Below are 72089 nucleotides of genomic sequence, written 5' to 3'. Positions count from 1 at the left end.
GTCCCCGTTGTAGTTGTGTCCCTGTGTCCCGGTCGTCATTTATATTCCCTGTGTCCCGGTCGTCATTTGTATCCCGGTGTCCCGGTCTGTATATACATTCGTTTTTTAGTTTTGTTTTTATTTTTTTCCTTTTTTTTTCTTTTTTAGTTTATTTAGATTTTTAGATTTTTTAGTTTTTTTATTAGTTTTTAGTTTTTTTTTCTTTTTAGTTTTTTTTAGTTTTTACCTTCTTTTTAGTTTTGTTAGTTTTTTTTTTTACTTATGTCCTGGTCGTCATTTATACTCCCTGTGTCCCAGTGCTTTGTTGATTGCTAATCGAACATTCCTTTTGTCCTGGTCGCTTTCTCTTTGAGTGTCGTCATTTATTTTTTTTCTTTTTTAGTTCTTTTAGTTTTTGCCTTTTTTAGTTTTTTTTTAGTTTTTTAGATGAAAATTTTTTTTAGTTTTTTCCTTTTTTTCTTTTTAGTTTTTTATTGGTTTTTACCTTTATTTTAGCTTATTTTTCAGTTTTTTCCTTTTTTTTAGTTTTTTTTTATTTTTTATTTTTTTTAGTTTTTTACCTTTTTTTAGTTTTTTGTTTTTTTAGTTTTTTAGCTTTTTTACTTTTTTTATTAGTTTTTAGTTTTTTTGTAGTTTTTGCCTTTTTTTAGTTTTTTCAGTTTTTTTTTTAGTTTTTTATTGGTTTTTACCTTTATTTTAGCTTATTTTTCAGTTTTTTCCTTTTTTTTAGTTTTTTTTTAGTTTTTAGTTTTTTTAGTTTTTTACCTTTTTTAGTTTTTTTAGTTTTTTTAGTTTTTTAGCTTTTTTATTTTTTTTATTAGTTTTTAGTTTTTTTTGTAGTTTTTCCTTTTTTTAGTTTTTTTAGTTTTTTAGCTTTTTTATTAGTTTTTAGTTTTTTTTGTAGTTTTTGCCTTTTTTTAGTTTTTTTAGTTTTTTAGCTTTTTTATTTTTTTTATTAGTTTTTAGTTTTTTTTGTAGTTAGTTTTTTTAGTTTTTTACCTTTTTTTAGTTTTTTTTAGTTTTTTAGCTTTTTTATTTTTTTTTATTAGTTTTTAGTTTTTTTTGTAGTTTTTGCCTTTTTTTAGTTTTTTTAGTTTTTTAGCTTTTTTATTAGTTTTTAGTTTTTTTTGTAGTTTTTGCCTTTTTTTAGTTTTTTTAGTTTTTTAGCTTTTTTATTTTTTTTATTAGTTTTTAGTTTTTTTGTAGTTTTTGCCTTTTTTTAGTTTTTTCAGTTTTGACGTCACCTGATCCAGTTTTTTCAGGTGACGTCACCTGATCCAAATATTCCCTGTCCCGGTGTCCCGGTCGTCATTTATATCCCCCTGTTTTTTTAGTTTTTTATTGGTTTTTACCTTTATTTTAGCTTATTTTTCGGTTTTTTCCTTTTTTTTTAGTTTTTTTTAGTTTTTAGTTTTTTTAGTTTTTTACCTTTTTTTAGTTTTTTTAGTTTTTTTAGTTTTTTAGCTTTTTTATTTTTTTTATTAGTTTTTAGTTTTTTTGTAGTTTTTGCCTTTTGTTAGTTTTTTTAGTTTTTTAGCTTTTTTATTAGTTTTTAGTTTTTTTTGTAGTTTTTGCCTTTTTTTAGTTTTTTTAGTTTTTTAGCTTTTTTATTTTTTTTTATTAGTTTTTAGTTTTTTTTGTAGTTAGTTTTTTTAGTTTTTTACCTTTTTTTAGTTTTTTTAGTTTTTTTAGTTTTTTAGCTTTTTTATTTTTTTTATTAGTTTTTAGTTTTTTTTGTAGTTTTTGCCTTTTTTAGTTTTTTTAGTTTTTTAGCTTTTTTATTAGTTTTTAGTTTTTTTTGTAGTTTTTGCCTTTTTTTAGTTTTTTTAGTTTTTTAGCTTTTTTATTTTTTTATTAGTTTTTAGTTTTTTTGTAGTTTTTGCCTTTTTTTTAGTTTTTTCAGTTTTGACGTCACCTGATCCAGTTTTTTCAGGTGACGTCACCTGATCCATCCACAGATCCACACACAGACAACTTATTTTTATATATATACTAGCTGTTGGGGTGGCGCTTCGCGCCACCCCAACACCTAGTTGGTGGGGGCGCTTCGCCCCCCCCCAAGCCCCCCCGCGCGCGTAAGTCGTTACGCGCCATAATAGTTACGCGCCATTGTAGTTGTGTCCCTATGTCCCACCTGTGAATATAGATAGATATATATATATATATATATATATATATATATATATATATATATATATATATGGTTTTAACTACGTAAAACTTGCGAATATACAACATTCTTTGCTGTCCCATTGTCTTTGCATATAAATAGATTGTCAGGTTTACCGACTCTTGAACATGCAACATATAATGGTCCATGGGAAAACAATCTGTATTCAGATCTATACCTCATGATTCTAATGATTGCCCTTGAGCTTTGTTGATGGTGATTGCTAATCGACCATTCCCTGTCCCGGTGTCCCGGTCGTCATTTATATCCCCCTGTTTCCCCCGGTGTCCCCGTTGTAGTTGTGTCCCTGTGTCCCGGTCGTCATTTATATTCCCTGTGTCCCGGTCGTCATTTGTATCCCGGTGTCCCGGTCTGTATATACATTCGTTTTTTAGTTTTGTTTTCTCCTTTATTTTTTTCCTTTTTTTTTCTTTTTTAGCTTATTTAGATTTTTAGATTTTTTAGTTTTTTTATTAGTTTTTAGTTTTTTTTTCTTTTTAGTTTTTTTGTCCCGGTCGTCATTTATATCCCCCTGTTTCCCCCGGTGTCCCCGTTGTAGTTGTGTCCCTGTGTCCCGGTCGTCATTTATATTCCCTGTGTCCCGGTCGTCATTTGTATCCCGGTGTACCGGTCTGTATATACATTCGTTTTTTAGTTTTGTTTTTCTCCTTTTTTTTTTCCTTTTTTTTTTCTTTTTTAGTTTATTTAGATTTTTAGATTTTTTAGTTTTTTTATTAGTTTTTAGTTTTTTTTTCTTTTTAGTTTTTTTGTAGTTTTTACCTTCTTTTTAGTTTTGTTAGTTTTTTTTTTTACTTATGTCCTGGTCGTCATTTATACTCCCTGTGTCCCGGTGCTTTGTTGATTGCTAATCGAACATTCCTTTTGTCCTGGTCGCTTTCTCTTTGAGTGTCGTCATTTATTTTTTTCTTTTTTAGTTCTTTTAGTTTTTACCTTTTTTAGTTTTTTTTAGTTTTTTAGATGAAAATTTTTTTTAGTTTTTTCCTTTTTTTCTTTTTAGTTTTTTATTGGTTTTTACCTTTATTTTAGCTTATTTTTCAGTTTTTTCCTTTTTTTTTAGTTTTTTTTTTATTTTTTATTTTTTTTAGTTTTTTACCTTTTTTTAGTTTTTTTAGTTTTTTTTAGTTTTTTTAGTTTTTTAGCTTTTTTACTTTTTTTTATTAGTTTTTAGTTTTTTTGTAGTTTTTGCCTTTTTTTAGTTTTTTCAGTTTTTTTTTTAGTTTTTTATTGGTTTTTACCTTTATTTTAGCTTATTTTTCAGTTTTTTCCTTTTTTTTAGTTTTTAGTTTTTTTAGTTTTTTACCTTTTTTAGTTTTTTTAGTTTTTTTAGTTTTTTAGCTTTTTTATTTCTTTTATTAGTTTTTAGTTTTTTTTGTAGTTTTTGCCTTTTTTTTTAGTTTTTTAGCTTTTTTATTAGTTTTTAGTTTTTTTTGTAGTTTTTGCCTTTTTTTAGTTTTTTTAGTTTTTTAGCTTTTTTATTTTTTTTATTAGTTTTTAGTTTTTTTTTGTAGTTTTTGCCTTTTTTTAGTTTTTTCAGTTTTGACGTCACCTGATCCAGTTTTTTCAGGTGACGTCACCTGATCCACGATCCACAGATCCACAGACAACTTATTTTTATATATATAGATAGTTTTTTTTTTTTACTTATGTCCTGGTCGTCATTTATACTCCCTGTGTCCCGGTGCTTTGTTGATTGCTAATCGAACATTCCTTTTGTCCTGGTCGCTTTCTCTTTGAGTGTCGTCATTTATTTTTTTCTTTTTTAGTTCTTTTAGTTTTTACCTTTTTTAGTTTTTTTTAGTTTTTTAGATGAAAATTTTTTTTAGTTTTTTCCTATTTTTCTTTTTAGTTTTTTATTGGTTTTTACCTTTATTTTAGCTTATTTTTCAGTTTTTTCCTTTTTTTTAGTTTTTTTTTTATTTTTTTTTAGTTTTTTACCTTTTTTTAGTTTTTTTAGTTTTTTAGTTTTTTAGCTTTTTTACTTTTTTTATTAGTTTTTAGTTTTTTTTTGTAGTTTTTGCCTTTTTTTAGTTTTTTCAGTTTTTTTTTTAGTTTTTTATTGGTTTTTACCTTTATTTTAGCTTATTTTTCGGTTTTTTCCTTTTTTTTTAGTTTTTTTTTAGTTTTTAGTTTTTTTAGTTTTTTACCTTTTTTTAGTTTTTTTAGTTTTTTAGCTTTTTTATTTTTTTATTAGTTTTTAGTTTTTTTTGTAGTTTTTGCCTTTTTTTAGTTTTTTTAGTTTTTTAGCTTTTTTATTAGTTTTTAGTTTTTTTTGTAGTTTTTGCCTTTTTTTAGTTTTTTTAGTTTTTTAGCTTTTTTATTTTTTTTATTAGTTTTTAGTTTTTTTGTTAGTTTTTGCCTTTTTTTAGTTTTTTCAGTTTTGACATCACCTGATCCAGTTTTTTCAGGTGACGTCACCTGACACATCCACAGACAGACAACTTATTTTTATATATAGAAGATATATATATATATATATATATATATATATATATATATATATATATATATATATATATATATATATATATATATATATATATATATATATATATATATATATATATATATATATATATATATATATATATATATATATATATATATATATATATCAGTCCATAATCTTCAGGAATGTATATTAGTATTGAATAGAGCTGAATCGTAGCTATTGAATGATACCAAAATTATCCTCTTCGGCGTTGCCAACACTTTGAAAAAAACTGTACCAGTTTTCCAGACTAAAATTGTATCGCAGGAGATTAATCTGTACCATCTGAATAACAGGTTAAAAATTTGCCGCAACAAGAAGAAAATTTTCGATACAGTAAAACTTGAACAAAAATCCGAGCAAGAAAGGAGTAAGTAAAACTAAAATGTATCTAAAAATTTGATTGTACCAAAAAATTTCTGAATGTACCGCATAGTACCAAAAACGGTAGAGTTATACCGCATTGACTACGCTATTCCTTTTACGTTGATTAAATAAAAAAAAACAAGTTTTTTTAAATGAAAGTAAGGAGCGACATTAAAACTTAAAACGAACAGAAATTAGTCCGTATATGAAAGGGGCTTTTCCATCTCAACGCCCCGCTCTTTACGCTAAAGTTTGACTCTTTCTCTTAACTCTACATTTTAAAACAGCAAAAAGCTTTAGCGTAAAGAGCGGGGCGTTGAGAAGGAAAAGCCCCTTTCATATACGGAGTAATTTCTGTTCGTTTTAAGTTTTAATGTCGCTCCTTACTTTCATTTAAAAAAACTTGTTTTTTTAATTTAATTTCTGAACGTTTTTGAATCAATGCATGTTTTGATTTTGGCTCTCCGCAGAGGAATAATTAAAACGAAATTTGTATATTTATTTTTTTTTTGCTAAATGGCTTTCTCGTAATTTTGATCGAATGATTTTGAGAAAAAAAGAGCGGGGGAGGAAGCCTAGTTGCCCTCCGATTTTCGATTAATTAAAAAGGCAACTAGAACTTTTAATTTTTTACGAATCTTTTTATAAGTAAAAGATATGCGTAAATTCTCATGTTTTTATTACATACTAGCTGTTGGGGTGGCGCTTCGCGCCAACCCAACACCTAGTTAGTGGGGGCGCTTCGTGTCCCCAAAAATCCTGCGCTCCCTTCATGGAAATTTTCTTCCCCCATGACAAATTTCTCGATGGAAAGTTCCCCCAGCATATCCCCATCTTCTCAACCCCTGCCTCCAACCAAATAGATCCTCCTGAAAACGCTTGTACATTTCCCAATAACCATTACTATATGTAAGCACTGGTCAAAGTTTTGAACTTGTAACCCCTCCCACGGGGACTGTGAGGGAGTAAGTCGTCCCCAAAGACATAGTTTATAAGGTTTTTCGACTACGCTGAATAAAATGGCTGTCTCAGAATTTTGATTTGTTGACTTTGGGAAAATAATTAGCGTGGGAGGGGGCCTAGGTGCCCTCCAATTTTTTTGGTCACTTAAAAAGGGCACTAGAACTTTTCATTTACGTTAGAATGAGCCCTCTCGCAACATTCTGGGACAACTGGGTCTATACGATCACCCCTGGAAAAAAAAACAACAACATAAGAACAAACAAACAAATAAACACGCATCCGTGATCTGCCTTCTGGCAAAAAATATAAAACTCCACATTTTTATAGATAGGAGCTTGAAACTTCTACAGTAGGGTTCTCTGATACTCTAAATCTAATGGTGTAATTTTCGTTAAGAATCTATGACTTTTAGGGGGTGTTTTCCCCTGTTTTCTAATTTAACGCAAATTTTCTGAGGCTCGTAACTTTTGATGGGTAAGACTAAACTTGATGAAACTTATATATTTAAAATCAGCATTAAAATGCAACTCTTTTGATGTAGCTATTGGTACCAAAATTCCATTTTTTAGAGTTTTGGTTACTATTGAGCCGGGTCGCTCCTTACTACAGTTCGTTACGACGAACTGTTTGAAACAATAAAGCAAGAGGACTCAAGTATATAAATTTACCAAAAACTCGCATAGGGAATATTAACCTTATGTGCGTCTTCAGTCATGTCTCTATTATATATGAGGCAATAAACTGTCTAACCCCTTGTCGTGATCAGTCCTGATCAATCAAAAACAAATGGTATCAGGCATGATTAGATATCCAACTATGGTGATTGTTTGAAATTGAGAAGATTTTCGACCAAAAAGTAGATTTTTCAAGCTAAAGAGAGCCGGATATACGTCTGATTTCGTAAGATAACCAGCTGAATAATTATTGATAATTGTAAAATAAAAGGTCAAGTAAACACAAAAAAGAATTTCACAAATTTTGTGCATCAAGTTAAAAAATGAAGTTTTCCTAAAAACAGGGACGCAAGTAAAATTGATTTTGGAATGAGGCCCAATTTTAAGAAAAATTCAAAATCCTGGCAAATTGTATGATGAAGTTTCATTTAGTGATATCACGAAGATCAATTCAAACTAATGTTGTGAAGATCAAAGTCATATTGTGAAGATCAAGTTTGAACTACAATTGGGGTGAAACCAGACTTGAGAGCTTTCTCGTCTTTCTAAAATTTGGAAAAAAATACAAGGGTTTGCAGTTATTTAATGACTGAATGACCATTTAACCTGGGAATATTGCCGATTCATAATGTTACGACCGCTAAACTGTTTTGGAGGATTTTCGTGTAGGGAATATCATATTACAAGACACGACTTCAAGGACATTCCTTATTTCGGATATCAGTCATCGGACAAGGTCAGTCCTAAGCTGATCTCTGCTTGTTTAAGATACGCAGAGGGCAAGTAGCTAATTTTACGAAGTCACAGCTGTAATGCACCTTTTCCTTGAGAGTCAAGAGTCTACAGGCCTATTTTAGGGTATTTTTTGGATATTTTCCGCAGGTTCCTAGCTAATACTAAAATGCTGCATCACTATTTAATTTATCGATACGATACGAGTATGGCTCGTGGCTCTCAACATTTATATTGCAGCAGGTAAATACGGAGTAGTTTAACTATGCTGGTGGGGGAGGGGAGTGTTCACTATATTTATATGAAATTTAAGATACAAAATGAGCATCATATAAATAATAAAGATTTAGAAAATCAATAAAACAAAATGCAAACTTCAAATAAAAAGCGGGACAATAGTTGTAAAAAAATGATCCAAAGATTGATTGGGTTGAGGATAAGCAAACTCTTTGTCCATGTACCTGAGTGCTTAAAACGCACACCAAATATTTCGAAAAAAACTTGTAATTTGGTTAGTCAAATTAATATCTCAATTGCTAGTGTTTGTATTATTTTACTCGACTATATGAATGTAAATAATTATAGTTAGAATGTAGTTACCCTTCCTAGTTAAATCCAAGTTTGTCAGCATTTTTTTGTGAGCATCTCAAAAAGGTGTTGCAGATACAGGCAAAGAGATGTATAGATATTGTATCCGAATATGGTAGAAAGATTGATATTTGACTATGACAATTCGTTGTAGCAATGGCGAATAGCCTTGGTATATGTCTGGTATATAGCCTACGTTGCGGGGGGGGGGGTGTCTTTCCATTCCCTTCAAAATCTTCGAGGTTTTGCGTTTTCTTTACAGTTACATGTATTTCCGTGTAATTTTATGTTCAGAATTGTGCCCCTTCCCCCGAAGAAGTACCAGTCTTCCTAAATACGCTGCTGACTGCTTACCTGTATGTGTATGTGTCTAAATCCAGTGTACATCACAAATTATTTCATGACGTTGTAAACTCCCCCTCACTTAGAAGACCTTCCTCGTCAACATTCGTTAAATTTGAGTTGCCTGTGGTCGTGACCTTTACACAGGTGCCAAAGTGTTTCTATCATTTTTGGATTTGTACGTGAATGCATTTTTGTATTGGAACCTGTTTTTGGGACTTCACAGGGATTCTAAATAAATCCCAATCTTTGCAAAACGAACAGAAATTACTCCGTATATGAAAGGGGCTTTTCCTCCTCAACGCCTCGCTCTTTACGGTAAAGTTTGACTCTTTCTCTTAACTCTACTTTTTAAAATAGTAAAAAACTTTAGCGTAAAGAGCGGGGTGTTGAGGAGGAAAAGACCCTTTCATATACGGAGTAATTTCTGTTCGTTTTAAGTTTTAATGTTGCTCCTTATTTTCATTTAAAAAAAACTTTTGTTTTATTTAATTTCTGGACGTTTTTGAATTAATGCATGTTTGGATCTTGGCTCTCCGCACATAAATAATTAAAAAGAAATTTGCATATTAATTTTTTGGCTAAATGGCTTTCTCATAGTTTTAATTGGAAGGTTAAGGGAGCGAGGGAGGAGGCCTAGTTGCCCTCCAATTTCGATTACATAAAAAGGCAACTAGAACTTTTGATTTTTTACGAACGTTTTCATTAGTAAAAAATATACGTAACTTACGAATTAACTTACGTAACGAACTTCTATATTCGTATGTTTTTATTGCGTATATGAGGGGGTTCATCCCTCGTCGATACCTCGCTCTTTGCACGAAAGCTTAAATTGTGTCCCAGTTCCTTAAGAATGACCTCTGAATCACAAAGGCCGTAGAATAAATAGTTGAAATTACTAAAAATACTTTAGCGTAAAGAGTGAGGTATTAAATGGAGCTAAACCCCTCATGTGCGTAATAATCCTGTTCGTTTTAAGTTTTAATGCTGCTCCTTACTTTCAGTAGAAAAAAACTTTTCATATTTTTTTCATTGTTTTTTCAAATAATGCTAGAAAATCCTGCGCCCCCCTTCATTGAAATCCTCTTCCCCCATGAGAAGTTCCTCCATGGAAATATACTCCCATGTAACCCCCCCCACCCTCAACTCTCCCCCGCCCCCTAAACCAAAAAATCCCCCTGAAAACGTCTGTACACTTCCCAGTAACCATTACTATATGTAAACACAAAAATTGAAGGAGAAAATGAAGGATGTTGAATTGAAGGAGAAAGTTATAACTGTTTTTTGTCTATCATTGACAATGTTCGAAATCATTAGATTAAAAAGATGGTTTGGATCTCCACGCTGTGGCTTCTGAAATTTTAACCGCAAGTTTTCAAAAAAAAATTAGAGACCATTCGCATGAAAGTTCTGCTTTGTTGTCACCACAGGCTCTTGCCGCGAACATCACACACTTTTTGACGATGAGAAGGGCAAATACTGGCATAGTATTTAAATTTCCTAATCAGAACTAGTTCTTTTTATCATGGAGAATTCGTGCCCTTGGTTGATTCCTTATATCTTGGATCTAATTAGCAGCATAAGATAAAGTCCAAATCAAACTACAGGTTACACTGACAGAAAAAAAATGGTGGGTAGAGCCTGAGTTGGCCGTTCTACAATACAGTTGATTCTCCAGCTTTTAAAAGTGACTTGTGGTTTCCTATCTTATACAATTACGAAACCGTAATCGGGATTCTTCAGATGAAAGCCTGTGTTCAATTGATAACCCAATGCCCATTCTAAAAAAGCCTAAGTGCTATATCCGTCCCGCACGATTGAAATACGTTAAGTATACGTCATCCACAATGCCTTGTAGGTCTTTGTTGTCGAGCGCTGCAACAAGAAACAAGACAAAATGAAATCTGCTTCCTCTTTTATTTTGCACCTTCTCTTAGGGTTTGGACGCAATTGGAATTTTTAAGGGGCTTTTAAAATTAAGGCCGCATTGTTTTGTGTTGACTTGTAATGGTTGAAAAAGTTTAGCTTTGCATGAGACTCGTAATGTTTGCAAACTCATGCAGTTTAGAAATCGCTGCGCGACTAGCATGATACATGATGCCCGTGCAGCGGCGACTCATTGAAATTGCACACTAGAATGTCTTAATCGCAATTATGTCGCTAATCAAGAGCAAAAAAAAGAAAGCTACAAAAAAAATGATTCAGCCTAGATCGGCCAAGTATGCAGAGGGAAGGGGGGTTTGGGTCCATCACCTCTCTCCCTTTGGAAAATTTTGATAGAAACTAAATTTCTCCTGTAGTTTCTAGTATTTTTGATATACTTTGCCTGTTTTTAGTACTTTTTGTATTTGTGCCCATTCTTCGAGTTACCAAATCATGTATGTGTCTTATCATAGTACCTATTTATAAACACTACAAAGAAACACTATTTTTGTTTTCACTTGTATAGGCGTCCTCTCTCACAGTGAAATAATTGTATTTTTCATAAAGATTTATCCATGGGCACAAAACTTATTTTTCAAAGGGGGCTTGGTCGAATCATTTCATGTTTGATCCTACTTCAATATGGAATGTTTCTAAATTTTCTGTAAAGTCTTTTTGAGTCTTCTTTTGAGGGCTCAATAAGTTCAAGCACAATTTTTGTTCGGTTCTAACGTTCAAGATTTCTTCTTAAAAACGTCGCTTATGGACAATTACTGACACTCACTGTTTATTTGAAACTGAACAAAAGCGCATTTTATTTGTTAACTCAAGTCTCGTTCAAATTTTTATATGCAGAGATCAAATATTTTGTGGGGGCTCTGCTTCTCCAAGCCCGATGATCCCGAAAATTCGATGAGCATCTCCAATTCCCAAACTACCTCCTGAATTTATTGTCTACGGCTATATGCAAGCAATGGTGTATAACTTACACATCCCCACAAACATAAGAGATAGCGTGAATTATCTTCTTAGTCTATCTTAGAAAATTCGAAAGAAATATTTTAGGAAGTAATATGTTATATCTATAGTTATGTTAATTTATTATAGACTACAAGGAGCATATGTTTTCGCGACCTCCTTGTACTACTTCTTCAATGTCGTCAGCAACGTTGAACAGCAACCAATTGAAGAGCGACAAAGGTCTGCTTAGGTCTGATGATTATTGCTGTTGCCACCATTCCTGTTCGATGGGCGGTGGCATGCTCGTGTGGCACGAGTTGATAATAAATATCGTTGTAACATACAAAAAAGCTTCCTATCTCCCCTTAAACCCTTAAACTGTAATGTATATGCTCGTAACTGAAATGACTTCCAGAAGTTTTGTGGAAGTTTTTTTTTTTGGACTTGGTTTATTGACATAACAACTAAAGTTGAATGGAGGAAATATTTTCCCTCCATTTCAGTCCTCACAGCTCATTTACCCCTAACAATCGGTCATTTATAATGCCACGTAAAAACTTCTACGAATTTTAATCCTATCCTGGCTGGAAACGAATGCAATTACACGGTAGAGTTGCATGAGAAAGTAGTTCTGTTGAAGAAGACATATTTTTGCCGCTAGTGTACCCACGTTCAGAGGCTGTCACTTTGTAGAAATTCCTTTTTTGTGTGATTGTTTCCGAGGAGGTCGGGAGGTAACCTGAAGAATAATCAAACAGTTCGTGGTAACGAACTGTAGTAAGGAGCGAACCGGCTCAATAGTAACCAAAACTCTTAAAAATTGAATTTTGATATCAATAGCTACATCAAAAGAATCGAATTTTAATGCTGATTTCAAATATATAAGTTTCATCAAGTTTAGTCTTACCCATAAAAAGTTAGAAGCCTGAGAAAATTTGCCTTATTTAGGAAAATAGGGGGAAACACCCCCTAAAAGTAGGATCGTAGGATCTTAACGAAAATGACACCATCAGATTCAGCGTATCAGAGAACCCTACTGAAGAAGTTTCAAGCTCCTATCTACAAAAATGTGGAATTTTGTATTTTTTGCCAGAAGACAAATCACGGGTGCGTGTTTATTTGTTTTTTTTTGTTTTTTCCCAGGGGTCATCGTATCGACCAAGTGGTCCTAGAATGTCACAAGAGAGCTCATTCTAACGGAAATGAAAAGTTCTAGTGCCCTTTTTAAGTGACTGAAAAAATTGGAGGGCATCTAGGCCCCCTCCCACGCTCATTTTTTTCCCAAAGTCAACGGATCAAAATTTTGAGATAGCCATTTTGTTCAACATAGTCGAAAACCATAATAACTATGTCTTTGGGGATGACTTACTCCCCCACAATCCCTGGGGGAGGGGCTGCAAGTTACAAACTTTGACCAGTGTTTACATATAGTAATGGTTATTGGGAAGTGTACGGACGTTTTCAGGGGGATTTTATTTTGTTTGGGGGTGGGGCTGAGGAGAGGTGGCTATGTTGGAGGATCTTTTCTTGGAGGAATCTGTCATGGGGGATGAAAAATTCAATGAAAAGGGCGTAGGATTCTCTAGCATTACTATAAGAAAACAATGAAAAATAAACATGAAAACTTTTTTTCAAATGAAAGGAAGAAGTAGCATGGAAACTTAAAACGAACAGAGATTATTACGCATATGAGGGGTTCTAAAAATACTTTAGCATAAAGAGCGAGGTATTTAGGAGGAGATAAATACCTTGCTCTTTATGTTAAAGTATTTTTAGTAATTTCAACTATTTATTCTACGGCCTTTCTGATTCAGGGGTCATTCTTAAAGAATTGGGAGAAAAGTTAAGATTTAGTGTAAAGAGCGAGGTATTAACGAGGGTACAAACCCCCTCTTATACATAATAAAAATATAAGGTTATGAAAGTTTGTTACGTAAGTTAATTCTTAAGTTACGTATATTTTTTACTAATAAAAACGTTCGTTAAAAATTAAAAGTTCTAGTAGCCTTTTTAAGTAACCGGAAAATTGGAGGGCAACTAGGCCTCCTTCTCCACCCCTTATTTCTCGAAATCGTCTGATCAAAACTAAGAGAAAGCCATTTAGCCAAAAAAAGAATTAATATACAAATTTCATTTTAATAATTTATGTGCGGATAGCCAAAACCAAACATGCATTAATTCAAAAACGTTCAGAAATTAAATAAAAAAAAAAAACTGATTTTTTTAGCTGAAAGAAGAGCTGAAACTTAAAACGAACAGAAATTACTCCGTATATGAAATGGGTTGTCCCCTCCGCAATCCCTCGCTCTTTACGCTAAAGTTTGACTCTTTGCCACAATTCTACTTTTTAAAACAATTAAAAGCTTTAGCGTAAAGAGCGAGGGATTGCGGAGGGGACAACCCATTTCATATACGGAGTAATTTCTGTTCGTTTTAAGTTTTAATGTCGCTCCTTACTTTCAGGTAAAAAAATCATTTTTTTTTATTAAATATAAGTAGAATCAGCCCGTTCTGAAAAAAATATTTCTCTAAACTTTTCAACTTTACTGCTGCATGAATAGTTTACTGGATACACATCGAGGTACGGTACCACTGAACATATACTCTATAAATTAAGTTGGATTGAGTTTTTTTTTCTTTTTGGCCTAATTTTTAATCAATTATTAGCGCTAGATGAAGGGGCTTTTGAACCAACCTTTATTTGTGGTGTTGTAGAATTGTCATAGTTGTGATGATTTTCCCCGTAGCTTTCTATGCTTTGTGTAAATATTACCTGCTATTTTTCTGTTTTTACGATTTTATCAGTTCCCTTTGAGCACCCTCCCAGTGTCGTTAATCTTTAGATGGGGGCAGGAGAGGGATGTTTCAACCTAGATTTTCAATACATGGAAAATATTTCGAAAGTATCTGTTCTTTAGGGAGAGGGAGTATTTCCATTAATAAATACCTTTTTTTGGTATTTTCGTAGACAAATTGGAAAAAATAGCGAATTTTCCTCCCTCTAGATTTAAAAAAAAGTACATTTTACGCCCACTACATGATCTTAAATTGACACAACTGCGCCCTCCTCAAAACTTTTCCAGTGCAGGTGCTTAAGTCTAGTGTATTCATTTTTTTTCTGCTACCACAGTCTACTTTAAACTACTAAGTGATTTTTATGTGTTTTAGTTAAATTCATGAGTCTTCATTAGGGGAGTTTCTATCCCCTACTGAGACAAGGGGTTAAGAGAAATTTCTTTGAAACACCTGCAGACTTAACTGTTTCTCACGAGTTGTCAATTTATGAATGACATTACATCAATAGGATTAATTCAATGTTTTGTGATTACATTTTCTTCTCCCACTTCTTGTCACTCAATTTCTAAAAAAATGGGTTGATGAATAAAACGATCACTGTTAGCAATACTTGAAAAGAAAATTCTGTTATTGTTTATTTGAAGTAGGATTCCTGGGTTCCCCTTTGGACTTTACTTGGATTCTTTTCCGAATAAGCCCCACAAAATATTGAGGCGAAAAAATTTGTACGAACTTGTAGGAGACTAAAAGTAGGCAATGGAAAGGTATTTTGGAATGGTATTTTTTTTTCTAAAAATAGTTCCATGGTTTTTTAATAAAAATCCATAAATTTTATACTATAAATGCACGTAATGAACTGTTACTTAGGAATCTGTATTCATTTTGTTCAAATAAAAAATTGATTTGGAAGTTTTACAAATGAATTTTATTTGGAAATAATTCTTTTTAATAGTATATAGTATATTTAACATATAGTATGTTTAAATATGTTAAATAGTATTATTTAATATGTTGTTTGAACCATTGAAAACTAATTAGATTTAATAAAATATCGTTAGTTTTTACCATAAAAACCATACTCTTAAGGTTATGTGCAAACCATTTGTACCACTACTCTATATACAAAATTAGAGATATAATGATCCATCCTTCCTCTGCGCCCTACAGTCAAGGCGGGTCCGCAGAAAGCAGTTTCTCTATTTGATCTAAGAGGAATTACCGTTACAGAAGATAAAGTTGTGTTTTTGAGGATTGTTTTTTTTTCATTTTGACAATACATTAAGCTCTACGCTATTTGCACAGTCAATAAGTATTTTTCAGCGATTAATGATGTACTATAACCTCACCAGTACTCTCCGAAGAGTATTAAACTCTCAGAAGAAACAGTTACTTCCGAACCTGTGGACGTCTTCAAACGTAAGGTGGATGCTGAGTGGTCCTCCGGAGAGTCTAAACTCAACTGGGAAGCTACTGATTTTCCAATGCCACCTGCCCACTGAAGAACTTGAAAATGAATTTAGTTCATCAACTCTGGAGCTCTAAAGGATAAATCCTTAAATTGCACCAAACAGCAATTCAACACATTATCTATAATACATTATCTTGGGAAACTAATTTTTGAACTGATTGACAAATCGTTTACAACTAAGAAACCGCCGCAGCATAAAGAACTACAAATTTTTGGTGCAGCCTACATAATGCATAATAATATTCTGTACATAATAGTATATTTTATTTTTTGAAAATTTTCTGTCAAAAACATTTTTTTGATATTCCGGTTGTGGCGCTGTGTTTGATATCAGCTTGGTAATAGGGAATCAAGAGTAGACCGCACTGCTGGGCCAACGCCAGGACCTTAGTATTCAGGCAGTATCTTTAATCCAATATATACATGAATACATGCACACATACACCTTGTCCTCCAGCGAGTGATAAAACAGCAAGAAGGGGTCAACTCTCAATACATTGTAGCATGGGAGTCTTTTTTAGAAGTTTTTGGCATTCCCGCGTAATAGGAGCTCTAAACAGAGCCAAAACCTCGGCATTCCATTTTTCACGACTATTCTATAATGCCAAAATAGTTTGCGCCTTTAGGTAGAGGTACAAACTTTGGGAGGGGGTTGTAAGTAGTCAAAAGCCATGACCACTCTTGAAGTTATCCTTGGGTGACGGATGGGCTGTTTGTTTTGGGTTGCATTGAAGGGGATTTTGTTTGGGCATTTTTCTAAATAAAATCCACATAATAATGAGTAGAAAAAAAAGTAAGAACTACCAAGAGATTCAAAGTAAATATTATTAACAAAAAACAAAACGTTTTTTTTTAAATATTTTTCTCTAAAATAAGGTAGAAAATAAGAAATATTCCTTCAGAGGATTTTTATTCACTGATGTCATTTGGAAAGGCGTTTCGTAGGGGGAGGGGAAAAGCCATGATTAGAACAAACGATGGTTCAATACCTGCTGTTCAAATATGATATCATAGTCATATACAATATATACAAAAAAGAAGCCATATTCCTGATGTATGAGGTACGCCCTTTGGTGTCTAAAAAAGGGGTTTATCTTGAGATGTTGTTCTTCCTTGACGGTTTCCAATTCTCTTTTGCCAAAAACGAATAACTACAAAATATCATGGCTTAGACTTAAGAGAAGCTTTGGTTGTAGGCATTAGAGCAGATTTAAGACATAGGAACAGGGAGAAGAAGTGACTCTTACGTCTAAGTAACTCGTTAGTTGTGGCTTAGAGGAGGGACCGTTGCCCCACTCAAACAGGTTTAAAAGAATATATATATATATATATATATATATATATACATATATATATATATATATATATATATATATATATATATATATATATATATATATATATATATATATATATATATATATATGTATATATATATATATATATATATATATATATATATATATATATATATATATATATATATATATATATATATATATATATATATATAAATAAAACCTTACTGTGCAGCCGTGCATCGAAGTTTAAAAATTTCATTAAAAAGGAAAGGAAATTGTACTTCGTTCTTCTCAATAGTGACGAGTTTATCTATTTTGAGACTCATTTAAGATAAGATGGGAGTTGCGGACCCATTTTGCCCATTCTCAAGGTCTAGTCAGGATATATTCCAACAAATGAAATAACTGTATTTTTTTAACCCAACTCCTGACTGATTTGAAAGGACTCTCAGGAAAAAATTACTCTATCAGTTTGTTGAACACCTCAGGAAGGCCCTTGCAAGGTTCTAAGGTACCCAGGGGCGTGATTTATAGGCAGGGAAACGACTGTCCATCCTAGACCTCAGATCGTGGAATCCAAAGAAAAGGAATCCAAAAGTCCAAATCGTCTTTAAAGTACCAAGTTGAGTGAAATTTAAATCTGACTGATTGAATTGTTTAAGTTGAACTTATATAATCGTATTTGAAACAATTTAAAGAAATGTCTTAAAAAACACTATTTTTCAAGGGTGAATAGACCTAAGAAGGACTCAGGGGCAGAGATTGTTTTATTTTGATGTCCTTGGTGCTTTGAAGTCGAAAGCTCGTACACGTTCGTGTGAGTCGATCATTTTTGACTTCTCACTACCTAAATCTCTACGCATTTTTTTATTTATCTTGGATCCCATCCAAAATTCAAGTATGAGTGTGTTAGTCATAGTTCTATTATAAAATTTTTATTCCAAAACCATCTGTAATACTTTTTCGGGAAACTATGACATTATGTGCATGAAAAGTGGGAAAATCAATTTACACTCGCAGGCGAGTAATTGGATGAGCCAAAATTGTCTTTCAAGCAGTTATAAATTTATCAAGTGATATTTTTCATCTTTTGGCATAAATTCTGGTATTTTTGATGCTGTAAAAGATTTACAAGCATAACACCACTGCCAACTTTGTAAATCAGTGTCTATCACTGAGTAAAAAAGCATAGAAGAATTAGTGAATCGGAGTCCATCTATCAAAGATACGTTTTTTTGCTGTCGTTACGAAACACAGATTTACAGTAAGATCCTATTTGACATCGCCCCATTTGTATTTTTTCAAATCCTGATAACTCTCTTCCTGCCTGCTGTCAACAGTTCTCAATTTAAGCAACGCGCCAGCGTTGCCTAAGAGCAATATCTCGCCCATACATTTATCGATATTTTTCCACCGACTACTTCGTATGCAAGAAGTGGCTTTAGAAACTTCAGAGTGGATATTTTGTTGGAAGTTGAGGGCTCTTGTAAGCATGGAAAGTGGTTGGAGGACAACCAGCCTTCCGTGCCCTACCCTCTGCAACTCCTCATGGTATTAGATCAAAATTTTGAGGCAACTACTTTGTTCAAAATGTTTGAAAATGTCCAAAGAAAATGTCTCTAGCGATCTCATCGGCCCCCAGCCCCTGGAACAAGGGCAAAAAAATTTGCAAATTGCCAATTCCTTACGTATAGGTTTGAAAATGGGAAAAGAGACTCCAGTTGGACCTTAGGTTTTTGATTGGCTTAAAACTTATACTGGTACTTCCCTGGGCCAAGAGGAAAAAAGTTTTTTTGTACAGAGGGTATGTGTGAGTCAATCTTTGAGTCATGGAAAACAAGTCCAGGGATCAGACAAAGAAGCAGGAATTTTTTTAGTCAGAAAGCATCAACAGCTTCAGAGAAAATATCAAAAATAGGTGAATTATGCGTTAAAATACAGCAATTGTTGGGGAATCTTTGAAAATTTTCAAATTTCGAAGTGAGGGATCCTTCCCTGGACCAAGAGAGAAAAACATTTTTTTTTTAACGGAGGGGATGTGTGAGAAGGCCAGAAATGGACCAATGAATGTTTTGTCTTCGATCAGTTTGAGAGTTCAGTCGTAAGTTTCAGTTGATAAAACAAGGATTTTTCCTGATTAGCTTGAATCTTTCTAAAATTCTTGCCTCGGCTAAAAGGACCATACATTTTCGTGATAGAGGGGGTTGCTGGGGGCCAGAAAACATATGTACCGGGCCAAGATAATCTCATTGAAGATGAAAGACTTTGAAAAAATATGCTGTATCAATTTTTGGCTTCAAAAACTAGAAGTGATTTTGTATGGTGACTATGTGGTCTATCACTCGATACAGTATATCGCATATGGCCGAATTTTACGCATTCTTAAAATACACTTTAGATTGACTTTACTTAAATGGAAGCTCTAAAATTCTATTTTGGTGGAAAAATAACTTAAAACTTCGGTCATTTGAGTCTCTTTGCAATACAAATCTGAACTTATGCCTGGTTTCCTGTCTTTACAAGTAACTATTATAAAATATAATTCAGTAAGTACTTGAGATGAAATTTTATTTGAAAAAAAGACACCATAATTTATAAGAAACTGATTTAAAACTTGTTGTTGCTATACCTATTCGTGGCCCCTGAAAATGGTCCAGAATAATTTCTTTCATGCCTGGTAGGCATGAAACTTACAGAACGTGTATACAGGTCCATATATAGACCTCAATGTAGAGGTCTGTCAATATCAGGTCTAAATCAGGTATAGACCTCAATGATACAAAGTATTTTTACGTAATGTTGTATTAACATGTGACGCCTGAAACTGAGCGACAAATTTTGCTTAAAATTATTTTAGAAATTTATTAGAAATTTAGAATTATTTTCTCACAGTTTTTAGATATTAATGGTAATTTTTACTAATTTAAAACATTAATTAAATGTTAATAAAGAAAATAAAACATTTAAAAATAGATGCATTTGATTATTCGCTTATGTATTTGTTTGTTTTAAGATCTATATCTTTGGTCATCTTTTTGTTCGTTATGACTATTCATTTTAATTACTGTTTGTTTTTGGTTTCATCTGTCCGTTCACAGTAATTCATGTTCGTTTCTAGATTAAACTATTGTGGAACTTTATTCCTCCTTGTTTTAGCTTTTAATAATGCTCTTTACTTTCATTTGAAAATTTTTTTATTCGGAAAAGTTTCCTTAAGTCAACTGCTCAAAAGCTGAACTGCTCTCATTAAAGAACCCTGATGGGTCAGTAACCCTTAATAGCCTGTTCTCAAACTGTTCACCTTGGCGCTATTGAAGAATCATAACGTCACTGCCAACTTTGTATATCACACTGTCACTGAGTAAAAAAGTATAGAAGAATTAGTGAGACAGAATTTCATTTAACAAAGACAAAGCTTTTTGTTGTTATTACGAAATACAGATTTACAATAAGATCATAAATCCACAAAGAAAGATTGTTGAAAAGAAGGCGGTTTGCTTTTCCACTAAGTATTGCCGAAAAACATCATTATATTAGAGGCCTAATTAAAACCTCACTAATTAGTAGTTCAGAGAAGTTATCAGTAGCATTTGTAAGTAGCGTGATTCGGTTGGATAAATAATAAGTTAAATTCCACGAAACGTGTTTAGATTCCCTGTTGTAAATGAATGCCCTGTCTTGTATGAATGATTATAATTTATTTTCTTCTATGCTGAAAAAAAGAATAATAGTCATTTAAATACAACTTCATGATTTTATTTGACATCAAAGGGTAGAAAGTTAGGAAACTTGCTCGGGTAATTTTAAGTCAACTAATTGGGTATTCTTAAATTTTTGTGGAACTTTCTTTTAGTGGACAACAGTCTTCGAATCAGTTTCTTTGCAATTTTTGGGCAAGATAGGCATATCGAAAATTGAATGGACAAATTAATTCTTGGTGCTATTATCCAAAAATATGGTTAAGGGTCATAGTGACCACTTCTTTCTTTAGTATTCCGTTTACTTCGAGTCCGAAAGGGAATCCGACGACAAGACGACGTGTATTGAAAGCAAAAAATATGTGATATACACCAAAAGGTTGGAAATGAGATAAACAAACATTTACAATCGCCACTATACCAAATATAGCATGACATTTCTAAAGATGTTATTTAATTTTTTTTTATTCGAAAATAGACTATAATATTGAAAATATACAAAATCCTTTTATAATACATATTTTAAATACTTCCTCTTTTCTTTCTTTATCCAGCGTTATTTGGTCCTCTTTTTCTCATTTCCTCTTCTTTTTCGTTTTCTTGATGACGGGTTGGTGATGCTTCATGTAATGGATAGATTCAAACCGGTTATTGTTTTCATTTCCTATATCTGAAAATAAAATAAAAATCACTCCTGTTTCTTTTTTTTCGAAGACTCCCTGGTTATTTATAATCTTACCCATCCCTATTTTACAATTATTTTCTTCACTTTCTTACCTCTTACTCGAGATTCCATAGCTTTCCACTTTTCTATTTCCTCACATACATATGTTTTTCTCTCCTAGTACATTTTATCTACCTCTTTCCTATTTTTTTTTGTTAACAATTTTTCCATTCATACGATTCTCCATTCATTAAATTACCATACAACAATTTCAAAATTCTCATTCTAGCTAACGCGGCGGCATGAGGCTGCTCTCTTTCATTAGGACTATAACATTTAACATTAAAATTTATTTTTACAAAGCATATACATTTTTGTGCTTCAAAATACTTTCACTTTTCTTAAAACACTTTTCATTGCATTTACATAAATAAAAAAAAATTAAAAAAAATATATTACCTTTTTTTAATACATCACATTTTAACACATTCTATTCTCGCTTGGCCTTGTGTTATTGGGTAGCTACAACAATCTTAAAAAAAAAATCCCGAAAATCAAATATTTCCCAATCCAGCCGAATCGTATCCCCTTCAGCATATGAAATAAATTCTACTACTTTAAAATAAATTTCAAATAATCATAAAAAAGAACTTCAAATCTAAAATCTATAATATAAAAATTCATAAAAAATCCTATAATATTTCTACATTTCCTAAAAATGTATTCAACCTTAAACTCCATATAAAAATTCTAACCAAATATCGAATTCTGAATTCAAACACTTCATGTAAATATTGAAATATTTAATTTGAAATTTACATCTATTCCATAAATATATGTTCCGTCTTTTCCTTTTTACCAAAATTAAAAACTCCCTTTTCTAATCTTCTACCTAAATCCTTACCACAAAATAGAAAAATAAAAATCATACAAATCTAAAGCCTTAATCCTTTAAACCTTATACTTTTTCTCGACTCTGCTTTTCTTTTTAACAACACATCGTTACCCAACAAGGCACAAAAACTATTTTTTTCGACTTTAGACGAAACACTTCCTCGATTTTCTTACACTTCACAATCCCCACCCTTTTCTATTTTATTTCCACACGATCTATCACATCATAATCTTCTTTCTGCTTTTCTTTTCGTTTCCACGCGTAATAACAAAATGCGGTATTATGTACACTATTGCCCTCATATAAGCTTCATTATCTACTTTTAGGTACATAGCTCTCTCTCTAGGTCAACTTCATCTTTTTCACCTATTAAATAAAAAAAAACAAGTTTTTTTTTAACTGAAAGTAAGGAGCGACATTAAAACTTAAAACGAACAGAAATTACTCCGTGTATGAAAGGGGCTGTTCCCTCCTCAACGTCCCGCTCTTTACGCTAAAGTTTGACTCTTTCTCTCAATTCTACTTTATAAAACAGTAAATAACTTTAGCGTAAAGAGCAGGACGTTGAGGAGCGAACAGTCCCTTTCATACACGGGGTAATTTCTGTTCGTTTTAGGTTTTAATGTCGCTCCTTACTTTCAGTTAAATTTTTCGAATTAATTCAGGTTTGATTTTGGCTCTCAGCAAATGAATAATTAAAACAAAATTTGTGTATTTTTTTTTTGCTAAATGGCTTTCTCTTAGTTTTGATCAGACGATTTTGAGAAAAAGGGTGGGGGAGGAGAACTAGTTGCCCTCCAATGTTTCGGTTGCTTAAAAAGGCAACTAGATTTTTTATTTTTAACGAACGTTTTTATTAATAAAAAATATACGTAACCTACAAATTTTCTTAAGTAACAAACTTCTATATTTGTATGTTTTTATTAAGTATATAAGGGGTTTTGCCCCCTCGTTAATACCTCGCTCTTTACATTAAAGCTTTAATTTTGCCCCAATTCTTTAAGATTGACCCCTGAATCACAAAGGCTGTAGAATAAATAGTTGAAATTACTAAAAATACTTTAGCGTAAAGAGCGAGGTATTTAGGAAGAGATGAGCCCCCCCCATATGTGTAATGATATCTGTTCGTTTTAAATTTTAATGCTGGTCCTTACTTTCAGTGGAAAGAACTTTTTCATATTTATTTTGTCATTGTTTTTTTTTTTAAATGATAGAAAATCCTATACCCCCTTCATGGAATTTCTCTTCTCCCATGGAAAATTCCTCAAAGGGAAGATCGTCCCACGTAGCCCCCTCCCCTCAACCCCCCAATCAAAAACCCTCCTGAAAAGGTCTGTACACTTTCAAATAACCATTACTGTATGTAAACGCTGGTCAAAGTTTGTAACTTGCAGCCCCTCTCCGGGGACTGTGGGGGAGTAAGTCAGCCCCAAAGACATAGTTATTAGGTTTTTCGACTATGCTGAACAAAATGGCTATCTAAAAAATTTTATCCGTTGACTTGAGCGTGAGAGAACTTATTCATATTTATTTTTTCATTGTTTTTTTTTTTTTTTAATGCTAGAAAATCCTATACCCCCTTCATGGAATTTCTCTTCTCCCATGGAAAATTCCTCAAAGGGAAGATCGTCCCACGTAGCCCCTCCCCTCAATCCCCCAACCAAAAACCCTCCTGAAAAGGTCTGTACACTTTCAAATAACCATTACTGTATGTAAACGCTGGTCAAAGTTTGTAACTTGCAGCCCCTCTCCGGGGACTGTGGGGGAGTAAGTCAGCCCCAAAGACATAGCTATTAGGTTTTTCGACTATGCTGAACAAAATGGCTATCTAAAAAATTTTATCCGTTGACTTTGGGAAAAACATGAGCGTGGGAGGGGTCTAGGTGCCCTTCAATTTTTTTGGTCACTTAAAAATGGCACTAGGACTTTTAACTTCCATGAAAATGAGCCCTCTCACGACATTCTAGGATCACTTGGTCGATACAATTACCCCTGGGGGAAAAAACCAAAAAACAAACAAACAAATAAACACGTACCCGTGATCGGTCTTTTGGTAAAAAAAAAACTAAGTTCCTCATTTTTGTAGATAGGAGCTTGAAAGTTCTACAATAGAGTTCTCTGATACGCTGATTTCTGATGTCCCCTATTTCCCAAAACAAGGCAAATTTTCTCAGGCTCGTAGCTTTTGCTGAGTAGGACTAAATTTGATTAAACTTATATATTTAAAATCAGCATTAAAATGCGATAAAAAATCCGAAAAATCGGGTAAAAATCCGATTATTTTGATGCATCTATTAGTATCAAAATATTCGTTTTTTAGAGTTTCGTTTACTATTTAGCCGGGTCGCTCCTTATTACAGTTCGTTACCACGAACTGTTTGATAATACTTGCTAATAAATTCCTCAGTCCTGCTATATTTCTTTCTTGTTTTTCATATTCAAACATTACGTGACACTGCATTTCTAATTTCTTCTCGCATAGTTTAGCAGGCAACTTTCTAGCAGCATGAAACTCTTGTCCGCCTCTTCTTCACTATAACTACCATTTTCAATTGTCTTTAGTGAAGGATATTGTTTCTTTTTTTAATAATATTCCTTAAGTATTTCTTTGACAATTTGTCCCTTTATCTCAAGCGACATTCCAGATTTTTCTATTTCATAAATTTCTTCGAATACTTTATTGTATTTCGGTGGATGTTTCGTTTCTTTTCCATGTTTCCTACCAAGCTCTTGTTGGTGATTCTTTTTTCCTTATCATTTATTCCAACATTGTCCTAGCGAAAAGTTCGTTCATCTTATATTCCACATGTATGACCTGAGGACCTCCATGGTTTCTATGTATGAACATATTTTCTGTTTTCAACTTAGGTGGAAATTTTTCATTTTATACAAACTGGTGAATTGTACTTACTATTTGCTTCAGATGTGTCTTTTTGGGTTGCAAAACAAAGGACAGATACCACAAAGCCGGACAAGCATAAGTATTCACATAACTGGGCCTTCTGGTGAACAGTCAGACCTCCTCTATAACCTTGTCTAAGGGCATTTTTGGATTTCGATATCGTATTTATCCAGTTTTCACTCTCCGTTCAGTTCCAACTTCTTTGAAAAAACCTACCCAATATTTTAATTTTTTTCCTTTCTTGAGATTCCCTCACGCACCTCTTCTACTTCGTCTCCCAATGATAGAATTTTACACTCATCTCTATTGAACTGTAGCTTGAAGATGTCACAATATTGATCTACAGACCGAAGAGCCACTTTGAAATCATCTTTAGTTTCTGTGGACGTTGTCAGATCTTGACACCTTCTATTATAATGTCATTTATTTCCTTTTCTAGATATTTTAATAACAGGTCAAAATAGTGTTCAAACAGTAAAAGACTCAGTGGACATTCTTGTCACACTCCAGTTTCTGCTTCAAATCAAACAGTTCGTTGCAACGAAGTGTTATAAGGAGAGACCCGGCTCAATAGTAACCGAAACTCTAACGAACGGAATTTTGATACCAATAATTACATAAAAAGAATCGGATTTTGATGCTGATTTTAAATACATAAGTTTTATCAAGTTTTGTCTTACCTATCAAAAGTTACGAGCCTGTGAAAATTTGCCTTATTTTAGAAAATAGGGGAAAACACCCCCTAAAAGTCATATAATCTTAACGAAAATCAAACCATCAGATTCAGCATATCAGAAAACCCTACTGTACAAGTTCCAAGCTCCTTTCTACAAAAATTTGGAATTTCGCATTTTTTTGCCAGAAGACAGATCACGGATGCGTGTTTATTTGTCTTTTTGTTTCGTTGTTGCTTTTTGTTTTGTTCCCCAGGGGTGATTGTATCGACTCAGTGTCCTAGAATGTCGCGAGAGGGCTCATTCTAATGGAAATTAAAAGTTCTAGTCCCTTTTTCAGTGACCAAAAAAATTGTAGGGCACCTAGGCCCCCTCCCACGCTCATGTTTTCCCCAAAGTCACCAAATGGAAATTAAGAGATAGCCATTTTGTTCACCATAGTCGAAAAACCTAATAATTATGTCTTTGGGGACGACTTACTCCCCCACAGTCCCCTTGGGAGGGGCTGCAAGTTACAAACTTTGACCGTTGTTTACATATACTAATTGCTATTGGGAAGTGTGCAGACGTTTTCAGGGGGATTTTTTTGGTTTGGGGGGAGAAGTTGAGCGTTGTTACGTGGGACGATCTTTCCATGGAGTAATATTTTATGGGAGAAGAGAATTTCAATGATGGGGGTGCAGGACTTTCTAGCATTATTAAAAAAAAAAAACAATGAAAAAATAAATATGAAAAGTTTTTTCAAATGAAAGTAAGGAGCATCATTAAAACTTAAAACGAACATAAATTATTGTGCTTATGAGGGGTTTACCTCCTCGTAATACCTCGCTGTTTACGCTAAAGCATTTTTAGTATTTTCAACTATTTATTCTACGGCCTTCGTGATTCAAGGGGTCATTCTTAAGAGAATGGGGATAAAATTCAAGTTTTAGTGTAAAGAGCGATGTATTGACGAGGGGGTGAACCCCCTCATATACATAATAAAAACATACGATAATACAAGTTCGTTACGTAAGTTAATTCGTAAATTACGTATATTTTTTACTAATGAAAACGTTCGTAAAAAATTAGAAGTTCTAGTTGCCTTTTTAAGTAATCAAAACATTGGAGGGCAACTAGGCCTCTTCCCCCGCTTCTTTTTCCTCAAAATCTTCCGATTAAAACTATGAGAAAGCCATTTAGCCAAAAAAGATTAATATGCAAATTTCGTTTTAATTATTTATGTGCGGAGAGCCAAAATCAAAACTTGCATTCAAAAACGTTCAGAAATTAAATAAAAAAACAAGTGTTTTTAACTGAAAGTCAGGAGCGACATTAAAACTTACAGAAATTATCCCGTATATGAAAGAGGCTTTTCCTCCTTACCCTCCCTCCCCCGCTCTTTACGCTAAACTTTTTTACTGCGTTAAAAAGTAGAGTTAAGAGAAAGAGTAAAAATTTAGCGTAAAGAGCGGGGCGCTGAGGAGGAAAAGCCCCTTTCATATACGGAGTAATTTCTTTTCGTTTTAAGTTTTAATGTCGCTGCTTACTTCCAGTTAAAAAAAAACTTTTTTTTATTTAATTCTCCAGTAACATCGCGAGATGTTATTTAGTTTTAGTGGCTTAGATAATTTTTTTGATAAAAGAGAGAAAAAGGCCTTATTTGGCCAAGAGGCCTCTACGAACAGAGATCCAAGCTCGTATATAAGGTCTTACTGGCTTACAATCAATAAGTTGCCATAGTTGCTTATTATTATGGCAAATTGTGTAACTTGTCTAAGCCATTTCCACCATTTTAGCATAAATAAGCACCACTATGTTGCCGATGCTTTTAGTGCAAGTTGGTATACGGGAATTTGCTGTACCTTTTGTGAAGGGAGAGAGAGTGTTTACCCCCCCCCCCCCCCTAGAAAACCGATAAAATTATAGTGTAAAATTGGGAATATCATTTAAATATTGGCCTTTTAGAGGGGAATTCATCCCCCTCTGTGTATGTGGCTACGTTCAGCCACCATACTGCGTTTCAACTAGCATCAGTGCTACACATAGGTCCTTTATATGGCACTTGCTATTTACCAAGTGACATATAGTGATCGCAATTTCTGTCCGTCTGTCGGTCCCGGTTTTGTTAGTTCGGGCAATTCCAGATAAGCTAGGAGGATAGAAGTTGACATGCATTTCAGGGTCCAGACCAGATTAAATTAGAAATAGTCTCTTTCCCGATTTGACCATCTGGGGGGAGGAGCGAGTGAATTGAGATAGTTGAGAAGAATTTTATTTGCCGATAAAACAAATGGTTGCTCTTCTTAAGTGTGGCTTGCTGGTCTAGGGTTATGATTGTCACTTAGGGTGCGAGAGGTCTCTACCTTGAATCCCGGACCATCCCAATTTTTACATGAAGAAGATCCGAAGCTAGATTCGTGATCAATATAGCGATCGCTGAAAGTTGGCAGGCGTATTAGAAACAGGACCAGATTAAATTAGAAATAGTTACTTCCTAGGTTCAACCATCTGGGGAGGGGGGAGGACGGTGAATTCGGAAAAATTAGAAAAAATGAGGTATTTTTAACTTACGAACGGGTTATCGGATCTTAATGGAATTTGATATTTAAAAGGACCTTGTATCTCAGAGCTCTTATTTTAAATCACGACTGGATCAGGTGACATTGTGGGAAGTTGGAGGGGGAAACCAGAAATCTTGGAAAACGTTTAGAGTGGAGAGATCGGGATGAAACTTGGTGGGACAAACGTTACAATACCGAATAAGAATTGACTACAGGAACACTGTATTTGCAAGTTTTCTTTGTAGTAATTGCCAATAAACAAAGAACAGCAAAATCGATGACTCTAGTACCGAGTCTAATTTTAGGTTCCGACCTCGTCACAAGTGCCATATGAGCTCTTGGCTCTTGTTTTATGTCAGAGACTTTCAAATTTGCAGGACTGAACCTCTGAACATTTATGGAGGAATTTTCAACGGAAATAGCTGTAGTTTTGATATGCTTACCATACAGAGTGAAGAGGGGGGGGGGCTAACTAAGTATATGTTCTTTATTGCTAAATAAGATGCATGGTTGTTTCACTGGATAGCTGAAAGATAAAATTGATAAAGGTGGGAAGTGTGACAAGAAGGAAGGTTTGAAATTTTGAAATATGTGACCTTGTCCAAATGCAAAATAGTGAGACATTAATCTGTGTAAATGGGACCTAACATTAACGATTTATAGATTTTGTTCAAGGAAGTCTACAGAACTTTTTGCTTAAGTGGGGCATGTTTTCCAAACAGATTTTTTTTTTGTACTCCGGAACTCCTAAAAGCTAAAGTAGGAAGATGTTTTAGTCAGACAATGAAGTATGTGATAACTTTTAGAGTGTCTTTGTTTATCTTTTAAGACGGACAGGTACAACTATAAACTTATCCTACCTCCCATGATTTGTTGTAACTCTAAAATTAGTTTTATAGCTACATTACTGTCTTTGTAAAAACCACATAATATTTTTATTACCTTCAAAGTTATTGTCTTTTTAACTTTTCTTGTCAGATATATACTTATGTTTGAGAATAAATTTAAGGGCCTTATTTTTGCTTTTTATGGATCTTGCTATAAAATCTAATAACAGTTCGTTTTTCATTTTCTTTCTCCAATATCCCTCTCCTTAGAATTTAAAACTCCAGGATATGAATCCAAATGTTAAAAACAAGTTCTATACAAATATAGTCATATACACAAAATCTTTATAATCATAATATAGCAATAAATAAAGTCATAGTATAAGATTAAAAGGCTTGACATATACTTTGAATGCTTAATAATAAGGACAATAACCTGCGTTTGTTTAATTGCATCATATCATGGAAGGGGGAGCGTTTTATTAATTCTAATTTCAATTGCTGGTCATTTGAGACTTAAAATCAGATTTTAAAACATAGATTAAAGAATCAACTACACACGAATAAATAAATTTTGTGTGTTTTGTAAAAATAGTAGATTCTTAATAAAATTTACTCCTTCAGGAATGTATTTCTACCAAATTAGTAAAACAATAAGATGTCTCTCAAGTGCCCACAGTATTTGTATCTTTGAGTTTGCTTAATTCAAAACTTACTGTGAATAAGACGGAGTAATTTTAACACGAAAGTTAAGAGTTGGCATGAAAATTTTAGCAAATATTGTTTTTTTAGCAATGTTTTTTAGCAATTTTGGCTAAAGCAATTTTTTAGCAAATGCTTTTTTTAGCAACGTTTCGGGCAACATTTAAGTCACACTCGAGTTATTTTGCAGACACCTTTTTGAATAAACCAGAAACAACTATAGCTTTTGCGGTATTTAATTCGCAAATAATTTTTTGCTAAAAAAATGATGGATTTCTGATGAAGAAAGAGTAATTTTGTGCGCTATTGAACATTTTGTGAATTACTTCAAAGAGGGTTAATTAATGATTCTAAACTTTTGCATATTTTTTCCCAAAAATGTGGATGAAAAAATACATGAAGATAGAAATGTAGTGTGTAAGAACTCCATTGATCTAATCAGTAACACAATACCAAATTTAAGAGTACACGGTACCCTAAAATCACTTTGTGAGTCTCGGTGTCGACTGACCGTCAAAAAGACAAATGTCCACTTGCGAATTCTCCCAGGGGACTAGGTATCATTGAGAGCTATGGTGGTTTGATTATGAAATTTGACTAAAAAATAGTGGAATTTACGTCCCTCTTGTCTGTAAGCCTTTTGATAAAAGTGATTAACACTACAGGGAACTCTCAAAATGGGCAAATTGTTCAAATGATTATTCCTTGAGATGATTTTTAACTTTTTCTGAGCAAGTAAGCGAGAACATTCTTAGGAACTGCCCTTTCCTCATCTTTAAAAAGCGAATTCTTCTCTGTTCAATTGAAAAAAAAAATCACACTTTCTGACGATGTAAATTTCATTAAAACTGACTCTCTCTATTTCCAACACAAACCGAAAGAAGTTGAATGATCGTTCTAAGATTCCTGGGAAACTAGGTGTCAGCTTCTAGTTTTCTGCTTTCTATTTGGATCTCTCCTCAATAAATCACTCTTTACGCTAAAGTTTTGACTTTTTGTTCCAATTATTTAAGAACGACTCCTGAAAAACAATGGCCGTTTGATTCGAATAATAAACTATTTTAAGAGTTCTATATAAAACTTTAGCCTAAAGAGCAAAGTATTGATGAGGGGGCGATCCCCCTCATATATGTAGTAATTTCTATTAGTTTCAAGTTTTAATGTTGCTCCTTCCTTCCGGTTGAAAAGGTTATTTTTTTAATTTAGCTCTCATTCAATGGAATTCCAGCTCTCACTCCATGGAAAATTCCCTTCCCAGACCAAATATTCCTCCATGGAAAGATCCTTCCTCTTAACCCCCCCGCCCTCCCCCAATCCCAATATAAAATCCCCCTCTCGCCCCAAAAAACATCTGTATACTTCTCAATACCCAACCTTATATGTAAACAATGGCAAATTTCATAGCTTGCAGCCTGTCCGCCAGGGTTGTTTTTTTTTGGGGGGGAGGGGTTCAAGTCATTCTAAAAGACACAGTTATTAGATCTTTCAAATTAGTTGAACAAAATGGCTATCTCAAAATTTTGATCTGATGACTTTGTGAAAAAAGGGGCGTTGGAGGGGGGCTAGTTGCCCTCCGATGTTTTCGGTCAATTAAAAAGATCCTAGATATTTTAATTTCCGATAAAATTAGTACTCTTCCGATCTTCTAAGATCCCTGGTTCGATACGATCACCCCTGGGAAAAAAACAACTAATTTTTGCTTGTGAAATTCCACATGTTTGTATATAGAAGCTTGGAACCTCTACTATTTGGTATAAAGAATTTGATGTTGTGATTTTAATAAAGATTATTGAATGTTTTGGTGACGTTTCCCCCTCAAAAATTATTTTTAACCCTTTCCCCCGAAATGTTTGTCCGGACCGTAAAGACGTAACACAAATGAATACAAACAAATGTGTTCATGCTTTTTCTTATTTTTGCCCCCCCCCCACTTCGTGAAAATAAATTCTGGATACGGTCCTGCTTGGGATATACCTGTAGCATATATTTTGAATTGCAGTTTGATAATTAGTCATTACAGAGCTTGGCGTTTATAGTCGTAACAATCACTTTAAAAATCAAGAAGTGATTCTCTTATAAAGTAATTCTCTTTTTTAGTCTTAATTCAAATATGCCTGATTTTTTCTGTTTTGTTTGTTAGTTTCCTCTTTTTCGTGTTGGTTACTTTCCTCTTTTTCGCGTTGCTGTTTGTGCTATTATCTTGTTTAATTCTTTTTGCTATTTCTTGGGAGTGTGATTTACCTTTTTTTTACTTCTTGACGAATCACCAATAAATTAATAAAAGTTTTGAAACTAGGTCTTTCTCAGGATCAAACTGTAGGCTGTGAATTACAGTAGCCTATAATAATTTGTCATTATATATCTTAGTTTAGCTTTTAAAGTTGTAACAATTTCTTTATAAATTCTGTTACCAAGAAAAATATGTTACTGTTCCAAGACCGACGCTTTTTATATTCTTTCCTATCTTTTGAATGTTACACATTGATCTTTAATTGCTTACATGACCCCAACAAATGAAGAATTGGCAGACTTATTCTCACCGACAATCAATTTTCTTTCTAGGAATGAATTTACGAGCAGTGTCAATTGCAACTGACCCATTACGACCAGTTTGGGGGATGACCAGTACGTCATAATTTGCCTCTGGTCATGTCGTGTTGATTCGATTAGGAGACGGTCAAACAGACCGTGGCCCCCTTGTTCAAGGGAAAATTATGACACTAGGGTTATTGCCGTTGGCATTTTAGTGGATTTGTTGGATTACTTCAAGATAGGGAGATGATAAAGTATTGATGTAAGTGATGGTCTTTTTTCTCTTGGTATTTTAAATTATCTGTGTAACCTTTAACTTTTTAAAAGAGGTGCCAATCATCTTAGTTTTTTTTTTTTATTTGTTCTTGCAATCTTAGTATTGTAATTTCGTGATATTCAGATTCAAATTAGTTCAATCAAACCGTTCGTTTGATTGAACTTGCACAAAGTGCAAGTAAAGAACGACTCGGCCCAATAGGAACCGAAACTCTGAAAATAAGATTTTGATAACAGTATATTCATCAAACAAATTGGCCTTTTGTCCTGATTGCAAATAAATAAAATTCACTTAAAGCTACGAGCCATTGAAAATTTGTAAGATTTTCGACAAAGGAATCTTAATGAAAACATCAACATCAGATTCAGCGAATCAGAAAACTAAACTGTTAGGGTTTCAAGCTCCTATCTGGAAAGATGTAGAATTTGTATTTTTTTACTAGAAGAAACATCTTGAATGCGTGCTCATTTGTTAGTTTTTTTTTGTTATTCCTAGGAATTTTGTTTTCTTATTGAACTACTGGCTTTAGAAGATTGGAAGAGAGCCCATTCGAACGGAAACTAAAGTGCTAGTGTCGTTTTCAGTGACCGAATTGATTGGAGAGCAACTTGGCTCTCTCCCATGTCCCATTTCCCTCCAAACTCACCCGATAAAAATTTTGAGAGTGCTGTTTTGTTTAACATGGTTGAAAAGTCCGATAACTATGCCTCTGGGGATGGTATGACCCCCCATAGCCTCTGGCGAAAAGGACTTACAGTAAATTATGAAATTTGTCCATTGTTTACACACAGTATCTGTTTATTGGGATATATTTAGATATTTCTTCAAATTGGGTGGATTTTCCTAAGGGAGAATTTTCCGTAGGGAGAGAAGTTTTCGGGATGAACTTTCCAGTGGAGGTTTTACATGGGGAGAATTTGCCTGAATTCCTATACAGAATTCGATTCTATTTGTCTTTCTTTCACTTTGGCTATTCGATTTTACATGCAGAGAGGTCCTGGAGGAATTGCTTGGAGAAAATTTTCAGCAGGGTTAGAATTGTCAGGAAGATTTCTCCGTGGGGGGGGGGAATTTTCCGAGAGAGAAATTCTCGATTTTCCGGCAGTGTTTGAAAAACGATCAGAAATTAAATAAAAACGTCGGATTATTTTCAACTGAAAGTAAGAAACAACATCAAAACTTAAAACTAACTGAAATTATTCCGTATATGAGGGGTTGCCCGTCTTCAGTACCTCTTTCTTTACTCAAAAATTTGACTTTTTTCCCAGTTCCTTATAAAAGACTCCTGAAAAGCAAGGGTTGTTTGATTAGAAGAATATTTCTTTTTAAAGTACTAAAGAACTATAGCGTGAAGAATGAGGGATTGAAGAGGTGTCACCTCCCTTATAAACAGAATAGTTTCTGTTCGTCTTAATCTTTAATGTTGCTCCTTACTTTCAGCTGAAAAAGTTTTTTTATATATAATGTAATATATGAAAGAGGCTTAGAGGTTTTATGTTAAAGTTTCAAGACATCGTAGATATAAATTATGCTCTCGAAAAATTATATAATTTAAAATTATATATAAAATTATAATAATATAAAATTTTATAATTTATAAAATTATAAATTATAGCGTAAAGTGGAAGGGAGTGAGGGGGTAATAGCCCTCTTCATGGATTGGATAATTTATTTATGTTGTATTTAGAAAAATATTTGAATGGAGTATCCATCCCAACCTTTACGCAGGAAAATACTTCAAAAATTAAAATACCCCTCCCCCTCAGAAAAAGGCGTTTATGAGGCTGTTTAGGGGAAGATTTAGATTCTTTGGAAAGATATTACTGTGGGTGACCCCCCTCCTCTATTCGCCCTTTTTGCAAATAAGCATGTGAATTTGATCTTTTACTTCACACTTAGGATATTATTGCATCCTATTCGACCTTTATCCTGTTTAGACTATTAAATCTCTAAGCTATTAGATTGTTATCATTGAAGTGATCCCAGCTTGGTAGTACGGAGCCCGAGGGTTTTTTCTAAATTCTGCAAGGTTGGGTGACAGAAATGGTATTTGCTCCTATAAAAAAGACATGGCAACTGAAATGTCAATAATTTTTGCTAATAATTTTTTTGCTTCGCCAATGGATTTTGGGCATCTTTATCCTTTTTTGCTATACTTTTGCTTGCTTATTTCAAGCTTAGTCTTGATATATTCTTCCAACCGAAGAACTGGTAGGGGTCAGATGTCCAGGCTGCTGTCCATCAGTGCAACACGAGGGCTGTCTCTTCAAGCAGCGTTTTACAGGATTTTAGAACAGTGGAGTGCCTTGTTTGTGTTCCTGGGTGATCAATCTAACAAAACTGACGCTGATAGGGAGTCGGGAGAAGCCAAGGCCGATTTTCCGTTTCATGAACGATCCCTTCCACAAAGCGTATCTATATTGTCTTACTTTCACGCTGAAGAAGGTGAATGTGCTCAATCTGGAGTTTCAGAGCAGAGCAGTTCGCATTAACAACATTCTGAATAGCACCAGAACTACAATTACCTTTCTATTGAAGTCCTTTGTAAAGCCCAGTGTGATAGAAAGGGCTGCACAAGAGGAAATATTAAACATATCCCTGGAGAATCAGCCACTCCAGTGCAGTTCTTCATCTGAGCGAATTGAACCTTGGGCCAAAAACTTGGTTATATGATAAGAAGTTCAAATAGCTTATCACAATCCTTCAAGAATGAATGGCTTACTTATTCACATAGGTTATATAGGACAGTTTCTGTTCATTTTAAATCTTGAAGTTGCTTTTCATTTCTACATGAAAACACTAATTTTTTATATTGAATATACACATAAATCTGATTAATAAACAAGCAAAAATGGAATATTCAGAAATTAAGTTTTTTATGAAAAGAAAGAAGGAAATTTAAAATGAGCCTAAATTACTGAGGATAAAAAATTCCATAAAATGAGGATGAAGTACAATGCACAATGAAATCAAACTTAAACAAATAGGAATCCTGAATATTCCGAAATTTTTGTGCATAAAATAAACTGGCAAGTTATATGATTTTTACTTGAAAGTAAGATTTGTTTTGTAAATTAATAAGCTATGTGATATTTTTTTTTTTTTTTGGGGGGGGTCACGAAAAATTTTAAAACCTTCACCAGCCAACGTTAAAAAAAAGAAAAAGGAAACACTGATCTGCATCCTTTCAAATTGTCATTCACTCTGGTTCTTTCCCAAGGTGGTCTTTGGACCTTGTGTGAACTCGGGTATACGCCTAAAAATGATTTTTTCCAAGAAGGGCCGATAAAAACAGATTTTGTTGGTAATTTGAATAAGAAGAGACCAGAAATTAGGGGACATTACGAATTTGGGGGTTCAGAGCCCCAAGGATAACCCATCCTCGGGGCATCCATGGGTCAGTGTTTGCACGATGTTCTGTTTGTCTTCGAGGACGGATATAATCGAATAAACTAGCACGAATCCGAGAATCAAGCCACATCGATGGTTGTCTTACCGAAATTTATGAAACGCAAATATATCCAGGATGTGATTCAAATTCAAACTTAGATTGACCTAATTCAAGAAGTCCGGATTTCCTGATAGATGGTTTTCGACAGATGACAAGCTGATAGAAGAATTTCAACAGGAAGAATATGAATATTGTACATACTTTTGGACAAAGGAACAAAATACTAAATACTGCTAATTTTCTAGTTTAAAATCCTATCCGTGTAATTATTATGACTTCTGTAATGTTTTTTTAATTATATGTGACTAACATCGGTAGAATAAACTACATATGACTAACATCTTCTAACGCTGTAATATTGATCAAGAATAAAAAATGCAGAAGTGGATAAACCAAAAAATCGAGGGGAACAAAAAATAAGAGTTGGAGACCAGTATAGCAAGTGTTTAAGACCTTCTAAGTTGAGCATTGCCTACATCATTCAGCATTTGTGCAGTTATAAATATCATTCTTAAGCTATCAAAGATTATTTTATATCAAAGAAGGAATGTCCTGTGTCTCGCCGCTGTCTCTGTCTTGGGCGTTTCAAGCATGGTAGGAGGCCGTCACAAACTATGGTCTACCCAGGGGGTACTACATAGGGGGCCGTACAAACCCTTGTGGGCGAAGAAACCCAGTGATTTGTAAGCAGCGAGCTTCATCAGTAAAGTAAAAAAATACGCTAAAGCCTATGATATGGCAATTTAAAAGAAGCAAAAACTTCACATCTTCAATTCTCCGACCATAATTACGGCAAGTAATAAATTTTAAAACATTATCGGACAATTGAATAATTTGGATTCAGTATTCAAATTTAGCGTAAATAGTTACATTACTTGTGCAGAGAAATTTCGTTGCACCTAAAATCACATTTTCCAGAGTTACCTCAGTGTTTGTAAAGTTAGGTATGTTTATATATCCATGCAGGATACATTCACGCTAATCCAATGAGTCAATTATTATGAATTTATTGGGGAAAACAGCTTACCTCTTACAAAGACACATCTTTTTGTCTAAGCATTATCATTTAGAAGGTACGGTAGCCCACCGAAATTACACCCCATATAAACATTTATATTGTGTAGGAATGCATCACAGATATAATGTACACGAAACCGTAAAAGAAACTGGCTACTAAGTTCGGATAAAATTCGACTTAAATTTGCCCGAAAAGCTTAAAAACTTTACCGATTTTTTTTCGATAGAACTTTACCAAGCAGAAAAAACTCTGTAACGGTTACTTTTTAACAGTTTGAAAATCTATTGGTGGTTAACGTGCGGACACATACCTAACATTTGGCAGGCTTGGCGGTGTGCCCCCCAAAACCAAACCTACACTTAGTTTAAATCACGTATTGAGTCATCGAAGGTACAATGCAATAAGACATGAGATATATTTTTTAGAGAGAAGGGGTATTTATTACCACAACGAAACAGCATTATATTTATAAGCATAAATATCATGTCAGTGTCAAAGGCAGAACCAAGTGCAACAATAATTGAAATTAATAATCACAAGACACAAGAAAATTTTAAGTAGATTGCAACATATTTAATTTCACAAATAAGATCGGTTAGAGATGTCTTGAAGGCATCGGCTGATCACATCAATGAGCAGAGAAAATTAAGATTAATCCTATATGCTATAATATTATATAATACTAGCTGTTGGGATGGCGCTTCGCGCCACCCCAAAGCCTAGTTGGTGGGGGCGCTTGGCGCCCCCCTAAAGCCCCCCCCCCCCGCGCGTAAGTCGTTACGCACCATATTAGTTACGCGCCATTGTAGTTGTGTCCCTGTGTCCCCACCTGTGAAAATATATATATATATATATACTAGCTGTTGGGGTGGCGCTTCGCGCCACCCCAACACCTAGTTGGTGGGGCGCTTCGCGCCCCCCCAAGCCCCCCCGCGCGCGTAAGTCGTTACGCGCCATATTAGTTACGCAACATTGTAGTTGTGTCCCTGTGTCCCACCTGTGAATAGAGATAGATATAAATATATGTTTTTAACTACGTAAAACATGCGAATATACAACATTCTTTGCTGTCCCATTGTCTGTGCATATAAATAGATTGTCAAGTTTACTGACTCTTGAACATGCAACATATAATTGTCCATGGGAAAAACAATCCGTATTCAGATCTATACCTCATTATTCTAATGATGTGTCCCTGTGTCCCGGTCGTCATTTATATTCCCTGTGTCCCGGTCGTCATTTGTGTCCCGGTGTCCCAGTTTGTAATTTCTCTTTGAGTGTCCTGGTTGTCATTTATATTCCCTGTGTCCCGGTCGTCATTTGTGTCCCGGTGTCCCGGTCTGTAATTTCTATTCGAACAATCCCTGTGTCCCGGTCGTCATTTATATATCCCGCCTGTGCCCCCGGCGTCCCTGTTGTAGTTGTGTCCCTGTGTCCCGCTCGTCATTTATGTTCCCTGTGTCCCGGTCGTGATTTGTGTCCGGGTTTCCCAGTCTGTAATTTCTCTTTGAGGTTCCCGGTCGTCACTTATATTCCCTCTGTCTCGGTCGTCATTTGTGTCCCGGTCTGTAATTTCTCTTTGAGTGATTTTTCTTTTTAGTTTTTTTTAGTTTTTTACCTTGTTTCTTTTTTCAGTTTTCTTTTTCTTCTTTATTTTTCAGCGTCACTATGAAGTACATATCGACGAAGTACGTGTCCCGGTCTGTAATTTCTCTTTGAGTGATTTTTCTTTTTAGTTTTTTTTTAGTTTTTTACCTTGTTTCTTTTTTCAGTTTTCTTTTTCTTCTTTATTTTTCAGCGTCACTATGAAGTACATATCGACGAACCTTTGTTTTTTAACTTAAATCTGGTAGGCATTGATGACCATATCCAAGTCAAAATCCCAAACCCAATCATCATCACTATCATTTTCAGTTTTGACTCTCGCTGTCCAGGTGGATTTTCATCTAACTGCGCGGTTTTGCGTTCTTTAGCCGCAAGCCTGTTTTCTTGCTGTTCTTGTGATTCCCCGGCACGCTTTCTTTTCTTACTTTCTCTATCAGCTGCAAGCCTGTTTTCTTGCTGTTCTTGTGATTCCTCGGAACGCTTTCTTTTTTTACTTTCTCTATCAGTAGCAAGTTTTTTGGCATAAACTCTTTGAGCAGCTTCCTCGGCTGTTGCCATTGTTGGTTCTTCAGTCATTTTACAATTAAACATTTTTCCGTGAACAAATGTCTTAAATACCGTTAATGACGTCACCGTCAAAGCAAAAATGACGACAACTAACTTCATGACGTCAGTCAACACAGAAACATGACGTCACCTGACACACAGACAGACAGACAACTTATTTTTATATATACAGATAGATAGATACTTTTCTTCTTAATTTTTTTTCTTTTTTAGTTTTTTCTTTTTTTTTAGTTTCTTCTTTTTATTGATTTGTTTTCTTCAATTTGTCAATGTTCATTCTAACATTGACACTTGGAAAAATCTTTACGTGCCAAGCATGCTAAAGCTCCAACAATTTATATTAAACCTCAAATTTGGGGTATCTGTTTTAAGGTTTTCGAATTACTTTAATCTATTGTCAAAATATATTGAAATATTTGTGCAATTCCCAGTTTTTTTAGTTTTTTCTTTTTTTTAGTTTTTTAGCTTTTTTAAGTTTTTTTTTGTTTTTTATCTTTTTTATTTTTTACGTATTTTCTTTTTAGGTTTTTTCTTTTTTTAATTTTTTAATTTTTAATTTTTTTTTGTTTTTTCTTTTTAGTTTTTTCTAAGTTTTTACCATTTTTATTTTTTCGAATTACTTTAATCTATTGTCAAAATATTTTGAAATATTTATGCAATTTCCAGTTTTTACATTCTAGTTTGTTTTCTTTTATATATATTAGAAGATATAATCTGGCGTAACGGACAGACAACTTATTTTTATATATATAGATATATATATATATATATATATATATATATATATATATATATATATATATATATATATATATATATATATACTAGCTGTTGGGGTGGCGCTTCACGCCACCCCAACACCTAGTTGGTGGGGGCGCTTCGCGCCCCCCCCCAAGCCCCCCCGCGCGCGTAAGTCGTTACGCGCCATAATAGTTACGCGCCATTGTAGTTGTGTCCCTATGTCCCACCTGTGAATATAGATATATATATATATATATATGGTTTTAACTACGTAAAACTTGCGAATATACAACATTCTTTGCTGTCCCATTGTCTTTGCATATAAATAGATTGTCAGGTTTACCGACTCTTGAACATGCAACATATAATGGTCCATGGGAAAACAATCTGTATTCAGATCTATACCTCATGATTCTAATGATTGCCCTTGAGCTTTGTTGATGGTGATTGCTAATCGACCATTCCCTGTCCCGGTGTCCCGGTCGTCATTTACATCCCCCTGTTTCCCCCGGTGTCCCCGTTGTAGTTGTGTCCCTGTGTCCCGGTCGTTATTTATATTCCCTGTGTCCCGGTCGTCATTTGTATCCCGGTGTACATGTCCTGGTCGCTTTCTCTTTGAGTGTCGTCATTTATTAGTTTTTTCCTTTTTTTTTTAGTTTTTTATTGGTTTTTACCTTTATTTTAGCTTATTTTTCAGTTTTTTCCTTTTTTTTAGTTTTTTTTTTATTTTTTATTTTTTTTATTTTTTTTAGTTTTTTACCTTTTTTTAGTTTTTTTAGTTTTTTTAGTTTTTTAGCTTTTTTACTTTTTTTATTAGTTTTTAGTTTTTTTTTGTAGTTTTTGCCTTTTTTTAGTTTTTTCACTTTTTTTTTTAGTTTTTTATTGGTTTTTACCTTTATAGTTTTTTTAGTTTTTTAGCTTTTTTATTTTTTTTATTAGTTTTTAGTTTTTTTTGTAGTTTTTGCCTTTTTTTAGTTTTTTCAGTTTTGACGTCACCTAATCCAGTTTTTTCAGGTGACGTCACCTGACACATCCATCCATCCATCCACAGACAGACAACTTATTTTTATATATATAGAAGATATATATATATATATATATATATATATATATATATATATATACTAGCTGTTGGGGTGGCGCTTCGCGCCACCCCAACACCTAGTTGGTGGGGGCGCTTCGCGCCCCCCCCAAGCCCCCCCGCGCGCGTAAGTCGTTACGCGCCATATTAGTTACGCGCCATTGTAGTTGTTTCCCTATGTCCCACCTGTGAATATAGATATATATATATATATATATATATATATATATATATATATATATATATATATATATATATATATATATATATATATATATATATATATATATATATATATATATATATATATATATATATATATATATATATATATATATATATATATATATATATATATATATATATATATATGTTTTTAACTACGTAAAACTTGCGAATATACAACATTCTTTGCTGTCCCATTGTCTGTGCATATAAATAGATTGTCAGGTTTACCGACTCTTGAACATGCAACATATAATGGTCCATGGGAAAACAATCCGTATTCAGATCTATACCTCATGATTCTAATGATTGCCCTTGAGCTTTGTTGATGGTGATTGCTAATCGACCATTCCCTGAGTCGCCATCGTCATTTATATATCCCCCTGTGCACCCCGGCGTCCCCTTTGTAGTTATGTCCCTGTGTCCCGGTCGTCATTTATATTCCCTGTGTCCCGGTCGTCATTTGTGTCCCGGTGTCCCAGTCTGTGATTTCTCTTTGAGCGTCCCGGGCGTCATTTATATTCCTTGTGTCCCGGTGTCCCGGTCGTCATTTATATCCCCCTGTGCCCCCGGCGTCCCCGTTGTAGTTGTGTCATTTATATTCCCTGTGTCCCGGTCGTCATCCCGGTATACATTCGTTTTTGAATTGGTATATGATGAAATAAATTTTTAATTTTTTCCCTTTTTTTCCTTTTAGTTTTTTTTTATTGGTTTTGACCTTTTTTTTAGGTTTTTTAGTTTTTTTCTTTTTTCTTTTTAGTTTTTTTTTGAAGTTTTTATCTTTTTAGTTTTTTTATTTTTATTTATATTTTTTTAGTTTTCTTTTTCTCCTTTATTTTTCAGTTTTTTCCTTTTTTAGTTTTTTTTCTTTTTTAGTTCTTTTAGTTTTTACCTTTTTTAGTTTTTTTTTAGTTTTTTAGATGAAAATTTTTTTTAGCTTTTTACCTTTTTTTCTTTTTAGTTTTTTATTGGTTTTTACCTTTTTTTTAGCTTTTTTAGTTTTTTTTTCGTTTTTTCTTTTTACTTTGTTTTTAGTTTTTATCTTTTTTATTTTTTTTTATTTTTATTCTTAATTTTATTAGTTTTCTTTTTCTCTTCTATTTTTCAGTTTTTTCCTTTTTTTGTTTTTTTTTTTAGTTTTTAGTTTTTTAAGTTTTTTTCCTTTTTTTAGTTTCTTTAGGTTTTTTAGGTTTTCGGCTTTTTTATTTTTTTTATTAGTTTTTAGTTTTTTTTTGTAGTTTTTGCCTTTTTTTAGTTTTTTCAGTTTTTTTTTAGTTTTTAGTTTTTTACCTTTTTTAGCCTAACCAGGATTTGAACCTGGGACCTTCATTCTCCGTTCTGACACCCTCTCTCACCGAGTGACTACTCCAGCATGTTCATTTTGGTGTTTTAAATGGTATATTATTAACCAAATTAATGTGTTTTACAATATACTAAGCATCGTCATAACAAAAATGACGACAACTAATTTCATGACGTCAGCCGAAACATGACGTCACCTGATCCACAGATCCACAGATCCACACACAGACAACTTATTTTTATATATATAGATATATATATATATATATATGTTTTTAACTACCTGAAACTTGCGAATATACAACATTCTTCGCTTTCCCATTGTCTGTACATATAAATAGATTGTCAGGTTTACCGACTCGTTGGGGTGGCGCTTAGCGCCACCCCAACACCTCGTTGGTGGGGGCGCTTCGTGCCCCCCAAGCCCCCCCGCGCGCGTATATATATATATATGTTTTTAACTACGTAAAACTTGCGAATATACAACATTCTTCGCTGTCCCATTGTCTGTACATATAAATAGATTGTCAGGTTTACCGACTCTTGAACATGCAACATATAATTGTCCATGGGAAAAACAATCCGTATTCAGATCTATACCTCATTATTGCCCTTGAGCTTTGTTGATGGTGATTGCTAATCAAACATTCCCTGTGTCCCCATCGTCATTTATATATCCCCCTGTGCCCCCCGGCGTCCCTATTGTATTTGTGTCCCTGCGTCCCAGTCGTCATTTATAGTCTACAAACATGACGTCAGTCGACACACACGTCCCAGTCGTCATTTGTGTCCCGGTGTCCCAGTCTGTAATTTCTCTTTGAGTGTCCCGGTCGTCATTTGTATTCCCTGTGTCCCGGTCTGTATATACATTTGTTTTTGAATTGGTATATGATGAAATAAATTTCTTGTTTTTTTCCTTTTTTCTTTTTAGGTTTTTTTTTGGTTTTTACCTTTTTTTTAGCTTTTTTCATTTTTTCTTTATTTTAGTTTTCTTTTTCTCCATTATTTTTAAGTTTTTTTTCTTTTTTTAGTTTTTTTTTTTATTAGTTTTTAGTTTTTTTTCTTTTTAGTTTTTTTGTAGCTTTTACCTTTTTTTAGATTCTTTTCTTTTTTAGTTTTTAGTTTTTTACCTTTTTTTAGTTTTTAGTTGTTTTTTCTTTACCTTTTTTATTTTTTTTCTTCTTTTGTGTTAATGCTAAAGCCAAGGTTCGAACCTGGAACCTCTCGGACCTAGAACCTGGAACATAAGGCTTTACCAACTCAGTTACTTCGGTTTGAATACATTCTTTTGAATTGGTATATGATGAAATAATTCAGACGTCATATCCTTATAATGACGTCACTCGACAGACACACAGACAACTTATTTTTATATATATATATAGACTAGCTGCTGGGGTGGCGCTTCGCACCACCCCAACACCTAGTTGGTGGGGGCGCTTCGCAACCCCCCCCCCGCACGCGTAAGTCGTTACGCGCAATATTAGTTACGCGCCGTTGTAGTTGTGTCCCTGTGTCCAAGCTGTGAATATAGATATATATATATATATATATATATATATATATATATATATATATATATATATATATATATATATATATATATATATATATATATATATATATATATATATATATATATATATATATATATATATATATATATATATATATATATATATATATATATGTTTTTAACTACGTAAAACTTGCGAATATACAACATTCTTTGCTGTCCCCTTGTCTGTGCATATAAATAGATTGTCAGGTTTACCGACTCTTGTTTACCTTTTTTTTAGTTTTTTTAGTTATACACCATGATTCTAATGATTGCCCTTGAGCTTTGTTGATGGTGATTGCTTATCGAACATTCCCTGTGTCCCCGTCGTCATTTATATATCCCCCTGTGCCCCCCGGCGTCCCCGTTGTAGTTGTGTCCCTGTGTCCCGGTTGTCATTTATATTCCCTGTGTCCCGGTCGTCATTTGTATCCCGGTGTCCCGGTCTGTATATACAAATAAATTTTTGTATTTTTCCCCTTTTTTTCTTTTTAGTTTTTTTTTTGTTTTTTACTTTTTTTAGTTGTTTTAGTTTTTTTTCTTTTTTCTTTTTAGTTTTTTCTTTTTATTTTTTTTTAGTTTTATTTTTCTCCTTTATTTTTCATTTTTTTTCCTTTTTTTCTTTTTTTTCTTTTTTAGTTTTTTAGCTTTTTTAGTTTTTTTTTCTTTTTAGTTTTTTTGTAGTTTTTACCTTTTTTTTTTGGTTTTTTTAGTTTTTTTTTTACTTATGTCCTGGTCGTCATTTAGACTCCCTGTGTCCCGGTCGTCATTTGTGTCCCGGTGCTTTGTTGATGGTGATTGCTAATCGAACATTCCTTGTGTCCCGGTCGCTTTCTCTTTGAGTGTCCCGGTCGTCATTTATATTCCCTATGTGCCGGTGTCCCGGTCGTCATTTGTGTCCCGATGTCCCGGTCTGTAATTTCGTCAGTCGAAAACCTGACGTCAGCCGACACACAAACATGACGTCACTCGACAGACACACACACACAGACAACTTATTTTTATATATATATATATATATAGATATTTTTATATATATAGATTGGTATATCTATCTATATCTATATATATAAAAATAAGTTGTCTGTCTGTGTGTCTGTCTGTCAGGTGACGTCATGTTTCTGTGTCGACTGACATCATGAAGTTAGTTGTCGTCATTTTTGCTATGACGGTGACGTCATTAAAGATATTTAAGACATATATGTTCACGTAGAAATCTATTAATGTTTAAGTTTAAAATGACTGATGAACTTACAATGGCAAAAGCCGATGAAGATGCTCAAAGAGTCTATGCCAAAAAACTTGCTGTTGATAGAGAAAGTCAGAAAAGAAAGCGTGCCGAGGAATCAAAAGAACAGCAAGGAAACAGGCTTGAGGCTAAAGAACGCAAAACCGCGCAGTTAGATGAAGATCCACCTGGACAGCGAGAGTCACAACATATCAAAACTGAAAATGATAGCGATGATGATTGGGTTTGGGATTTTGACTTGGATAAGGTCATCAATGCCTACCAGATTTTAGTTAAAAAAACAAAGGTTCGGCGACATGTATTTCATAGTGAAGCTGAAAAATAAAGAAGAAAAAGAAAACTGAAAAAAGAAAAAATGTAAAAAACTAAAAAATACTAAAAAGAAAAAACACTCAAAGAGAAATTACAGACCGGGACACAAATGACTACCGGGACAGAGGGAATATAAATAACGACCGGGACACTCAAAGAGAAATTACAGACTGGGATACCGGGACACAAATGACGACCGGGACACAGGGAATATAAATGACGACCAGGACACAGGTATTTAAGAATATCGTTCAAAGACAAATTTTTAATTGTAAGAAGACCGTTGAAAGAGAAATTTCTAATTGTAAAATGACTGAAGAACCTACAATGGCAACACCCGAGGAAGCTGCTCAAAACGAATGTATTCAAGCCGAAGTAACTGAGTTGGTAAAGCGTTATGTTTCAGGTTCTAGGTCCGAGAGGCTCCAGGTTTGAACCTTGGCTTTAGCATTAATACAAAAGAAGAAAAAAACTAAGAAAGGTAAAAACTACAAAAAAACTAATATGGCGCGTAACGACTTACGCGCGCGGGGGGGCTTGGGGGGGCGCGAAGCGCCCCACCAACTAGGTGTTGGGGTGGCGCGAAGCGCCACCCCAACAGCTAGTATATATATAAAGAAGTTGTCTGTCTGTCTGTCGAGTGACGTCATTAGAAGGATTGAGCTGTATGTCCTCATGGTCTGTCCGCATATGACGTCTGAATTATTTTATCATATACCAATTTAAAAACGAATTTTCTTGGGGGACGCCGGCCAATCGCTGAAAATCACCTATTGACTCATCGCATGTATAGGGTAATAAGATACGAGAGACATTTTTAAGAGAGAAGAGGTATTTATTCACCCCAACGCAACACCATGATATTTAAAAGTATAAATGTCGTGACAGTGTCAGAAGCAGAACTGAGCAAGACAATAATTGAAATTAATAATTATAAGACACAAAAACTGTAAGTAGATTGTATTGTATTTTAATTCCACAAAACAAAATCGTTTATAGATGTCTTCAAGGGCTGCACTATTGACCTCAGCGATCAGAAGAAATTAAGACTAATCCTCTATGCTGTAATATTATATTCATGCAGGAGGGGTTGCCAAAAGTCCCCATCAGGATGACATGCTGGAGCGACAAGGAAACAGAAGAATCAGGGCCAATAAACGTGTTCTTATAGGTTTCTTAACCCCTGTAAATAGGGCCATATCCAGGATTTTTGTGTATTTGTGGGGGATTACAAAAAAAAACTTTACAAAACGCATCAACAAATTTTTCATATATGTTTTGTTACTTTTGTACGAGTCAGACGCAGTTCTCAGGGGGATCGAATTGGGTACCTCCTCTCCTCCCTGGACACGGCGTGCCTTTAAAATACTGTGAAAAAGCACCACTACCCAAAATGCAAACGCGTCTGTTATAACCAAAGTTCAATGATCAAATTGTACGATAACGTATAAGATATGTCAGTTTGGAGCTTCTGGAAATGGTGAAGGCTTGAAACTATAGTAACCTTCTTTTCAGTCTAGTATACAACACTTGAAAGTTTTATTTGAGTTATATTTTGGCTTCCTATGACTTTTTATTGTTTTTGAGTTATGCTTTTCATGCTGTTTCTTGTTCCTTGTTGAATCTTGTGTTCTTGTTCGTAGTGATTTAAAATTCTAATAAAGGGCAACATCTTCCTCCTCTCTTTACTAGTTCTGGAAAACTTTATCTTTGCATAAAATTGGGGAAAAAGAATCTAACCAAAGATCAATATGTACAAATCTGTAAGAAAATATAGGAGCATGACAGCAAAAGTATATCTTATCATAGATTAGGTTTTATTGCCCTTTCTCTGTAATACAGACAGAAGAAGAAGAGAAAAAATGGAATCACAGCTTTAGATTTTGTAACTACCTCAGGGAATTTTAAAGAAATCGAGAACTCATTTTGGCTCAGTTTCTTTGTTTTCATCCCCTGCATAATCAGGTAAAAAAATAAAAAATAAATAAAAGCACTCATATTTTGGGACTTATGCTCGTAAAGTAAGGTTCCCTTTAACATGCACTGATTACAGAGTAAAAGAGACGCTATCAAATTTCTGGCAATGGTGTCAATTCACAGAAATTTAGGCGAAGGGCAAATTTTTTTTTCGAAATCTAGAAGGACAGTTTTTCAATTCGAACGCAAAAATCAGGTTTTTTCAAAACCAAGGGGGGGGGGGTAAAAATATATAGTGGGTAGTATTCTCCCTCCCATTGGCGCCCCTGCCTCCTCAGTAGCCATATTACAGGCTATATTCAAATTCATTCCTACAAAACAGGGAAATATGGGATGAAATTCTCCCTCCATGTTTATCTGATGTAAAAGTAGTGAAGGGTTTGAATAATTTTAGTTAGAATTCACACTTTTTTAGGCTTTGAGCCCCCCTCACCCTCAATGAAAAGATCCGATTTTTATTCTCAGAATAGCTGGTGTAGCTATGTAATACTGTATAAATTATTGTGACTGTATAAACAATATTGGATAGCCGTTCATTTTAAATTGACTACACATATCTTTAAAGACAAATCTGCCACCCCACGACAGTACTCGTATAGCCCCTGAAAGTGGAGAGGTATAAAATTGGCTTTTGGGTCGTCATAAACCAAATGGTTACCTTACAACTTTTATACACTGAAAGAGGCCCTACCTTCCGCCAAAAACAACTAAACATCTAATAATTAACTAAACGATTACATATTAACAGTTCTTACTAGAACAAGAAAATTTAAAGATATAAATTTTTATTGTCCATACAGCTTTTATTAATAAAAACAAGTTTACAAGAATTATTAAAACACAGAAAAAAAAACAATTAAAACTCAGCAAATGGTAACAATTAAACGCAAAAAAGCTTATAAATGATAAAATATAAGCAAAAAGAACCATGTTTAAAGACAAACTGTGTTTGTCTTTAACTATGTTTAAAGACAAATCTGCCACCACACGACAGTGCTCGTATAGCCCCTGAAACTGGAGGGGTAAATTGGCTTTTCTCACAATTTTTATATGAAGAAAGAGGCCCTACCTTCCACCAAAAAAAGTGTTGCTCCCTAACACTGCACTGTCCCCAAGTCATAACACATTCCCGGTGAATAAAAAGGTTTGAGGTTGAAAGTATCAAACATTTTTGTCGACCAGGCGACAATGACTGGTGATGAAATAGGAAAAGATGCATGCTGAGAAGTTGATTTTGGAAGAAGCAATTACTTTGATAGGGAGGGTAGGACTAAAGTTCGAAATGGCAGAAATCATAATTAGAAAATGTCATAGAAAAGCTCGTAGAATAATATGAGAGTCTGGAAGAGGTTGAGCCCTGAGGCCACTCCCCGTGTTCGTGCCTGTGGAAGAAATCTAGCAGTTTTGAGTAATTATTTTCTGAAACTTAACGTGCCCAAAAACCAGTTTTGTGAATACCTTCCATAGTTCAGTTCTCTTTACACCCTCTCCCTAACTTCTGGTTAAAACAGTGATGCAGGTGGTGCTAAAAAATGCACAGTGCATAACACCAAAACACTGTATTGCTACAAAACACCAATGCACTTGAAGCTAGTGTTTAAATACGAAATCATTTGAAGTCCCACACCTCCTTAAGCTAAAAATATTTTAACAAAATGATCAAATATAGCCCTGGATACTTTTGTTATTCACCCATTATCTTTTAATCTGCAAGGGCATCAAAGAACTATTAATGATCACATGCTGTGCTAAAAGGATTTGGACCCCATGAACCTGTTTTCCTTATTAAAGGACAATATAGACAGAGGTCTAAATTGATAGGTTATATGACTGAGAGCGAATCCTGAGGCCTGTGGAAGAATTCTGGAATGATTGACTGACAAAGATGAAAAATGACAGTTTTTATGATTTGTACGTGATGCCCGTAAATGAAACAAAGAGGAAAGCGTTTTGACGATGGCATTTTTCCTTGAGAGAGGTACTTTATTTGATTTCTCCATCTTATCTCAACTGAAAACCTAGCTGAAGGGCAAAACTATCGAAAGTTGCAGGATTTCAATTATATATATATATATATATATATATATATATATATATATATATATATATATATATATATATATATATATATATATATATATATATATATATATATATATATATATATATATATATATATATATATATATATATTGCGTGTCTTAACGACTTCTTCCATCGTATTAATTTCATATAAAGAGATTAAATAAAAACGCAAGTTTTTCGGAAAATATTCCGTATATGAAAGGGGCTGTCCCCTCCTCAGCACCCCGCTATTTCCGCTATTTTTTTATTGTTTTGAAAAGTATAGTTTTAAGAAAGAGTCGAACTTTAGCGTAAAGAGTGGGTCATTGAGGAGGGGACAGCCCCTTTCATATAGGGAGTAATTTCTGTTCGTCTTAAGTTTTAATGTCACTCCATACTTTCAGTTAAAAAAACTTGTTTTTTTATAGTTAACTTTAGAACGTTTTTGAATTATTGCAGGTTTTGATTTGGGCTCACCATACATGAATAATTAAAACGAAATTTGTATGTTAATTTTAATTTTTTGGCTAAATGGCTTTCTCAAAATTTTGATCGGACGATTTTGAGACAAAAGGGGGCGGAGGATGGAGTCTGGTTTTTCTACAATTTTTCAGTTACTTAAAAGAGCCACTAGAACTTCTAATTTTATTTACGAACGTTTTTATTAGTAATAAATATACACAACTTACGGATTAACTCACGTAACGAACTTCTATATTCGTATAGTTTTATTAGGTATATAAAGGGGGCTCACAGCCTCGTTAATGCCTTGCTATTAACGTTAAACTTTGAATTTTGTTCCAAGTCTTTGAGCAAATCATAACCAATCCAGAAAGTGAACCGGTCTCTGCCAAATCTTACAAGGCATAATTCTCGAGTGCGCTCCGTTCTCTGTTCTGTTTAACAGACAAGTAGGCTACCTTATAACGTATTGTAAATATTGAAAAATTCGCCGTAAAATATTTACTTTGTGAGAAAAACGTTAATCAAGTTCGATGATTGTATTCATTGTTTAAAATGATTCTTATTGCCGTCTTTAGACCTATCCTCCAGGAATTCGACTTGTGCTTTGACCTTATCTATTTTTACAAGTAATCTTTCGATTTTTTCCACTTCTCGCTTCCACTAGTTACCGAAATCGGGACGGGATCCCACCTTTTTTTTCAGGGCTGCTTCCTCGTCAACGCCCCGCTCTTAACGCTAAAGTTTGAGTTTAACTCTACTTTTTAAAACAGTAAAAAACTTTAGCGTAAAGAGCGGGACGTTGATGAGGAAGCAGCCCCTTTCATATACGAAGTAATTTCTGTTCGTTTTAGGTTTTGATGCCGCTCCTTACTTTCTGTTAAAAAACTTGTTTGATTTAATTTAATTTCTGAACGTTTTTGAATCAATGCATGTTTTGATTTTGGCTCTCCACAGATGAATAATTAAAACGAAATTTGCATATTTATTTTCGTTGGCTTAATGGCTTTCTTATAGTTTTGATCGAATGATTTTGAGAAAAAAGGAGTGGGGGAGGGGGCCTAGTTGCCCTCCAATTTTTTGGTTACTTAAAAAGGCAACTGGAACCTTTAATTTTTCACGAATATTTTTATTAGTAAAAGATATACGTAACTTACTAATTAGCTTACGTAACGAATTTCTGTATTCTCATGTTTTTAGTACGTATATGAGGGGGCTCACCCCCTTGTCAGTACCTCGCTCTTTACACTAAATTAAATAAAAAAAACAAGTTTTTTCAACTGAAAGTAAGGAGTGACATCAAAACTTAAAACGCACAGAAATTACTTCGTATATGAAAGAGGCTGCTTCCTCATCAACGCCCCGCTCTTTACGCTAAAGTTTGACTCTTTCTCTCAATTCTTCTTTCTAAAACAGTAAAAAACTTTAGCGTAAAGAGCGGGGCGTTTATGAGGAAGCAGCCTCTTTCATATACGAAGTAATTTCTGTGCGTTTTAAGTTTTGATGTCACTCCTTACTTTCAGTTGAAAAAACTTGTTTTTTTTTATTTAATTTCTGAACGTTTTTGAATCAATGCATGTTTTGATTTTGGCTCTCCGCAGAGGAATAATCAAAACGAAATTTGCATATTTTTTTTTGGCTCAATGGCTTTCTTATAACTTTGATCGAATGATTTTGAGAAAAAAAGAGCGGGGGCCGAAGCCTAGTTGCCCCCCGATTTTTTGGGTTAATTAAAAAGGCAACTAGAACTTTTAATTTTTTACGAATCTTTTTATTGGTAAAAGATTTACGTAACTTATAAATTAGCTTACGTAAAGAACTTTTGTATTCTCATGTTTTTATTACATATATGAGGGTATTCGCCCCATCGTCAGTACCTCGTTCTTTACACTAAAGCTTAAATTTTATCCCAATTCATTAAGAATGACCCCCTGAATCACAAAAGCCGTAGAATAAGTAGTTGAAATTACCGAAAATACTTTAGCGTAAAGAGCGAGGTATTAGAAGGAGGTGAGCCCCTCATATGGGTAATAATTTCTGTTTGTTTTAAGTTTTATTGCTGTTCCTTACTTCCAGCTGAAAAAGCTTTTTCACTTTTATTTTTTAAATGTTTTTTTTTAAATAATGCTAGTAAATCCTGCTCTCCCTTCATGGAAATTTTCTTCTCCCATTACAAATTCTCGAAGGAAAGTTCCCCCAGCATATCCCCCCCTTCTCAACCCCTCCCCCAAACCAAAAAAATCCTCCTGAAAACGCCTGTATACTTCCCAATAACCATTACTATATGTAAGCAGAGGTCAAAGTTTGTAACTTGTTGCCCCTCCCACGGGGACTGTGGGGGAGTAAGTCGTCCCCAAAGACATAGTTATAAGGTTTTTCGACTACGCTGAATAAAATGGCTATCTCAGAATTTTTATCCGTTGACTTTGGGAAAATAATTAGCGTGGGAGGGGGCCTAGGTGCCCTCCAATTTTTTTGGTCACTTAAAAAGGGCACTAGAACTTTTCATTTCCGTTAGAATGAGCCCTCTTACAACATTCTAGGACAACTGGGTCGATACGATCACCCCTGGGAAAAAAAAAAAAAAAACAAAAAAACAAAAAAACAAATAAACACGCATCCGTGATCTGCCTTCTGGCAAAAAATGCAAAATTCCACATTTTTGTAGATAGGAGCTCGAAACTTCTACAGTAGGGTTCTCTGATACGCTGAATTTGATGGTGTGATTTTCGTTAAGATTCTATGACTTTTAGGGGGCGTTTCCCCCTATTTTCTAAAATAACGCAAATTTTCTCAGGCTCGTAACTTTTGATGGGTAAGACTAAACTTGATGAAACTTATATATTTAAAACCAGCATTAAAATGCGATTCTTTTGATGTAGCTATTGGTATCAAAATTCCATTTTTTAGAATTTTGGTTACTATTGAGCCGGGTCGCTCCTTACTACAGTTCGTTACCACGAACTGTTTGAAAAGCTTAAATTTTGTCCCAATTTCTTGAGAATGACCCCTGAATCACAAAAGTCGTAGAATAAATAGTTGAAATTACTAAAAATACTTTAGCGTAAAGAGCGGGGTATTAGGAGGAGGTAATCCCATCATATGCGTAATAATCTCTGTTCGTTTTAAGTTTTAAAGCTTCTCCTTACTTTCAGTTGAAAAAACTTATTTATATTTACTTTTTCATTGTTTTTTTTTTAAATAATGCTAGAAAATCCTGCGCTCCCTTCACGAAAATGTTCTTCCCCCATGATAAGTTCCTACAGGGAAATTTCCCCAACACATCACCCCTTCTAACCCCCCCCCCTACCCCAACGTAAAAATCCCCCTGAAAACGTCTGTACACTTCCAAATAACTATAGTAACTTGTAGCCCCTCCCACGGGGACTGTGGGGGAGTAAGTCGTCCCCAAAGACATAGTTATAAGGTTTTTCGACTACGCTGAATAACATGGCTATCTCAGAATTTTGATCCGTTGACTTTGGGAAAATAATTAACGTGGGAAGGGGCCTAGATGCCCTCCAAGTTTTTGGTCACTTAAAAAGGGCACTAGAACTTTTCATTTCCGTTAGAATGAGCCATCTCGCAACATTCTAGGACCACTGGGTCGATACGATAACCCCTGGGGATAAAAAAAAACAAACAAAATACAAATAAACACGCATCAGTGATCTGCCTTCTAGCGAAAAATACAAAATTCCACATTTTTATAGACAGGAGCTTGAAACTTCTACAATAGAGTTCTCTGATACGCTGAATCTGATGGTGTGATTTTCGTTAAGATTCTATGACTTTTAGGGGATGTTTCTCCCTATTTTCTAAAATAAGGCAAATATTCTCTGACTCGTAATTTTTGATGGGTAAGACTAAACTTGATGAAACTTATATATTTAAAATTAGCATTTTGATGTAGCTATTGGTATCAAAATTCCATTTTTTAGAGTTTTGGTTACTATTGAGCCGGGTCGCTCCTTACTACAGTTCGTCACCACGAACTGTTTGATTATCTTACTCATGTTTCAAGTTTTGATACTTTTTCATATCGGGTGTTTTTGAATATTTAAAATCCGGAAAATGAGAACAATGTGTCATTTGAACAGAAAGAGCTTCATGTATTTGTGTTCATGAGTGTCTAATTTCAGTCATGGCACAAATTATTAAGAGGACCTTGGGGGATTTCATAAAAACTTCGCAAGAGTTTACTCTGTAACTTCTTAAACTTTCTTGGCGTACGGATGAGCAGTGTAGTTTTGCATACAGGACTGAAAGTCAATGGTTTAACAACTTATCTGAAGGTAGCTAACGACTCGTCCTTTTTAATTGACCCAGGCAGACTATTCATGCTGCCTGAATACTGTCAGGGGATTCAACTTTGATTTAGCTGATGGACTGAATGGAGTTCGGACGTTACCAGAATTAAGAAGATAACCAGACAAGTCAGACTAAAAAAAAAAAAATCAATTGAAATTAAGGAGCTTAGAAAATGATTAGTGACAGAAATAATTTTGCAGTGCAGGCTCCATTTAATAAAAAGTAAATTGATGTAAATACAAAAATAAAACTCCTTGAATTTATTATTGGTAATTGAACCCTATATATGCGCCTCTCCCGATATCATCTTTCACCTAATCTTCAGCACCCTACTTAAGAACAAAAAAACCGCGCGCATAAGCGATATAAATGAGTTGGCCATAAGTGTGAATATTAGCAATTGAAATGAAGCAACAAGTGCATCTTCTTTCCCATTCATAAGGCTGAAATGCTTTGATTACCATAGTTATCATAGTGCTGAATAGGGGCAGTAGCCGTTGTGACCATTTCAAGTGACAGCTAACACGTGTGCTAATTTATTTACGGTATGAATTTAAATGAATATATCTAGTTGTGGGTCCTTTTTAATTTAATTCAGAGCTGTCTTTTTGACACCTTTTTTGTGTTTAGCTTATTATGACCTTTGAATAATGAATTGGAAGTGTGATATTTTTGTTTAGATAGTGTTTGGTATTAATAGAAGGCATGAGTGTTCACAGATACGTTTCTGGGTGGAAAAAGTGGGGGAGGGGCTGTCAAGTGGAAGACGTTCCAAGGGGAAAGATTTAAGAAAAAAATTACTGAAAAATCTGGTGTTTTCTCTAATGCTACCAGAATTTTTGTCTTTTCTTCATATGAGGGAATTATTCCTAGTCGTTCTTTCTCTAAGAAGTATTGCAGAAATAATTGGGTCATTGGAAGGGGTGATTTATAAGTGCCTATCCTAGGGTCCTAACACACGCTAAAACTATGTTTATTGAAGAAAAGCAGCCCTACTTTTGAGGCTGGTAAAAGGGCCATATAATTGGCAATGGCTCAGAAATTTATCTCAGCCACCACCATTGAGGAAAAACTTACCATTATAGCGTATACTTGTCTGTTAAAGGAACGGACTTAATAAGTAAAGTTGGGTTAATCCTAATGAAATATACCAAAATATACTGATAATATAACACTTTAGAAACAAAACTATGGAAACTGCGACAAAGGATTGTGGAAAGCAGGCCGCGCAGAACGCATTATTTTAAATACCCAGCCTATCCTAACCCCTAACCATCTCTATATATTAAATATTTAATAAAAATATACGTACCTTGCAATTTTCTCACTCAAAATAAGCAAATCGTAACCGATTCAGGAAGGGAACCGGTCTCTGTTAAATCTTACACGGCGTAATTCTTGAGTGCGTTCCGTTCACTGTTCCGTTTTACAGACAAGTAGGCTACCTTATAACGTATTGTATATATCTAAGAATTTGCCGTAAAATATTCACTTTGTGAGAAAACAGTCAACCAAGTTCAATGATTGTATTCATTATTTTAAAGGATTCTTATTTCCGTTTTTAGACCTATCCTCCAGACATTCGGTTTGTGCTTTGACCTCATGTATAGTTTCAAGTAATCTTCCGGTTTTATCCACTTCTCGCTTCCACTAGTTGCCAAAATCGGGACGGAATCCCACCCTTTTTTCGCCGTCCAAAAATTCCTGTGCGTGTACCTGCCCACCTCTCAGGGGCATAATTTGCTATGGAGCATGGGGTATACTACCCCTCCCAGCTACTCCTAACTGAGCAACGTGAAGTATTGAAAGAATCATACACAAATTTTAATTTTTAACTTAAATGGGAATCTTTCATTATAGTCTAGTCCATATTATAGTCTAGGAAAGGGAATAAATTTTAGATTCGATAGTTGCATTATAATATATCAATGAAAAGTGTATTTAATATTATTGAATCACGGATGTATTGAAACATTTGATTAAGTCTTTCATTGAAATTTCCCATAAGCAGTTGGATAAGAAATAAAAATAAATTTATTCTTCTTAAGAAGCCGAACGTTAAAACATTTACTGCATAGGTCACGGAACGCTGTCAAACTCGTTCTAAGCCTGGGTCCACGGCTTCACCGCTTTATATACGATTTAATATAGTCGTAAAGTGTATATTATGGCATGCTAATACATAGTTAGCCATCTAACTATAATTGTTATCTACTTGAAAGACAAAGGCCGACTTTGGTTCGGATTAGAGAATTATTGTGGTACGTGATTTAGGCTTACGGCGGATATTGTTTTCTATGCCATCTTCAAAAGTAATTCACCATCATAGTCTTGTTGAATTTTACCATGAACGAGTCATTGTCTGTCTTATATCTAAAGTTCAAGTATGGTACACCTATTTTAGCCTTCCTTGATTATCATCGCAGGCCTTACAAGGGTATCGATTATGAGTATTTTAGGATGGGGATGAGCGGATTCAAGGCCGTATTTAGGAGGGTTTTGGGAGTTTAACCCCCCCCCCCGATATTTCTAACCCACCATGTGCTAACAAAAAGTAGGGCTAGGGGCTACAGGTTAAGATTTGGCTGAAATAGTGTTCGTTGACTGAACACTTTTTGAACTAAATAGTAGGGTCAGCAAAAGGCTGAACATGTTGAAACTGGTATATTCAGAAAATTAGAAACGGGAGAGGACTTCTATTCCTGTGAATGTATAATCATCTTAAATTTTATTTTATTGTTTACAGTATTACTCGTCTTTTTATTCCTTCCCCGCCTAAAAAAAAACTGCTATATAAGGTAGATTCCTGGGTATAAAGAAATACCTTAGAAAATATAATCTACTCCCTTGAGTATTCACATGTACAAATGAAGCCACCCCCTCCATCCCCAAGATCTTCTAGCATTTTGAAATAGATTCCCCTAATTCGATTTAATCCACCCCCTCCCTAATGTGCAAATATATAGTCCAAATTATATATTTCCCGTCACTTGTCTTTGTCTTGTCTCACGCTAAGCTGAAAGAAGCTAACGAAGAAACCAGCTTGTTTTCGAGTTTTAACCAGCGTTAACTTGAGTGAGTGGCGTATAATACACAAGTACCTATATAATATACTTTTCCTAATATCTGAAGCTCAGAAACCAAATTCTAAGACCTTTAAGATCCTAAAAACTCTCTGCCACTCCCAAGAAGTGACAGTCATGAATTTGCCAACCCCCAGCATTGGCTGTTCTCCCTCGTGATAATATACCTATTTTCTTCACCGACATTCTTTTTTCAACTATACTCATCGTCATAATTTACAATCAAGTCTGATAAACGAAAATTCATGCTTTTCGTAGGTTCTTATCGTCGGAACTCACCTATCAAATAAAAAAGAATTGAGTGTATACCAATCTATGGCGAAAGGGTTTTAAATACTTTCAGCCCGCATCTCTCTCTATCCGAATTGCAGTAAATTATATGTTTCGAAGTTTCGAGTCGTAACTGTGACGTGTACTTCAGCATTTACAGGTGATTGAAACTTGGCAATCAAATAAGAAAAAACTAGTTTCTTTGATTCAACCTTTTGGTTATTTCTTAGCTATAAACTGGTATTGTCCTAACATGACTCGTAACTTACCTAAAACTACCACTAAAAAATAACAATTATTAGCTGTTGCTTTTTTTTTATACTCGAATGTCACTTTTAATAGCCACACCTCCAATGTTTCAGGGGTGTTTTAAGAGAACTTTAGTGTTTTTTTTGTTTGTTTTTTTTTTTCTAGGAGTAAGTAATGGAGTATCTGTATTTGAAGCGTTCGTATCAGAATTTGAACGTATTCCGCGATAAAAGCAAGTTTTGAGTTATTGTCGGTTGAAGTTAATAACTTATTCAAAATGAGAAAGACTTGCCGTTTTGTTGACAAGAGCGAATTGGAAAGACGATTTCTCAAGTGCTATGAATCAACACAACAGACCCTATGCTTAACAAAATTTAGATGTTTAACCCTGTTTACAGGAAAACAGGATTAACCATACTTTTCGGATGTAAGGTTGAATTTTCAAATTGAAATTCCTTGAAATAGGTCACCATCTCTCTTACCCACTGAAAAAAAGTCTTGTAGATGTTGTTTTTGTAAGCCTCTAACTTCATATCCCTGTATCTTAACAGAAAAAATAGAAGCAGCGATTAAAATAGAAATATTGTTATTATTACGATTTGATGAGATAGTTAGTTGTAAGTAGCCACCCAGTCGCAAGTCCTTTTTCTACCTTTCTCGGGGGGGGGGGGGGGGTACTGGCAGTTCAGTTGAATGTATCTTTTAATAAAACTGTACTAAACTGAACTTACTGAATACTCCGAAAAGCATAATACAGAGAATCGACAGTTAATCACAATTTAGTTGCTAGATCATAATCAATTACTAAACTGTATATTGGGCAACTAAACAAATGAATAGGATAGTATTTATTCGGATCCAGCTATTACTGAATTAGATAAAAAAAAAAGGTTTTTTTTAACTGAAATAAGAAGTGACGTAAAAACTTAAAACGAACAGAAATTATTCCGTGTACGAAAAGGAGTGTCCCCTCTTCAAAGCCCCGCTCTTTACGCTAAAGATTGCCTTTTTAACAGAGGTCTACTTTTTAAAGTAGTACAATACTTTAGGTAAAGAGCGGGGCGTTGAGGAGGGGACATACCCTTCCATATACAGAATAATTTCAGTTTGTTTTAAGTTTTAATGTTGCTCGTTACCTCAGTTAAAAAACCTGTTTTTTATTTAGTTTCTGAACGTTTTTTTTAACTAATGCAGGCTCAAATTGGGCTTACCGTACATAAAACAATAAAAAAAATACATATTAATTTTGGCAAAGTTTCCCCCTGTGCAAAATCTCCTCTTGAAAGTCCACCTCCTTAAACTACCCTCCCAATGCGAAAATCTGACAGTGTAAAACCAAAATTATTTATTATGTTTTTGAAGGGGCCGTCTCCTTATACAATGCCAGGAAATATAGCTCCCTCTCCATGAAAATTCCTTCCCCTCATGGGAGATCCCTTCGTGTAAAGTCCATCCCACATAAAATACCTCCCCCCCAGACAATTGTAATCTAGCTGAAAATTACACCTGAAGGCTTTTTTGCGGATGATTTCGGCCGAAATTTTTTGCTTAGTCCACTTTTATTTGAAAAAGACTTTAATTTATGATTGATTTTAAATCCATGCCGGAAATCCTCCCTCCGTCGAAACTTCTTCTCACAAATACCCCTCGTCCCCTAGTAGAAAGTTGCTAACGCATATATTTTCCTCTGCAGAATTTATCCTACGAAAAACTCTCCCATGGAGAATTTTTCCCGTGAAAAATCCCTCCACCTGCGGAAAGATACTCTAGACAATCCCAACCTTGTAAATATTTTTCCTGGACAATTCCCCTTGATATCTCAACATGTAAAATTGAGTCAGCAAAGAGAGAGTAAGTCAAATAAAAAGAGTTTTGTATAGGGATCTCGGGAAATTCTCCCAGTGCAAAACTTCCCTTGGAAAGTTCACTCCAAGAGAACTTCCCTCTCCACCGAAAACTATTCCTGTAGGAAATCCCCCCAGCAGAAAATTTTCCCCCCTCCCCGGAAAAGTCCGTATAATTCCCGATAGGAAATATTATACGTAAACAACTTTCCCCAGGGTTGTGGGGGTTTGTGTTATTTATTCCCCTCCCCAGTAGGTTTCAACTAAACTGAACAAAATGAAGATCGGATGATTTTTAGGAAAGAAGGTGGATGGGAGGGGGGGCCAGTTGCACTCCAATCTCTTTGGTCACTTAAAAAGGGAACTATAGCTTTTATTTTCCGTTGGAATAAGCACTTTGTCGATATTACTTTGTCGATATGTCGATATTGGTCGATTTTTTTCGATATTTTAGGACTATTGGTTTGACGCTATCACCCCTGGAAAAAAACCCACAAAAAACAAACAAATAAACGCGCATCCGTGATCTTTCTTCTGGCAAAAAATACAAAATTCACATTTTTGCAGATGGAAGCTTGAAGCTTCTACATAAAGATTCTCGGATATGCTCAATCTGATGGTTTGATTTTTATTAAGATTCCTTAAATTTGAAGGGGTGTTTTTCCCATTTTTGAAAATCAGGCCAATTTTTTCAGTGTCGTAGCTTTTGATACGTATCACTAAACTTAATGAATCTTGTATAATTGAAATCAACATAATAAGCCGATTCTTTGATATATTTATTAGTATGAAAATTCCGTTTGTTAGAGTTTCGGTTACTATTGAGCCACATCGCTCCTTACTTAAAGTTCCTCAACACGAACTGTTTGATAGATGCGCCCGACAAAATGAGCTACAAAAAGTTATACAGCCCCATTGCCCAAAATATTTTTGGTTGTTAACCTTGTGTAATCAGGCTTGAGATACCTATAAGCTCTCAAATGGATATAGTGACTGATGTAAAGTGCAAAATTTTAATCGTATGTTGTATGTTGATGTATATGTTGTATATATGTTTATGTATACATATGTGTATGTGTTGTATATGTATATGTTGTAGTCGTATGTTGATGTATATGCAATAAGGTGAATCAGTGCAATGGATTCTCATTGTGTAAGATAAAAATCTTTTTCATTTTTTAGGTCAGCGAAATGGCCTAAACCTAAGTTGAAGATGCCAATTAGAAAGGACATACTATGAATTCCTTCTACATCAAACATGCAATCGTTGCATCAGAAAGGGACTGCTCAAGCATCTCGTTTTGCTTTGCTCTGCATCTCCAAATAAAAATTTGATGTAAATATTTTTAGCTATAATTAGAAGTTATAAATTACAAAGATGTCTGTCTATGATGTTCTCACATTTAGAGGATCAGTAGTCATGTTTCAGCCACTAATATCAGCAGCAAACTCAAGGATAACTCAAGTCCACATGTCAGGATAACTCAATAGCCACATGTCCCGTGCAATAGCTGGGTAAATGAGAATTAGAGCATTTGTCATTCTTATAGGAAATAAAACACGTTTTTTTTAACTGAAAGTAAGGAGCAACATTGAAACGAACAGAAAATCTTTCGCATATGAAAGGGGTCGCCCCCTCCTCAACACCTTGCTCTTTCCGCTAAAGTTTTTTTTTAGTACTTTTAAAATGGCGTCTTATTGTTCTACCCAAACCACCCTTGTGTTTCAGGAATCGCTCTTGAAGAAGTGGGACAAAATTCAAACTTCAGCGTAAAGAGTGAGGTGTTGAGGAGAGGTCAAACCCCTTCATATACGTAATAATTTCTGTTCGTTTTAATTTTTAATGCTGCTCCTTACTTTCAGTTGAAAAGAACTGTTTTTTTTTTATTTAGTTCTGATCGTTTTTAAATAGTGCCAGGAAATCTGACTGCGCCTCCACGAAGAAATCCCCTTCCCCAAGGAAATATCATCTAGACAATTCAATCCCTGTGAAATTTTACCCCCGACAATCACCCTTAACATCTTCACGCGTAAAATTGAGACAGAAAGGAGAAAGCAAGACATATGAAAATGATTTTGTATAGGAATTATAGCTAATTCCCCCGCTTTGAAATTTTCCCTGAAAAATTTCACCCTCTGTAAACTTCTCCCGTGGAAAAAATCCTCCCATCAGAAAATGTGTCTCCCCCACCCGAAAATTTATGCATGCTTTCCAATAACAATACTAAGCGTAAACAATGGGCAAATTTTATAACTTATGGACTTCTCCCCTGGGGCTCTGGTGGGTCATGTTCTATCCAAAGGCATAGCTATTGGGCATTTAAACTATGACGAACAAACTGGTTATCTCAAATTTTGATCAGACGATTTTGGGAAAAAGGGGCAGGGGAGGGGGCCTAGTTGTCCTCCAATCTTTTTGGTCAATTAATAAGGGCACTAGAGCTTTCAGTTTCCGTTCGAATGAGCCCTATCGCGAAATTCTAGGACCTCTGGGCCGATAAGATCACTCCTGGGGAAAATAACAATAGAAAATTAAATAAACACGCATCCGTGATCTTTCTTCTGGCAAAAAGTACAAAATTCCACATTTTTGAATATAGGCGGTTGAAACCTCTGCAACAAGGTTCTCTGATATGCTGAATCTGATGGTGTGATTTTCATTAAGATTCTTGGACTTTTAAGGGGTGAAATTCCATTTTTTTAGAGTTTCAGTTACTACTGAGCCGCTTCGCTCCTTACTTACAATCCGTTACCACGAACTGTTGGGTAAAACTGCCGCGCCATAAAATTCCTGATTTTATACTTCAGTTTTGTTACAATTGCTTTAATGCACCCATAGGCGTACCCGGGAGTAGCACTAAGCTGCCTTCGTCAAAGATACTAGAAACTATAAAAAAAGTGGTTATAATAGTCAACGTGTTACCAACCTCATCTTGGCGACTTAGTCAACATTACCATGATCACATGAAAGGGTGAATAGAATTTAGCGACGAATTGACTCTGAGCACATGGAATCAGCACACAGAAATATTAGGATTTGTGATTTTAACCGTACGACTCAAGCAAATTTTTGTCCCCCCCCCCCATAAAAAAGAAAATTTGTCGTTCTTGCTTGAAATATAGTTGAAAATTGAATTATTTTTGTTAATTTTGAATAAAAAAAATAACAATTTCAAAGAAACCAAGTATATAAAAAGTGTAAGGTATTAATACATTTCTTGTAGCTATTTAAATGGATAATGTAGTTTTTTTTGCAATGTCCGCTTTTTGCACGTTTTCTACACAGAAGTAATTTATATTCCTTATTCTTACATTGGAATTAAACTTAAATACAAAAATAAACATAGATGTATTATCTTAAAATCCCTTTCCATTTATTTTTAATAATCCATGCTTTACAAGACCTCACGTATATAAAATGGAGCAATTGAATTATTTTGCTACCCATTTGGAAGGAGATTGATCTAATAGCTCATATAACATAAATATTTCTGTAAATCGGATTATAATACACGAAAATTGTGAGCTAATAGGGCCTTTTTATTTCTTCAATAATGTAGTATATTTACCGAATGTCTTACTATACGGAAAAATAGTAAAGTATTTTGGAAGCAATTTTATAGAATATGTTTTTGATGGTTTGACTTCCTAAATCATTAAATGCAAAGTTGTTTGATTTTCAAATTGTTCAGATCGACTCTTTTTTCCCCACCAGGGGATCAAAAATCTGGGACCATACCATCCGTAATGCAGGGGAAGGGATGAAGAAGCTGTCATTCCAATGTAACAGAATAAGGAAGGAATTAATAGTGTAAGTCCTTGCAACAATTTTTTGCTAAAAATTAATATTTATTATTTCATAAGGCGAGATTTTCAAGTTATCGTAGTTCACATCGCATACACGTTTCTGATCCATATGAAAATGAGCTATTTAATAAGCCTAGATTGACTCATGAACGTATTTTGAACAAGGTCTTTCCAATATTTTAAAAGGGAAGACACAGAATCAATGTAAAAAGTCTAGGGGAGGCATTTTCTTTTAATTAAAATACAAAAGACAGTATTTTTCAAAATCTAGGGAGTATATTTTTGAAAACTTTCATTTAATGAAAATAACAAAAAATTATTTATAAAAATCTGGGGTTGCAATACCACCCCTTCCCCCTTTAATTGGCACCCCTGTTTGAATTGAATTTTATGTTTTAATTCCAGTAATCAGCAATTTACATGACAGCTTCTATAATATTGGTTAGTGCTAGTGCTAGCGCTACTCTTATTTTTAAGTACTATGGCAAATATTTTTCCTTTTGTTTTCCCTTATTTTTCTGCTGTTGTTTTGCTTTTTCCTTCTTCAAAGAGGTAATTTTGAAAAAGCCTGAGTCTGAAGAAGCTTAATTTTCGATAAAGATTTTTTGCTGCCTCAAAAATTCTAGATTAAACATTTGAGCGTACGATGTAGTTATTATTGACGTAGTAAACGTCAGTAAGCGTAGTATATAGTGACATAGTAAACATTTGGCATAATTGTTTGCATAAGTATTTTCCTCAATCAGGGCAAAAGTTTAAAGAAAGTATTTTTTGCTAGAAAATTGCAAAAAAAAAAAATTCTGAAATTTTGTATTTCTTCATATTTCTACAAGGGTAAGTGTTTGAAGAAAGATTTTATTAGAAAATTGCAACATTTTAAAAGAATACAATTAAATTTTGCACTTCTTCATATGTCTACAAGGGCAAATGTTTGAAGAGAGATTTTTTGCTAGAAAAATGTAACATTTTAAGAGAATACAATCAAATTTTGTACTTCTTTATATGTCTACAAGGGCAAGTGTTTGAAGAAAGGTTTTTTTTTTTTGCTAGAGAACTGCAACATTTTTAAAAGAATAAAATCAAATATTTGTTCATCTTCATATGCCTACAAAGAGGAGGAAGCACAGTCCACCATCTCTTGGAGTGCTAAAAGGTTTTTAAATTAGATTTTCCTAATTCTAAATTTTGCGACACATCGACTGTGGTAATCAAAAAGGCGCTATCTGACGCTCCTTGCCAGACTAACATTCATGTTGGTCAATCTCTCCTCATATTCATTATATTATCTCGTTAGGTTCTCAAGGTAAGTAGAAGAATTTTTATAAATTCTTCTATAAAGTTAAATATACTTTTCCTTAATGAAGAAACAGATGGAATTTAGAATTTTTTATATTTAGGCTACGTCTGTTTTATTTGACGGTTAGATGAACAACTTTCATAAACAACTATTCGTCAATAAAAAAAAAACTGACTTTTTTTTGGTCCTCTGCTATCCTATAAAATTTATGCTATAAGACATACTTCAATTAATTTCATTAAAGATATAGGCGGGCCCTGTGCCCGCTCCCTCCAAGTTTAAAATTTACAGAAGTTTTCATGCATTTCTTATTCATATCAACAAATAAAGCTCGTTCTTATCATCCCCCCCCCCAACAAAAACAGGCCCTAAATATCTGCCTGAAGCTCACAGCCTCGTTTGCATCAAGCGGAGACTGTAGACGTATTGACCAGTGTTGCCAGATGTCTGGTTTAAAGTTGCGCCACCATAAAAGTGAAAATGCGCCTAAAGTTCCACTTTTCTAATGAAAATGATCCGAATGAACAATTTTCCCCCTTCCAAAAAATGCGCCGATTTGAAAAAAAATTACGCAAACACCACAGAAAAGCGTCAAAATGGCGCAAATGTACTCAATCTAGCCACTCTGGTATTGACTGCAAAGCAATTGAATGAAAAAATTCACTCATTCAACGAAAAGACAATAAATCTAATCTTTTAAAGCTGCGAAAGCAAAGATCAACATTTTAAAATTGTCTTCATTCTTTGCTGACCAGGAAAAATGAACAATTGCATTCCTTAGCTAATGAAGTGAATCTTGCGATAGACGCGTGCGCCTATACCCGAGAGCTACAATACCATTGACCATCATGTGACTGGTATTAGGTATCAAAGGTCTATCTAAACCTAAAATTTATATTTCAAAATAAATTTCCGACATCTGGAGGCAGTGCGGCTTCAATAATTCAAAAGGAATCTTTCAATATTTCTAGTATATTTGGGATTTATACCCGCGTATCAATACAAATAATACAGGTACGTACAGGGGAGAAAGGGAGGGGGAGAGGAAATCCTTGAGATTTCATAATTTTTGTTATTTTTGTGTACTTAACTTGAATGTTCAATTAATTTGCATTCTCTTTTGTAAACTGTTTATATGTTCCTCGGGTTTAGTCCAGCTTACGCATCTAGTCATGGGGTGGGCTTAGAGGCCATGGATTCTGCCTTAAAATGAAAAAAAGAAAACCGGTACTTGTTAAATATCCCGACCCTTTTTGTTAATTTCATTTTGTTAATGAAATATATAAAATATGATGAAAATGTAATACTTTAGAAGCAAAATTATAGAAAGTACAACAGAGAATTATGGAAAGCAGGCCGCGCTGAACGCATTATGTTAGATACCTAACCTTATCACCTCTGTATATTAAATAATTAATAAAACTATACCTGCATCGTAGTTTTTCTTAATTAGAATTATAATCTACTGCAGAAAGACAAACTGGTTTTTCTCGGATCTTACATATCAAAATTCTTGAGTGGAGTGGGACTATTTAAAAAAGTACCAGAAAATCATAATAAACGGCCAAATATCTTTTCACAGTCGGGTCCTCAAAAAACGAAGTGAATTACACCTCGTAATAAAGGAATATTGGCTTCGCCACTGTCTTAACGAGGCACGTATACAGGAAGAAGAATTTTATCGAGGGGTCACCGACATTCAGAAATTACGCACACCAGCTTGTGCGTACCAAGCGTGGGGAAAGTGTGCCAGACGTGGAGGAACTGTGCTACGCGCTTTAGATACTTTGTCAATAAATGTGGAGCTGTACGGCACACGTGGTGCTCCGAGAGGTAAAGACTAAATGGCAGAAAGTAGGTGGCCCCTAGATCTCATGACATCAACGATATTATCTATATGTATTATTTCTGAAACTTATCATATAGATAATATACTTTGTGTTATTACGAATCTGCCCATAAACACAAGAACTACTCTAATTGCTTCTCATTTTTTCGGTTTTGTGAAGGTGAGAGTATCGATATCTCCTGAAAATGTATTTTAGATCCATCTTGCAGTAGCATCTTTTTTTTGGGGGGGGGGCGTTAGGGAGAGAGCAAAAGTTTCCCGTTAAAATATTATTTTTAATTGAAAGAAAGTCTTTTTCAATTACACAAGTTTATTTTCCCCTCACACCAGAAAAAGGTCTCACCTAGCAACATATCGGGAATTGACTTTCCTGGGAGAACATTAGGGTTGGTCCTTAGAGACTGTGCCCCAATAGTTATTGACCCTAAAGTGTATGTTATAAATTTTTTTGATTACTTTATATGTCTTAAGCTTTTGTATTAATAGTACGAATAGTCATAATAAAAAACATTGGCTGCTGATAATCTTTACAAAAATTAAGATTTGGGTACCAAATTTTACTTAATTCGAAATGCTAAATATTTAGCACTGATTATGATAGCAAAACAATAAAAAATTGTTTCAATTAAGTTTGTTCGTACAAGTTTAGATAATAAATCAAGATCAATCTTTAGTTTACTTTTTTTTGAATTTCCAATTTTATATCTTACTTTTAATTTTCCTATAGCGGGTTGCCGCTTTGAAGTGGTTTTGTTGTGTAAAAAAGAAACGCTTTTATTATTTTTACAATCAAGAAATATATTTGAAAAAATCAAAAGTAAAATAAAACAATATACCATTTCTTGTTTTGCCACAATTTCAAGTTTTAAAATAATAATTCTAATACCGAAAGAGTAACTTCAAAAGTTTGAAAATTATTCCACTGATTTTTTTCCCTACATTTTTTTTCTCCACCGAGGTCCCCCTACCCCTGTAAGTTTCAATCTAATAAGAAAAAAATAAATTATTTTTTAATGTTCCTGTGACACGAACTGATGTAACCAATTTTTTTCAGCATTTTTTGTCTCAACTATTGGAACAAGTGGCCCCCTTGGTCCTTGTTTGTTGTCTTTGTCGAGGTCTACACTGCCCTATCAACAAGCCCTGAAAGTTTCAAACCATTCAGAGACGAAAAAAAAATTATGGCCCATTTGGGAGCGAGAAATATTCGCTATCACCTTCCATACAATTTAGCAACTTCTAATTCCAATTGCTCAAAACTGGTTTCAAAGAGTTCGTGGTAACGAACTGTAGTAAGGAGCGACCCGGCTCAGTGATAACCAAAACTCTAAAAATAGAATTTTGGTACCAATAGCTACATCAAAAGAATCGCATTTTAATGCTGATTTTAAATATATAAGTTTCATCAAGTTTAATCTTACCCATCAAAAGTTACGAGCCTGAGAAAATTTGCCTTATTTTAGAAAATAGGGGTGAACAACCCCTAAAAGTAATAGAATCTTAACGAAAATCACACCATCACATTCAGCATATCAGAGAACCCTTTTGTAGAAGTTACAGGCTCCTATCTGCAAAAATGTGGAATTTTATATTTTTTGGCAGAAGGCAGATCACGGATGCGTGTTTATTTGTTTTGTTCTGTTTTTGTTTTTTTTCCCAGGGGTGATCGTATCGACCCAGTGGTCCGAAAATCTTGTGAGAGGGCTCATTCTAACGGAAATGAAAAGTTCTAGTGCCCTTTTTAAGTGACCAAAAACTTGGAGGGCACCTAGGCCCCCTCCCGCGCTAATTATTTTCCCAAAGTCAACGGATCAAAATTCTGAGATAGCCATTTTATTCAGCATGGTCAAAAAACCTTATAACTATGTTTTTGGGGACGACTTACTCCCCCACAGTTCCTTTTGGGAGGGGCCACAGGTTACAAACTTTGACCAGTGCTTACATATAGTAATGGTTATTTGGAAGAGTAAAAACTTTTCTGTTTTTTTTTAGGTTGGGGAGGGGGGGGGTTGAGAAGAGGGGAATATGTTAGGGGAACTTTTCTTGGAGGAATTTGCCATGGGAGAAGAAAAGTTTCATGAAGGGAGAGAAGGATTTTCTAGCATAATTAAAAAAAAAAAACAATGAAAAAATAAATATGAAAGTTTTTTTCAACTGAAAGTAAGGAGAAGCATTAAAACTTAAAACGGACAGAAATTATTACGTGTATGATCGGCTCACCTCCTCCTAATACCTCGCTCTTAAAGCATTTTTAGTAATTTCGACTATTTATTCTACGGCTTTTGTGATTCAGGGTTCATTCTTAAGAAATTGGGACAAGATTTAAGCTTTAGTGTAAAGAGCGAGGTACTGACGAGGGGATGAATCCCTTCATATACGTAATAAAAACATGAGAATACAAAAGTTCGTTACGTAAGCTAATTTGTAAGTTACGTATATCTTTTACTAATAAATATTCGTAAAAAATTAAAAGTTCTAGTTGTCTTTTTGGTTCTCTGAACCAAAAAATCAGAGGGCAACTAGGCCTCCTCCCCCACTCTTTTTTTCTCAAAATCACTCGATCAAAACTACAAGAAACCCAGTTAGCCAAAAAAAAAACAAAAAACAAATATGCAAAGTTCGTTTTAATTAAGTTCGTTAGAGCCAAAATCAAAACATGCATTAATTCAAAAACGTTCAGAAATTAAATAAAAAAACAAGATTTTTTAACGGGAAGTAAGGAGCGACATTAAAACTTAAAACGAACAGAAATTACTTCGTATATGAAAGGACTGCTTCTTCCGCTCTTTACGCTAAATTTTTTTACTGTTTTAAAAAGTAGGATTAAGAGAAAGAGTCAAACTTTAGCGTAAAGAGCGGAGGAAGTAGCCCTTTCATATACGAAGTAATTATATCCAGTTAAATAATTTATATCTATTTACTGTCAATAAAAAGCTTTCATCCCTATTTTGAACTGTTTTACTTTCGTCATGGAAAGGCAGTGTGGTCTTCGAAGTTATCTACATTCAGTGATATTAATTTAATTAGGGTATTTTGTGATATTAATTAAAAAAAAGCATTCAAAGAACAGTCAAGAGCAATATTAAAACCTAAGACGAGGAAAAATAAAGTCAAATAAGTCGAATCTAAAACGAATGGAAATTACTAGAAACGAACAAATGACCTGTAAAACGAACAAAAACTAAATAAAGGATCACATCTGCAGAATTTAAGAGATATAAACGAGTATGATTGAAATAAAATAGTGGAACAAAAAAACAACAACAATGACCTTGAAATAATAAAAATTCAAAGCTTTTGACTCCACATCGTGAAACCTTTTTCAACGGGAAAGAAAAGTTGAATTAGATTAAAAATTCAATTTATTCGTCATAATATTTGGAAGTATTTGAATTTCTATTATCTAAATTTTGTTGTTGTTGTTTTATTTTTGTTCCACTGTTTTATTTAAATTATGCCTTTTTTTCTAGTAAATTACGTAAATGGAAAAGCAGTGTGGTCTAAGGAATTATTTAAGAACCACGTCAAACTTAGAAATACCAAATATTGCCCCGGGTGAAGAAATGAAACCAAAAAGTGAGCAGAAATCAATATGAATAATCAAGTCAAATTTTAAAGAAAAAGAAATTATCACACATAAAACGGGGACCACTGCATCCTCAAACCCCCACAAGGAAGAATGTCATTTTTGCTATGCTGAGAGTTTAAGGTATATTTTAAAAATGAACATTTTGAAATTGATTGATTGATTTGATTGATTTATTTTTTTTTTCAATCGGTTAAATAAAAAAAAAAGTTTTTTCAAATGAAAGTAAGGAACCAATATTAAAGGTTAAAATGAACAGAAATTATCTCGTATATTTGGAGATCTGTCCCCTCCTCAGCCTCTCGCTCTTTACGCTAAAGTTTGACATTTTGTCACAGTCTTTAAGAATGGCAGCTAAAACACAAGGGCGGTTGAACTGAAATAGAAAACTTTCTTAAAGCACGAAAAACCTTTAGCATCACGAGTAATGAGTTGAGGAGGGGCAGTCCCTCATGTACGAAATAATTTCTGTCCATTTTAAGTTTTAAAGCTACTCCTTTCTTTTATTTTAAAAGCTTGTTTTGAAATTTAATTTCCAATCGCTTTTCAAATTAAGACTGAATCCCCCCATCGTTAAAATATCCCCCACCTGGAAACCCCCCAAGTAAAATTCACCCAGGGTTAATCCCCTCCCGCCGAAAATTCTCTCTCCGTTGAAAATTCCCCTGAAAAGTTTACCCCAGGTAATTCTGGACAATTCTCCCAACATGTATAATTGGGCAGCCAAAGAGAAAGTAGGACAAGCAAAAGTTTCCATGGAGAATTTTCCTCACGGACCCCCCCTCCACCCGAACAAAGATCCCCCTAAAAAATTTCCCCAGGACAACTCCTCCCTGGAAAAATTTCCCCATGTGTGAGATTGAGCAGCCAAAGAAATAGTAAGACCAATATAAATTTCTATTGACTATTTATTTTCTACGGAATACGTGACTTTTCAGACACAAATGCTCCACCGTGCGGTATTACTTCCTCTACAACTGGGAAGCTCAATATTTCTTTTATGCTCAAATATCGATTGTTTATCTCGGAACTGTAAATCGATGAGAACTAGGGATTCCTTGGGACGGAATTTTAGTTTTGTGCCTCAAAATGACTAAAAACGCCGCTTATCCGTGGCACAATCTTTTTGGTAGCTGAAATAGGGCACTAGAACTTTTAATATCCATTTGAATGAGCTCTCTCCTGATCTTCTAGAACCAGTAGTTTGATATGATCAGGCTTGGGAAAAACAAATAAACAAATGTTAAAAAACATCCTGGGCCTTGCCTGTTCTACTTTTAACATCTTCTATGCATCTACCGTATTTAGTAATAATACTACCTACTTCAGGGAAGCTGTCCACTTGATCGATCTTCTCATTACCCAGCATAACCTTTTCACCTTCACTTAATCCTTGGTTTTGTCAACTCAGTGGCGGTTCCGGCCTCTCTTTTGCACATTGTAAATTCTTGATTAGCCCCCCCCCCCATATCTCCCAAGAATGTTCAGGCCAGATTTTAACAAATTTTCGTTTGTTAATAAAATACTTATTTATTAACAAAATTTTCATTTATTGAATAAATTTGAATACAAAATACCATAAAAACATTAAAATTAATTAAATTCGGTCTAGTGACTTCTGTTTTTAAAGAATGGTGATGAAGATATGGGAAAAATGAAAATTTTGAATTGAATT

The sequence above is a fragment of the Artemia franciscana genome, chromosome 2, assembly GCF_032884065.1.
Source record: "Artemia franciscana chromosome 2, ASM3288406v1, whole genome shotgun sequence".
NCBI lineage: Eukaryota > Metazoa > Arthropoda > Branchiopoda > Anostraca > Artemiidae > Artemia > Artemia franciscana.
This window is presented reverse-complemented; position numbering follows the sequence as displayed.